This window comes from Scyliorhinus torazame, chromosome 2, assembly GCF_047496885.1.
Source record: "Scyliorhinus torazame isolate Kashiwa2021f chromosome 2, sScyTor2.1, whole genome shotgun sequence".
NCBI classification, from domain to species: domain Eukaryota; kingdom Metazoa; phylum Chordata; class Chondrichthyes; order Carcharhiniformes; family Scyliorhinidae; genus Scyliorhinus; species Scyliorhinus torazame.
The window spans coordinates 215,275,009-215,347,097 of record NC_092708.1 but is presented as its reverse complement, the minus strand read 5'-3'; the positions used below and the strand labels follow the sequence as shown (position 1 = coordinate 215,347,097).

Sequence of the window (72,089 nt, the reverse complement as noted above, 5' to 3'; positions counted from 1 at the left end):
TAGGGCGTCCGCCCACAGACATACCTCTAACTCCCCACCTAGCTCCCCCTCCCACTTGCCCTTCAGTTCCTCCACTGGGGTCTCTTCCGCCTCCAACAACTCCTGATAGATATCCGACACTTTCCCCTCCCCTACCCAGGTACCGGACACTACTCTGTCCTGTATCCCCCGTGGCGGCAACAGCGGGAAAGCCAACACCTGTTTCCTCAGAAAGTCTCACACTTGCAGATATCTGAAACCATTCCCCGGCGGCAACTTGAACTTGTCCTCCAGCGCTTTCAGACTGGGAAAACTCCCATCTATGAATAGATCTCCCATCCGTCTAATTCCTGCTCTCCGCCAGCTCTGGAACCCTCCATCTGTCCTCCCCAGTGCAAACCTGTGGTTATTGCAAATCGGGGTCCAGACCGACGCACCCTCCACCCTCTTATACCTCCTCCATTGCCCCCAGATCCTCAATGCTGCCACTACCACCGGGCTAGTGGAGTAACGGGCCGGCGAGAACGGCAGAGGTGCCGTTACCAGTGCTCCCAAACTGGTGCCTTTGCATGACGCCGCCTCCACCGCTCCCATGTCGACCCCTCCCTCACCACCCACTTCTTAATCATCGCTATATTCGCCGCCCAGTAGTAGTTGCAGAAGTTCGGCAGCGCCAACCCGCCCTCCCCCCGACTGTGCTCCAGCAACACTTTCTTCACTCGCGGGGTTTTACCCGCTTACAAAAGGCCTTATGGATGAAGATGGGGAGGAACTGGAAGACAAACAAAAATCTGGGGAGGACCGTCATTTTCACGGTTTGTACCCTCCCCGCCAACGATAGTGGGAGCATATCCCATCTTTTAAAGTCCCCCTCCATTTTAGGTTGTTCGTTTTAACGAACTCATCCGCCTCCGCCGGGGTGTTGAAGTAAAGTTCTTTGCCCTTATATGTCACCCAGAGTCTGGCCAGGAATAGCATGCCGAATCGTACCCCATTTTTATAGAGCGCCTAGTTCTCTCTAATTCAGCCCTCTTCTTTGCTAGGTCCACCCCAATGTCCTGGTACACCCTGACTCTATGCCCTTCCCACAAGCATGATTTCATCTGGTGGGCCCACCTTAAGATCTTTTCTCGGTCTTGGAACCGTTGCAGCCTCGCGATTATCACCCTTGGCTGTTGCCTGGATTTGGGCCTGGGCCGAAGCGACCTGTGTGCCCTGTCCATTTCTGGGGGGTTGGTAATTCCTCCCTCCCCACTAGCTGGCCCAGCATTTGGGCGATGAAGCCCATTGTATTTCTTCCTTCTATCCCCTCTGGCAGACCCACTATTCATACGTTTTGCCGTCTGGACCTGTTTGCCTGGTCCTCCACCTTCCCTTTAAGGCTCCCCTGGGCCGCCACCAACCTTTTCACCTCCAGATTGTCGTGTCCTGCTCCTGCTCCGCCGTTCGGTTCGCTGATCTTTCCCCCTCCTGGTTCGCCTGGGTCTCCACCTCGCCTCCTGGGGCCACCTGTCCGTTTGCCCGCTGTTCCTGCCCCTTTCCTTCGCTGCTACTCCTAATTTCTCACCGTCCCCTCAATCTATTGTTGCCAGGCATCTTCTTCTCCTGTGTCCTTTGTATTCGGGTGGGTTTTGGTAGGCTTTTTAGGCTGAAATCTCCGATTAACTATGTTGGGTCCGATTGGGAGGAGAGCCATGTGTGACTGTCCAGCACATTGCCGCCACCAGAAGGTTTTAAATCAGTTTGGTGCGTTTCCCTTGAGCCCCAAAGACGAAAAAACAAATCCTCTCCGTGCTCTTTAAGCCCTCCGACTTTAAAGCTATTTCTTTCTTCTCTTAGTGTCTGGCCCAACACCTACTGAGCATCCCTGTGCCGTGGGGGACTTAAACCAACACATTTATGGGTCATGAGCGCAAGTTCCAAGTTTAAAAAAAAGGAACAAAATTGCGATCCCCGGTGGGCCCTCCTCCATGTGCAGCGGCTCCACTGAACACACTGGGACCAATCTTGAGCGATTTTAATTTCTTTTTTTTCATAAATTTAGAGTACCCACTTATTATTTTTCTTTTCCAATTAAGGGGCAATTTAGCGTGGCCAATCCACCTACCCTGCACATCTTTGGGTTGTGGGGTTGAAACCAACGCAGACACGGGGAGAATGTGCAAACTCCACACGGACAGTGACCCAGGGCCGGGATTCGAACCTGGGTCCTCAGCGCCGCAGTCCCAGTGCTATCCACTGCGCCACATGCCACCCGCGATTTTTATTTCTAATCGTTTTTTTTCCTTTCCCACTTCAATCCTCTCCCTCCCTAAAAAAAGACGGAGATAGGAAAAAGCGGGAGCAGAGAACAACAAAGGGATCAAATTCCAGTGGTTTTTTTTCCCTAGCCCCTCGTAAAGATTGCGAGTTAAAGATGACGGAACCAACTCCAGCAGATTTTCTCTTTTCAAAGTATTTATTTAGAACCCCACCTACATCCTCTGGCTCCACACACAAATTACCACTGTGGTCCGTAATGGGCCCTACTCTTTCTCTAGTTATCCTTTTACCCTTAATGCACTTGTAAAACAACTTAGCATTTTCCTTTATTTTACCTGCCAGTATCATTTCTTGTCCCCTCTTTGCTCTCTTAATTTCCTTTTTAAGTTCCCGCTTGCATATTCTATATGTCCTTAGGGCTTCTCCTGTATTAAACCCTTGATATCTGTCAGAAGCCTCCCTTTTTCTCCTGATCCAATGCTGTATGTCTCTCGATAGCCAGAATTCACTGGATTTGTTGGTCCCACCCTTTTTCTTGATTGGAACATGTTGGCACTGTACTCTCCCTATTTCCTTCTTGAATGCTTCCCACTATTCTGTCACAGATTTAACTAAAGGTACGTTCCGTATCCACATTCTCCTGCCTTCGCCCCATAACCCCTCATCCCCTTATTATTCAAGAACAGCAGATTTGTGCTTGAGGTGCTGTTACTGACAGGGCTACAGACCAAGAGCTGGAAGGTGGATTTGGACAGAATAGTTCTTTCTTAGAACATAAGAACATAAGAACTGGGAGCAGGAGCAGGAAATTTAGCCCCTCGAGCCTGCTCCACCGATCATGGCTAATCTCATCATGGACTCAATCACCATCCTGCCCATTCTTTATACTATTACTAATTAAAAACCTGTCTAATTACTCCTTAAATTTACTCACTGTCCAACTATCCACTGCTCTCTGGGATAGCGAATGCCACAGACCCACGACCCTGCGGGAGGAGCAATCTCTTCCCATTCCTGTTTTATATTTGCAACCCCCTCCCATCCTGAGACTATGACCTCTTGTTCGAGAATGCCCCACAAGAGGAAGCATCCACTCCACATTACTTTATCCATACATTTTATCATCTTATATACCTCAATTTGATCTCCCTTCATTTCTCTAAACTCCAGAGAGTACATGCCCAAATTGCTCAATCTCTCTTCATAAGACAAACCATCTCTGGAATCAATCTAGTGAACAGCCTCTGAACTGCCTCCAATGCCACTACATCCCTTCTCAAATAAGGGGGCCAAAAGCGCCCACAACATTCCAGGTGCAGTCACACCAATGCCATGCACAGCCGCAACAACACTTCCCTACCTCTACACTCTATTCCTCTAGCCATAAATGCCAACACTCCATTCGCCCTCTTCACTACCTGCTGCACCTCCATGCCAGATCCCCACGACTCATGCACGCAGACACCCAGATCCCTCTGAACCGGAACACCCCGAAGTCTCTCCCCACCTAGACAACAAGTTGCCCCTCCATTTCTTCGAGAGAGAGGAAGTCAGGGAGGCAGCAGTTATTGCAAGCAGCAGGGAAAAGCTACTCTCTGCTAGACACCATGCAGAAAGCCAGTGTAAGCTTGTGAAAGGAGAAGGAACCTGCAAAACGTTTGGGCCACTGAATGACTCGCCCTGGTGAGTCTGGGGAAAGGAATCATTAAATTGAGCCTTGCTGCTGGAAGACAGTTTGGGAATTCTTGGAAGAACTGAGGGAAAGGACTGTTGCTGGACACTGGATATAATGAATCAACAAAGTGGGGAGGAGTGAACCCATTAGATGTTGAGAGTGGGGGCAGCACGGTGGCGCAGTGGTTAGCATTGCTGCCATACGGCGCTGAGGTCGTGTGGAGTTTGCACATTCTCCCCGTGTTTGTATGGGTTTCGCCTCCACAACTCAAAGATGTGCAGGCTAGGTGGATTGGCCACGCTAAGTTATCCTTTAATTGGAAAAAATGAATTGGGTACTCTAAATTTATTTTTAAAAAAGAAGTTGAGAGTGACTGTGGACTGTAATCCTCTAGAGAGCATGCTGTAAAGTACATGTATGCGGCAAAGGGTTACTGTTAAAGCATTAATAAGGTTAATCTTTTCTATTAGTAGAGTATTAATTATCCACCAAATAACATTTAGTCCATATTGATTTTAGTTTACTTGTTACAGTAAAAGTCTCGAAATGTGAAACCTTGTCATGTGATTATTTTAAGTTGGTCACTGGGAAATCAAATAGTTTTTTAAACGGTATTGGTCTTGGCGGTGTCATGATATCCACATCAGCATATCATGGTGCAATCACACACACACTGATGGACAGGCAGTTCGACCAACCAGCACACACATAACATCGCAGCCAATCACCAGTGAGAGCACACGCACTATAAAACAGGGAACACCACAGTTCCCGCTCATTCTACCAGGAGATAGCTCAGAGCACAGAGCTCACAGCGTGCCACTCAGACATAGTCCATGTACTGAGTGCCTCACTAAGATAGTGATAGGGCTGGGTCCACAGGTTAGCTGGTGAAGCACGTACCCAAGCCAGCAGTTAGTTGTTACCGTTGTTAAGACAATAAAACAGAGTTGTACCATCTACAGCCGTGTTGGATCATTTGTGCATCGGAACACCCAACACGACATGATACCAGTAGTGGAAGCTACCCAGCGACTGTGAGACCTACCTGCACCCTTTCAGAAATCCGCCATCCTGCTCCATGGAAAACATCAGCCCGCCGCAACCACTCCGAATCGCTGGAAATCTTGGCGTAAACTGGAAGCTGTTTAAACAGCGCTTCCAGCTCTTCCTAGTAGTCACAGACAGGGAGAATGCATCGGACACCAGGAAGATCGCCCTCCTCCTCTCCACGGCGGGGCAACACGCCATCCACATCTACAACTCCCTGGCATTCGCAGAAGGCGAGGACAAAACAAAATATAAGACGGTGCTTCTGAAGTTCGAGGAAAACTTCAGCGTGGAAGTCAATGAGAGCTTCGAGAGGTACCTATTCGAGCAGCACCTGCAGGGTAAGGATGAGCCTTTCCAATCTTACTTGACACACCTCCGTATCCTCACGCAGTCCTGCGGCTATGAGGCCACCTCCGACTCCATGATACGGGATCAGATAGTTTTTGGGGTAATCTCGGACACCCTACGCCACCAGCTCCTTAAAATAAAGCGCCTCACCCTAGCGACTGCCATCGAGACCTGCGTCCAAAAAAGAAGGCAGCAGCAGCAGCCCAGGACTTGGGGGGGGGGGTGGCCTGAGACAAGGCAGTTGCCAATTAGGGCTAGTTTTTATTTTTGTTATTTAATATTTATTTATTTGTTGTTGTTTTCTTTTGTTCTTGTTTAAATAAAAAAGGTCATTATTATCTGTATTGTTATAATGTTGTGTAAAGGATGCACAATGTACTGTGTTGGTTGACCAAAAATTTTCAATAAAATATTATTTAAAAAAAAAAAAAAAAATCGAGACCTGCGTCCTCCATGAGAACACGACCAGCCGGTACTTCCAAATCCAGGCGGCCGAAACGGCACGGCACGGGTCCTACGAGGCGGAGCGGGTCCAGTCGATCGAGTTCCTCCCGGCCCGCGGCCCGGACGAGGGCGGCCATTTTGCGCGCTTTCCGAGGCCTCCCGCGCTTGTACGCGCCGAAAGTGGTGACGTTGACGCAGAGGGACGTGATGCGCAGGCACGCTCTACGCAGGACCGCACCGCGCATGCGCGGTGGCGCAACGAACGGCATGACGTCACGACGTGCGGCAACAGTGGCTCCGCCCACTTAAAGCGGCAATGTCCGCCCAAAGCGCGACAATGCTTCCGCTGTAGCAGGATGGGCCACTACACTGCCTGCTGTCGAGCAGCTCAACCTGCCAACTCCCAACAATTCCGCCAGCTTCGCAGGAATGTGCGGGCGATTCAGCCCCCCTACACTGAGTCAAACCTGATAGTGTGTAGACCAGCGATACCGAAGACAGGTAGCCCTTCCGCGTTGCGGTAATCCACAAGAACCGGATGTCCCCAAGTCGGAACCACCAGCCGCTGCCAGTGCACAGTATTTATCCGGGCGATGAGTGGTGTGCCACCCTAACGGTCAACCCGAATTCGTCGCCCACCTGAGAGACTTGACTTATGAGCCTGTTAGCACATTTGACTCACTGAATTGTTTTACAATACTGTTAACAAGTTTCTTTACTTGTCGTTCATTGTTCCAGAAGTTTTCTCTCGTCATTTGCTGATTGCATTTGTTCTGTTATTGGTACAACCTCATTGCTCTGTTGCACCTGACACCTTCCTCTCTATATAGTTTAGCCTCATGTACATGTTGTAAATATCGCACACACATACTCAGATGCACTCAGTACACATTTCTATTTATTAGCATGTAGGCACATATCCTTGTGAAAGGGGGGGGATGTCATGATATCCACATCAGCATATCATGGTCCAACCACACACACACTGATGGACAGGCAGTTGGACCAACCAGCACACACATAACATCGCAGCCAATCACCAGTGAGAGCACACGCACTATAAAACAGGGAACACCACAGTTCCCGCTCATTCTACCAGGAGATAGCTCAGAGCACAGAGCTCACAGCGTGCCACTCAGACATACACCATGTGCTGAGTGCCTCACTAAGATAGTGATAGGGTTGGGTCCACAGGTTAGCTGGTGAAGCACGTACCCAAGCCAGCAGTTAGCTGTTACTATTGTTTAGACAATAAAACAGAGTTGTACCATCTACAGCCGTGTTGGATCATTTGTGCATCAGAACACCCAACACGACAGACGGGGAACTTAACATTGCATTGACAGCTCGCTTCAGTTCAATAGATCAGGGCGGAGCAGAGGGACACAATTTTAAATTGCGTAAAGTCAGATGTAGATTAGATGTTGGGGTTGATTCTCCTTCCATCAGATAGTGAACCTCTGAAACTGGTGGCCATCTCATTTTTAGAATCAGAGAATGGCTATAGGACAGAAGGAGGCCATTCAGCTGAGTAGCTCCATGGCGGCTCCACCCCCCCCCCCCCCCCCCCCCCCCCCCCCGTCGCATATTCTCCATCGCCGTGTAATTTGTTTCTCTTCAGATAATTATCCAATTCTCTTTTGAAAGAGATATGTTGGAGACTTGGGCAGAAAAATGGCCGATGGAGTTTAATCCGGACAAATGTGAGGTAATGCATTTTGGTAGGTCTAACACAGAGGGGAAATATACCGTAAATGGTAAAACTCTTCGGAATATAGAAAGTCAGAGAGATCTGGGCATGCAGGTCCACAGATCTTTGAAGGTGGCAACACAAGTGGACAAGGTAGTCAAGGAAGCATACGGAATGCTTGGCTTCATTAGACGGGGCATCGAGTATAAAAACTAGCAAGTCATGCTACAGTTATATCGAACCTTGGTAAGGCCGCACTTGTAATATTGTGCACAATTCTGGTCGCCACACTACCAGAAGGATGTAGAGGCTTTGGAGAGGCTGCAGAGGAGGTTTACCAGGGCGTTGCCTGGTCTGGAGGTGTTAGCTATGTGGAGAGGCTGAATAGACTCGGATTGTTTTCATTAGAAAGACGGAGGTTGAGGGGTGACCTGATAGAGGTCTACAAGATTATGAGGGGCATGGATAGAGTGGATGGGCAGGCACTCTTTCCCAGGGTGGAGGGGTCAGTCACCAGGGGGCATAGGTTTAAGTTTAGAGGAGATGTGCAGAGGGTGGTGGGTGCCTGGAACGCGTTGCCAGGGGAGGTTGTGGAAACAGATACATTAACAGCGTTCAAAAGGCATCTTGACAAACACATGGATAGGATGGGTGTAGAGGGATACGGCACAAGGAAGTGCTGAGTGTTTTGGCAAAGGTTGGTATCATGACTGGTGCGGGCTTGGAGGGCCGAAGGGCCTGTTCCTGTGCTGTATTGTTCTTTGTTCTTTGAAAGCCACAATTGGGACTGCCTCCACTACGTTCTCAGACAATGCATTCCAGATCCTAACCACTCGCTGCTTGGAAAGGTATTTTCTCATGCCGCCATTGCTCCTTTTACCTCGGGTTCTCCATCCTTCCACCTAGAGGAACAGTTTCTCCCAATCTACCTGTCCCGGCCCCTCATGATTTTGAATACTCCCATTAAATCTCCTTCTAAACTTCTCTTCTCCAAGGAGAACAGTCCCAGTTTCTCCAACATACCCTCAAGCCCTGGAACCATGAATCTTTTCTGCACCCTCTCTAATGCCCTTGCATCCTTCTAAAGTGGGGTGCCCAGAACTGGACACAATTGTCCAGCTGAGGCCCAGCCAATGTTTTATAAAGGTTCATCATAATTCCCTTGCTCTTATACACTGTGCCCCAGGATCCTGTATACTCCATTACCCCTTTCTCAATCTACCCTGCCACTTTCAAAGCTTTATGAACATATACCCCCAGGTGTCTCTCTCTCTCTCCTGCAGCTCCCTTAGAATTATACCCTTTAGTTTGTATTGCTTTCCCTCATTCTTCTGACCAAAATGAACCACTTCATACTTCTCTGCAAGAAATAGCATCTGCCACTTGCCCACTTGCCCCACCAACTGATCTATGTCCTCTTGAGGCTTATCTCAATTCAGAATGACTTCAGGTTTTGTGTCATTCACAAATTTGGAAATTGTTCTTTGTACACTCAAGTCTAGGTCATTAATATATGTCAGGAAAAGCAAGGGTTTTAACACTGATCCATAAGGCGCCCTATTGTATATGTCCCTCCAGCCCTCAGAAACACCAGTTTACCAAGGCCGGATTTTACGGCCGTTGGGATTCCCTCTTCCCACTGGCAGCGCACCCCTCGCCCATGGATTTTACAAGGGCGTGGGGCGGCTTCAATGGGAGATCCCATTGACAAGTGGCGGGAGCAGAGAATCTCGCTGCAGTGGAACATGTGGCTGGGGAACCTGAGAATTCCGCCCCAGTATTCTCTTCTTCCTGTCACTCAGCTAATTTTGTATCCGTGTTGCTACTTTCCCCTTCATTCCATAGGCTCTAAATTTGCCAACAAGTCTATTCTGTGGCACTTCAAAAACGGTTCTACCCGAATCAACCCTCTCTGTTACCTCATGAAAAAACTCAAGCAAGTTAATTAAAGATCTACCCAGATCTCATGAGGCATTGAGAGCAGGATCTCGTCCATAATGGCATGTCCAAGCTGCGCTTGCTTAAGTAGGTCTTAAACCTACTAAGGCCTCCTCACCCAGCATCTAACGGCCTCCCGGCATCTAACAGCCTCCCCAGGGATTCACCAGCTGGGTGCCGTTCAGGACTGGTCCACACAAACATGAACTAAGCGGGACAGTGCCTGGCGGGGGGAGCTTCCAGGTTATTGGTGGCCCCTGAGTGATCAGGGACAGGGCAAGGTGGCCCCCGGCACTCATCCTGGAACGTGGGCACCTTGGCAAAGCCACCCTGGCACTGCCACCCTGGCATTGCCATGGTGCCTGGGTGACACTGCCAAGCTGGCAGGAGCACTGCAAGGTGGCAGTGCAAGGGTGCCCAGGTGCCAGTGTGGCACTAGCAAGGCCAGGGCCCAACGGAGGGTCATGCCCATGAAAGGAGGATGGAGGGTGGAGTATGCGGGGTGGGGAAGGAAGGGAAGAAGGGGCCTCTGAGAGGTTGGGGGTGATGGGTGCTCAGAGGGGGGAGCCCCCAGGGGGTGATCTTGGTTGGGGTGTCCTGCCATCGGTGGTGGGGGGGCGTTGGAGAGGTGTGGAGCGGGGTGGGGAGGGGGTGCCTGACCATGGCCTGGGAGGAGTTGATGTGTGCCTCAGCACCCGTGAGTCCATCATGCCACCCCCTGGATTGTGTGTTCCTGTTCCAGGGACAACCCAGCCCTGCCTGCCTGCCCCACCGACCACCCATAACTCCCACTGGCGGCGGAGGCCTCTGGCCATGCGGCTGTATGCTAATGCTTTTTTGAAATAAATTTAGAGTACTCAATTAGTTTTTCCAATTAAGGGGCAATTTAGCGTGGCCAATCCACCTACTCTGCTCATCTTTGGGTTGTGGGGGTGAGACCCATGCAGACATGGGGAGAATGTGCAAACTCCACACGGACAGTGACCTGGGACGGGATCGAACCTGGGTCCTCGGCGCTGTGAGGTAGCAGTGCTACCCACTAAGGCGATTGTGAATTCAGATTGGCAATCGTAGTTAAAATGTCATAGATCATAGGTTAGAGAATTTACAGTGCAGAAGGAGGCCATTTGGCCCATCGAGTCTGCACCAGCTCTTGGAAAGAGTACCCCACTTAAGCCCACACCTCCACCCTATCCCTGTAACCCAGCAACCCCATTTAACCTAAGGGCAATTTATCATGGCCAATCCACCTAACCTGTACATCTTTGGACTGTCGGAGGAAACTGGAGCACCCGGAGGAAACCCACGCAGATACGGGGAGAACGTGCAGACTCCACACAGACAGTGACCCAAGCAGGAATCCAACCTAGGACCCTGGCGCTGTGAAGCCACAGTGGTAACTACTATGCTACCGTGCTGCCCTTAAGTGAGCGCTTTACAGCTCCTGTGGATACCCTTGGGTGGACGCGCCATGTAGCATGTGGGAGTTGTGGAGAGGGAGGGGAGAGCAATGGGGGAATGGAGGGTTCCGGGGTGGAAGACATCACTGGTTGTCAGTCTCACATCCTCTCCAATTCCTTACAGATGTTCCATATAATGGATGATATCTTGGACCCCGTGGAAGCTGCCCTCGTGGGGCTGCTGGCAGGACAGGTGGCCAGACGCCGGAGAAGACGGCGGCAGCAGCGTCAACAGAGACTTGAGGCAGCGGCCCATGTGCAGGGCCCCGCCTCCCACCCTGAGGACCCAGCCGGCCATCAGACCAGGGAGGGATCCAGAGGGAGCGGGCGGCAACGACCCAAAGTGTATAGGCGTCGCTGGTCTTTCAAACAGATAACGGACATCATGTGACGCAGGAGGCTCCACCTCAACAAGGGGACAGTACGGCGCCTGTGCCATGTCCTCGCGGTTCTGATATCTCGGCCGCTCTGATGATGCACCTGCAGTACAACCCCAGAGGGTTGCCCACTTTGCGTTGGTCTACTCCACAACCTGGCACACCAACGGGGAGACATGCTGGAGGGGGGGAACATGTGACCACTTCCGAGGATGAGGAGGAAGAGGCCGAGAATGCGCCGGACTAGGAGGAACTGGAGGATGAGCCCGGGAAGGACCCGCTGGTGGACAGGGGGCAGCGGCAAGGGTACGGCAAGCCTGGAGAACCAGGGAGGCCCTCATCCACGCCCACTTCACATATGTCATCGCCTCGTTGATCTTCCACCCCCTTCAACCTTACCCTCCCTCCCCCTTCCCACTTCCTCCCCCATCCCTCAGCCTTCCCCTTCCGCCTCCATCTCCCCCCTTCGCCACACCTCTCACTATCCCCTCCCTTTCCTGCCATTCCTCTCCACCCCTTCCCCCCTTCCCTACACATGGTGTGCCTTGGGGGACGGGGGATGAGGCATCCAGGACCTCCATGTCCGGGGAGCTGGGGGTCATTGACCTTCTTATGGCATTGGGTACCCGTCCCCCTGGTGAGACTCCCCGAGCTGACGTCCGCTGCCACTTCCACCTAGGCGGCACTGGCTGCCCTGTGGCTGATCCTCTGAGACCCTCAGGGGAACAGGGCATCCTGCCTGATTTCGACCACATCCAACAGTCTGGCCAGGTCAGCATCCCCGAATTATGGGGTTATCTCCTCAGTGGCATGGCTGTGAGCTGAGTGGATTGGCTGTGCAGGATGGGTTTAAGTGCTGCTCTCCTTTGTTGCAGAAAGCTGCCGAGCGTGGTCCTGGCGAATCAGCCGGCGGGCCAGTCATTTACAGCGTGTAGCCCATGGGGCCTCATTAAATGTCCAATTTATAACGGTGACAGCCTCGTCAGGCCGAGCGTCGGGAAGCTCGCGGCAGTTGCCGTTCACTACCACACTTAGGAACTTTTTGGTTAAATTCTGCCTTTGGAAACCTTCCCGTTATATCGTGCCCAGAGTAAAACACTATCTATAATGACTCATCATGTGAGATATTTTTATATTTCGAATCTATGTTCTCTTTGAATCTGATTACCAATTTCTTGTTGAATTTGGGGCGGTTTTGGCAGCACGGTGGTGCAGTGGTTAGCACTGCTGCCTCAAAGCACTGAGGAACCAGGTTCAAATCCCGGCCCTGGGTCATGGTCCGTGTGGAGTTTGCACATTCTCCCCATGTCTGCGTGGGTCTCACCACCACAACCCAGAGATGTGCAGGGTTTTTTCTCAATTAAGGGGCCACGCTAAATTGCCCCTTAATTGGGAAAAAAAAGTATTGGGTACTCTAAATTTATTTTTAAAAATTTTGTTGACGTTTGTTCACTCAGCACAAATTTCCTGCAGAATTCCTACAGGCCCGGAACTTGACCCATAAGACATTCATTCCTTGAGTCAGGGTTAGGTTTCAATCCTAGTGGCAAAGGTGTCCATGTCTGGCTGGTTGTAGTGCCAGTTCTCTCACCTCCTGGTCCAGATCACATTGAGAATCTATGGGAGGAATCTTGTGCCCTCTTCCGTGTGAGTTTGCTGCTGGTGGGGAACATTTAATCAGGCAGGAGGACCAGCGATGATCTTAGGCCTCTGGTGGATGTTGTACCAGCAGCTGCCACCACCTCCCAGTGGTGCTGCTCTGTGATAGATCTCTGATAGGTTGGCAGCTCTCAGCAGGCAGGACTTTTACTCCCGGGCCCTTAATCCTGGGAGACAGACCACTGTGTTTGAGTAAAACAAGTTGTGATGGGCTTTCCTGAAAAGAAGTGACATGCGGTTCTTGCCAGCTCCTCAGGCAGTGGAAAGACCTCTGTTGCCTCTGTAAGATACCACCCATGGTGTATTGAGCAACATGAAGAAATAGAGATATTTTGTTGAAGTCAAGAATCCATTTATTATTTAGTGCACAAAGTTGGATAATCAGTGTGAATTTACAGTGCAGATAGAATGAATTCAATGTTACAATCTACTGAATGGGTGAGAAACAGACGTTTAAAATGAGCAATTATCATGCAAACGTTAATTTTTCAACATCAGGTTGAATGTTCCGGCTGGAAAAAAGAGACAGTAATTTGAGCTGCTGGTAATATCACTGAGACTATTGCTTTGTTGGAGTGAGTTCACATGTTTCTGAACATTTATTGATGGTCCAAGTAGTTGGGCCGGTATCACTGGAGCTGGTGTTCAGAACTGTACCTTCACAGCTCCAGTCTCTGGCCATAGTGAGCCTGTTCTGGAGTGACATTCTTTTCGAAACTGCTAGCCAATGACTACCCATCCACCCATGGGCAAGCTCCTCAACTCAGTCTGTTTGTGTGAGCAAGTTCCCTCAGCACAATCTGTTTTGTGACAGGCTTGATGGACCAACTGGTCTTTTCCATCAATTTTGTATGTTTGTTCAAATGTTTGTATTTTTGTATGTATGTTCATATGTTTGCCTGTTCACATGTTTGTATTTTTGTATGCCAATATGTTAATTTGTTTGTATTTTGTATGTCTGTATGTCCATATGTTTGCATGTTCGTAAGCTTGTATCTTCGTATGTTCATGTTTGATATTTTGTATGTCTGTGTGTTTGTATGTTCATATATTTGAATTTTTTCCAATTATGGGGCAATTTAACATGGCCAATCCACCTACCCTACACATATTTTTAGGTTGTGGGGGTGAGACCCACGCAAACACGGGGAGAATGTGCAAACTCCACACGGTCAGTGACCTAGGGCCGGTATTGAACCTGGGTCCTTGGCACCATGAGGCAGCATATGTTTGTATTTTTGTATGTCTGTATATTTGTATGTTCATATGTCTGTATGTGGTACATTGAGAAGCCTGGACTTGGTTGATGGAACAATCTGCGGAGCAACATTTGAGCAACGCAATGTTTGAGATTGTGGAAACTCCGATATAAAACCCTGCAATTACCTGTTATAAATAGTGGATCATTTGTAAGCAAGCAAATACACTGCTCCATCATTCATGTATTTACAAACTAATATTGACTTTCATACTTTTTACTGTTTAGAAGGAATTTTGAGACATTTTCAAAATTGGTGAGGCTTCTCACAGACACATGTAGAGGTGCATACATATAGTGCTCTGTTAACATTTTTTTTAGTTCTCAGGAATAATAAAATATGAAAGTAATGGGGCACATGTACAGATATAGACACACGGAGAGACACAGCATGGATTCAGACCCCACAAAACAGACACAAGCAGAGAAACACACACGCAAACAGACACACATGCCCACATGATGTACAAGAACACATACTGTACCAATGGTATGATCAGCTAATTGAATGTTGCTTGAACTTGAACTCAAGCAGACCTCACTCTGTTCCTGATTGTGTCTCCTTGTGCTGATGACTCTGACTGTGTCAGACTGTGTCTAACTGTATCAGATTGTATCTGACTGTGGCTGACTGTAGATTGGCAGGGTAGTAACTAGTGTAGATAAGAGCAGCAATTTACAAAGGGACATGGACAGATTAAACAAGAAGGAAAAACTATGGCAAATTGATTTGGTGTGGGCAAGTGTGAGGTCATCCACTTTTGACTTAAGAGAAAAATCAAAGTATTTTGTAAATAGTGAGTAACTAGGGGCTGTAGGCGAGCAAAGAGTTTTGGGAGGCTAGGTACACAAATCATATAAAGCCAATCGGCAAGTCCAAAACCAATAATCGTAAAGGCTAATGGAATGTTAGCCTTTATCTGATGAGAGCTGGGAATATAAAGGAATGGAAATTATGGTACAATTGCATAAAGCTCTGGTTAGATCCCATCCGGAGGACCATGTTCAATTACTGGGTATCACATCTCACGCAGTGCAGCGTAGAATGATATCAGGGCTAAAAGGGTTAAATTGTGAGGACAGGCCAGATAAACTTCGCTGGTATTCCCTTAAGTACAGAAGACTGAGGGATGAGGGAGAAAAGGGATGAAAGAAAGAGGAATGGAATGAAAGACTGAAAGAGGGGAGACAGAGGACATGGAAGGAGAGAGCTATGTTCATGAAGTAACTGATTGGAGATTTCTGGTCTTAGCTCACCCACAGAAAACTGGCGAGGGAGGGGTGTTGAGAAGGAAATAGTGAAAAGTATCTTGAAAGAGGGAGATTCAGCCTCAATTAACAGGGTTCCCACTCCCACCTCATGTGTGTAATGCTTGTACTGGTATTGGATGCGGCAGGCCTGACTAAACTGCAATGGAGCCTCAGCCTCTGGCAGGATTTGTCCGTTCCACCTTTGCTCATGTGTGATGGAGGTTAAGTTGTACCTTGTTTTTGCATAATTTCTGAAATGCTACAGTACTGCACAAACTTGCATCCTACTACAAACATGGAGAGAATTCAAATGACACCCAAAGTCTGTTAATGGCTTTTACATCAACTCGATGAGGCAAGGAGAAATAAGGAACAGCGCTACGTCCCATTGGGGGCCTTCCTGGGTTGGCTCAGCCTCTTCAGGAATAGCCTCAGTTACATTCCTGGTGAGTTTTAAATAGGTTTATGAGACATTGTGTTATGTGCGGTAGCCTATGTGGTTCCCTCGCCTTCTTCCAGAGTTGAGTTTAGGAGGTTCCATGTTCACATATTCATTGCTTTGTTCTTCTTGGTTCTTTTTCAACATCTGAAGATGGTAATAGAGAAAGGAAGACTTTGTAAATCCAAGTGGCTTCAATCAACACAACAGTGGCTTGAACATAAGGTGGTCCTCCAGCCCCAAGAGACGACAGTTGAGCAGATTTGCACCATCTCTTGCCATTTTGGATTTAGGTTTGTGATCTTTACCTGAACATTTACATCAAATTCAAACTGAAGAGATCCCCATTCAGTATGGAGCTGAGCTCTCGCTGGGTGGCCATCGTTTATAATGAATTGGCCGGTCCTAGCTCAGGGTGGGGAGTACAGATGCTACAATCATTCCAAATGTGCAGGAACGTAGGAACAGGAGGAGGCCATTCAGCCCCTAAGACCTGCTACATCATTCTGCTAGATCAAGGCTGATCTGCACCTCGACTCCATTTTCCTGCTTTAGGTCCATCTTCCTTACCTTACTTCACAATAGTCTATCAATGGAAGCTCCAATTGAACCAACATCCGCATTCTCTTTGGGGAGAGAGTTCCAGATTTCCCCTAGCTGCCCTGTGAAAGAGTGTTTCCTGATTCCGCTCCCAGACGACCTAATTCCAATTTTAAGGTTTTGCCCCTTGTTCCACATTTCCATATCAGAGGAAATTGTCTCTCTGCTTCTGTCCTATCAAATCCTTAAATTTTTTAACCACCTTGATTAGAACACCCTCACCTTCTAAACTCAAAGAAATAGTTTATACATAAACTATCCTCATACTTCAACCCTTTAAGTTTCAGTGTAATTCTGGTACATTTGTGCTACAATCCACCCAAGCCTAATATACCTTCCCTGAACTACGGGTTCCCAGAATTGAATGCTATATTTCAGATGGGATTTGGCTGACGCCATTTGTAGCATAATTTCTGGCACTTTAGATAAAGACCAACATTCATTAATTAGCCTGCTGATTGATTTTATTAATGCTGTCTACTGGCTCTTAATGAATTGTGCACCTGAACTCCCAAATCTCAATTCTTTTCCATGTTCCCTCATTTCTCATCGTGGGCGGGATTCTCTGATCCTGAGGCTAAGTGTTGCATCGTACGGCGTCAACATGCCCTCAGGAGCAGCGATTCTGACCCCTACAGGGGCCATCACGACACTGGAGCGACCCACACAGCTCCAGCTGCCGATACCGGTGTCAGATGAGCGTCGCGGGTCTGCGCATGCACAGTGCGACTGGCGCCAATGCTCGCAGGCGCAGTGCGACTGGCGCGATTGCGCGCATGTGCGGTGGCTCCCTTCTCCGCGCCAGCCCTGACGCAACATGGAGTAGGGCTATAGGGGCCGGCGCGGAACAAAAGAGGCCCCCAGCCTGAGAGGCCAGCCCGCCAATCAGTAGGCCCCGACCGCGGTCCAGGCCACATCGGAGGGGCCCCCCAGGTGTCGGAACCCCCCGCCCCCACCCCCCCACCAGGCCACCCCCAGAGGTCCCGCCGGATAAGTCCACACGTGGACGGCGCCAGTGGGACTCGGATTTTTTTTACGGCCTCTCGGTCCATCCCGGGCGGAGATTCTCCGCTCTCCGGAGAATCGGCAGACCGGCGTAGGGGCGGCGTCGCGCGATTCGCGCCCGGCCCGGCGATTCTCCGGCCCAGCCTGGGCTGAGAGAATCCCCCCCCCCCCCAATTCTTCATTTTAAAAATTATTCTGTGGAACACGGCATCGCTGGTTAGACCAGCATTTAATACCCATCCCAAATTGTTTTTCAGAAGGTGGCGGTGTAGGTACACCCACAGTGCTGTAAAGGATGGAGATCCAGGATTTTGACCCAGCGACAGTGAAGGAACGGCGATACACAGTGGTTAGCACTGCTGCTCACAGCGTCAGGGACCCAGGTTCAATTCAGGCTTCAGGTGACAATGTGGAGTTTGCACTTTCTCCTTGTTTCTGCGATTTGTGGATTTCCTCTGGGTCCTCCTGTTTCCTCTCAAAGTTTAAAGATGTGCAGGTTAGGTGGATTGGCCATGCTAAATTGCCCCTTAGTGTCCAAGGATGTATAGATTAGGTTACAAAGATATAGGTATAGGTTGGAGTGGATCGGTGCAGACCTGATGGGCCAAATGGCCCCCTTCTGCCTCCTTCTGGGATTCTATGATTCCATATTTCCAAGCCAGGATGGTGAGTGGGAGGGAACCTCCAGGTGGTGGTGTTCCTATGTGACTGCTGCTCTTGCACTTCTAGATGGTAGCAGCCATGGGTTTGGAAGGTGTTGCCCAAAGACATTTTAGGTTTTAAAAATGTAGGATCTCTGTTTTTTAAACAACCCCTGCCGAAATATGGGCAAAGCAATAGTTAAGACAAAGAATATATATTGTATAATAGTGAAGAATTAACGCAGATACTTTTGCATTCAGCTTGCACAAATTGATACATCTCTAACACGATTCTTATAAAATTCATAAGGTAATTTAAAATTGTTGCTATTGAGAAATTTTCTTACAGAACTAACACAAATGTTACATTGCGTCCATATGATAAATGTAGCAATCCATCACCCGCCAGAGTAGAATGAACTTGCCTGCAAACTGGAAAAGGGAAACCTATGTAGCGGAATGGGGTTTGGGAACCAGCTGTTAATGTGCTGGAGAAAGATAAAATGCAGAAAGAAATGTAAAAGAGAAAGCCAATTGGAGAAACAGGGAATCAGCAGGACCCTGTGTGGTACTGAGTCATCGTAACACCTCTTGGTGACACAGGCAGGGAGGAGGGACAAAATCCAACAACTTTTCAGTTCCTGATTGGTGTCCTTCCTGGGAAATGGGTGTGGCTGAGGTGAGGTGAGGCAGGAGAAGCCTGACAAAAGAAACCCTGGACACAAGATTTGAGTTTCAGCATAAAAAAGAGATGGAAAGCAGCAAGCAAGAGAAAGCAAACATAGAAACATAGAAAATAGGAGCAGGAGCAGGAGGAGGCCATTCAGCCCTTCAAGCTTGCTCCGTCATTCATTATGATCATGGCTGACCATCCAACTCAGTCGCCTGATCCCACCTTTGCCCCAAATCCTTTGACCCCCTTCGCCCCAAGTGCTATAAATCTAACTGCTGCTTGAAAATATGTTTTGGACTCAACTGCTTTCTGTCGCAGAGAATTCCACAGGCTCACCACTCTCTGGGTGAAGAAATTTCTCCTCACCTCTGTCCTAAATGATCTACCCCGTAACCTCAGAATGTGACCCCTGGTACTAGACTCCCCCACTATCAAGTACATCCTTCCTGCATCGACCTTGTCTTAGTTCTGTTAGAATTTTATATGTTTCTATGAAATTCCCCCTCATAGGACATGTATGCAGGGCACATCAGTGTAATAGTCATATTATCGTTCGTGAGATCAAGTGAAACACTGGTTCAATTTCCCCGTGACAACTTGAGAATTTGAACTCAGTGAATTAAAGTTCTACAAATTAAAACCAGCATAGGTGACCATAAAGCTGCTGGATTCTTATAAGAACCCAACTGGTTTTTTAATGTCACTGAGGGAAGGAATCATGCCATCAATAGCTGGTTTCCAGCCCCACACCAATGTAGTTACTCTTAATTGCCCTCTTAAGTGCCCAACAGGCCACACACAGGAATATAGGAACAGGAGTCGGCCATTCAGCCCCTCGAGCCTGTCCCACCATTCAATGAGATCATGGCTGATCTGTGACCTAACTCCATGGGCTGGATTCTCCGCCCCGCCGTGCCACATTTCTGCCCCGACCCGCCGGCGGGATTCTCTGTTACGCCGGCCGGTCAGTGGGGTTTCCCATTGAGGGGCAGCCCCACGCCGTCGGGAAAACCCCAGGTGCCGGCAAAATGGAGAATACCCCCGGCGGAGAACGTCGCCCCACATACCTCTCTTTGGCCCATATCCCTTATATCTTTGCTCAACAAAAATCTATCTATCTCAGATTTAACATTAACAACTGTTCTAACTTCAGCCGCTGTTTGTGGGAGAGAGTTCCAAACCTCCACCACCCCTTGAGTGAAGACGTTCTTCCTAACATCTCTCCTGAACGGTCTAGTCCTAATTTGTAGACTCTGTCTCCTAATTGTAGGATCTCCAACCAGTGAAAACAGTTTATCTTCATCTATCCTGTCCTTCACTGTTAATATCTTGAAGACTTTGATCAGATCACCCGTTAACCTTCTAAATTCCAATCAAAAACAAGCCTAATTTGTGTCATCTCTCCTCATAACTCACGCCTGTAATCCAGGTATCATTTATTTAAACTGATGTTGCACTCCCTCCAAGGCCAATATATCCTTCATGAGGTGTGATGCCCAGACTTCTCACAGTACTCCAAGTGGGGTCTAACCAGGGTTTTGCATAGCTGCAGCATAACTTCTGTGTCTTTATAATCCAATCCTCTGGATATAAAAGCCAGCATTCCACTCAGTTATCAGTGGTTTGAGGAGGATGGGTTCACATGGGTGACTAGAGAAGGGTAATTGATGCTAGCCTTACCAGTGATGTGTACACCCTGAAGATTAATTTTTGGAATGCCACCTTGGGGGAGGGGGTGGTGTTTGGGGGGATGGCACAGAGGGTTGAGAGATTGGGATAGTCCAGCTCAGACGTACTTGCCTTGCCTTGGGCCTGTCTCCCAGCGCTGGCCAGTCCATGTAGCAGTAGCGGGTTCGTCAGAATTGTGAATCAGTTCACATTTCATGTCAACTGCCTCCTTCATCCTGAGAATGCAAGCGGTGGTACCAAGAGGCTGTGGAGGGGGAAATTAAACACAGAGCGGAGAAACACATTAACACGACAAAACGGAACAGAGGGACAGACAGAAAGAACAGAGCACGAGGAATGGTAAGGGGCAAGATGAGAGAAAGAGGGCTGGAGAGAAGCGAGAGTAGAGTTTGTTGAGTTGTGTGAGTGTGAAAAGCGTGATCGAGGAGGGAGAGATGCCCCTCAGTATTTCACTGACAACTTGAGCAATGGATAGAGGTTTCAACTCCATTCCTGTCTATTTTGTTTGAAGTCAATGCACACATTGCTTGTGAAGGATTCCTTGGGGTTTTGCTCCATTATTGTGTTTATGCTGGGAGATCTATGGGTTTGAGGGCTCTTGGTTGGGTTGGTGGAGGGGTTGTAGCACCTTCCACCACTGCTCCTCTTAGCTGGGTGCATGTCTTCCTTTGTCTCTGCCACTTGCTGACTTTCTCCTCCATGGAGATGGTCTGAGTTCTGTGGGAAACAGGTCCCTGGTCCCTGCTACTTTGAACTTTTTCAGACTCTCTCCGAGTCTCTTTCTCTCACTTCTTTCTGTCTCTCTACCTCTTTCTATCTCTGTCTGTCTCTCTAGCTACCTGTTTCTCTGCCTTTCTTTTTCTCTTACCACCTGTACCTCTGTCCATGACTCTCGGTTTCTGTCTGTCTCTCACTGCCTTTTTTAATGTCATACATGTTGGGGATAAAGTGAGGGATAGGATGTGGAGGTGGTTAGGTACTGTTGGGGATAGGGTGTGGAACTGGGATTGGGAAAGAGGGAGGTGCTGGCATGGGGGAGAGGCTGAGGGATTGCAGGAGAAGGAGAGAGGGTTGAGGAGGGGTCAATGGGAGTTTGGGGGTGGGGTTGGGAAGAGAGTGAGGGAGGTTGGAGAGAGGGCGAGGGGGTGGGGTTGGGGAGAGAGTGAGGGAGGTTGGAGAGAGGGTGAGGGGGTGGGGTTGGGGAGAGAGTGAGGGGCCTGGTGGAGGGGGTGAGCGGGTTGAAGTGGGGGAGGGGACAGGTACATGGAGTTGTGGGTTAGAGTATGCTTGATAACCTGTCCTTGATATTTGATAGCTTGTACACTGCACTTGGTAACTCATATTAGATAAGTTGTCTTCAGTGTTTGTTAACTTATATTCAGTACACAATAATGTGTATGTGCTACTTGATATGCTGTACCCAATACTTGGTAATTTGTACTCTATACTCATCAATCTGTACTCAGCTCTCAGTAACCAGTGTCTGGTAACCTGTATTTGATACCCTGTAATCTGTACTTGGTAACCTGTCTGATGAAATTATACTTGGCATGTACTCAATATCCTGTACTCAGTAGCCTGTACTCAGTAGCCTGTACTCAGTAGCCTGTATGCAACTCTTGGTTACTTGGTAGTTGGTACTCAGAGAAGCCAGGCTTCTTTGTGCCAGTTCCAGAGAGCATTCCCAAGCCTTGTGATACTTACCCAGTGCAGGCAGGTAATGAAGACACTGTATAAGATGAAGATTGCAGTGAACGCCAGGACAATCAGGGTGGTTTGAGTGAATTGACCGCATCGCTTAATCTCTGAAACAGACAGGGTAACATTAGCACAGCTTTCTACCCAGACAGCACTCCTGCAGTGACACAGAAAGCATGCCTTGGAGCATTGAAATATCAGAACCCTAATTCTAACAGATACTAGCTCAGTGACACAGACTACACAGGAAACCCCTTGATTCAATCCCAAAGAAGTTTTGTCTTTTCTCTCACCCTGGGCTGGATTTTCCGATTTTGAGGCTATATCTCCACACCGGCGTGGGAACGGTGGCGTTTTATGACAGAAAAAATGGCGTAAAACTGCCACTGATTCTCCGTTTGGCTGGGGGCCAGCAGGAAGGTAGCGTAGAGCACGCGGCTCTAGCTGCCGATACGGTCGGAGAATTGCCGGGTCCGTGCCGCGCGTGCGCGGCGGCCTGCAGCGGCCACACTGTGCAACATGGCGCCGGCCGCTCGCGGACCCGGCCTGCCAAATAGTGCCCTCCCTTTGGCCGGCTCGCGCGCCCCGCACCATCCCTCCAAAGTGCCCCCAGCCCCTGGCGACGATGCCCCTGTCTGCGGATCGGCCCTCCCCCGACTGTCGCGGCGCTGGACTGAGTCCGTAGCCACCACGCCGAGTTCCCGATGGCTGAGACCATGAGAGACCCACGCCGTCGGGAACTCGGCCGGTCGGGGAGCAACGTCCTGAGGCCGTCGATACGTCGCGTGGCGTACTCTCCGAGTATGCCGCTTTGGAGCGGGCGGAGCATCGCAACAGCGGCGCCCCCCCCCCCCCCCCCCCTCCCCGATTTGGTCGGGAACTTTGATTCTCCAGCCGATTGCCGAACATGATTTCGGCATCGCCGACCAGGGAATCCAGCCCACTATGTTTTTCCTCTTTCTCCCAACTTGTCTCATTCTCTCTTACTTTCGCTCTTATTCTTTCTCTCTTTGTTCTGTCTTCTTTCTCTCACTTCTCATCTTTTCCTCCCCTCTTGTTCAGCCTTTCTTTGCCTCCATCTTTCCCTCTCAAAACCACAAATTATCCTGTCGTGGGGCTATGATCACTGGTCTTTCATTTTCGCTGAGTCAAAATCCTGGAACTCCCTCCGTGACAACACAGTGGATGTACCTACACCATATAGACTCAAGGAGGCAGCTCACCACCACCGTCTCGAGGTCAATTATTATGGGCATTAAATCCTGGCCTAGCCAGCAATTCCCAAGATCAATGGATCTGTCTTCCTGCTCTCCTCTGCCCTTCCTTGTCTCCTCTCTCTCTCTCTGTTCTCTGTTTCTGACTCCCCTTTCTAGCTCTCTCATCCTCTCTGGTTTGGCTATGTTGACAATTCTTCCCTTTTAAAAGGTCTTCAGAAGCAGTTTGTACCCAATCTCCCCTCTCCATGTTTGTATAATGTGGATCAGCTATCATGAACTGGAGTAATGTTATCACTGCCGCCATTCCTTTGCATTTCGATGAAGTGGGAGACAATAAATAAATGCAATCTCCACACTTTGATCATTGAATTACTTCTGCCCTCTACCCTATTACACAGAAACAGGAGGACACCATTTAGACCCTTGAACCTGCTCTGCTATTGAATAAGCTCATGTGGTAGCACGGTAGCACAGTGGTTAGCACCGTTGCTTACAACTCCAGGGTCCCAGGTTCGATTCCCGGCTTGGGTCACTTTCTGTGTGGAGACTGCACATTCTCCCCTTGTCTGCTTGGGATTCCTCCCACAGTCCAAGATGTGCAGGTTAGGTGGACTGGCCATGATAAATTGCCCTTAGTGTCCAAAAAGGTTAGGTGGGGTTACTGGGTTACTGGGTTACGGTGGACGTGTGGGCTTAAGTAGGGTGCTCTTTCCAAGGGCCGGTGCAGACTCGATGGGCTGAATGGCCTCCTTCTGCACTGTAAATTCTATGATTCTATGATTGATCTCCAGTCTATCTCCATATACAGCACAGTGACACAGTGGTTAGCACTGCTGCCTCACAGCGGCAGGGACCATGGTTTAATTCCGACCTCAGCAAACTGTCTGTGTGGAGTTGAGATGTTCTCTCTATGTCTGTGTGGGTTACTTCCGGGTTCTCCGGTTTCCTCCCAAGTCCAAAGATGTGCGGGCTAGGTGGAATGGCCATACCACATTGTCCAGGGATGTGCAGGTTAGATTATGGGATCATTGGCATCGAACATTTCAGCGCAGTACAGGCCCTTCGGCCCTCGATGCTGCGCCGACCTGTGAAACCACTCTAAAGCCCATCTACACTATTCCCTTATCGTCCATATGTCTATCCAATGACCATTTGAATGCCCTTAGTGTTGGCGAGTCCACTACTGTTGCAGGCAGGGCATTCCACGCCCTTACTACTCTCTGAGTAAAGAACCTACCTCTGACATCTGTCCTATATCTATCTCCCCTCAATTGAAAGCTATGTCCCCTCGTGCTAGACATCACCATCCAAGGGAAAAGGCTCTCACTGCCCACCCTATCCAATCCTCTGATCATCTTGTATGCCTCAATTAAGTCACCTCTTAACCTTCTTCTCTCCAACGAAAACAGCCTCAAGACCCTCAGCCTTCCCTCATAAGATCTTCCCTCCATACCAGGCAACATTCTGGTAAATCTCCTCTGCACCCTTTCCAATGCTTCCACATCCTTCCGATAATGCGGCGACCAGAATTGCACGCAATACTCCAAATGCGGCCGCACCAGAGTTTTGTACAGCTGCAACATGACCTCATGGTTCGAAACTCAATCCCTCTACTAATAAAAGCTAACACACCGTACGCCTTCTTAACAACCCTCTCAACCTGGGTGGCAACTTTCAGGAATCTATGTACATGGACACCGAGATCTCTCTGCTCATCCACACTACCAAGAATCTTACCATTAGCACAGTACTCTGTCTTCCTATTATTCCTTCCAAAATGAATCACCTCACACTTTTCTGCATTAAACTCCATTTGCCACCTCTCAGCCCAGCGCTGCAGCTTATCTATGTCCCTCTGTAACTTGTGACATCCTTCCGCACTGTCCACAACTCCACCGACTTTAGTGTCATCTGCAAATTTACTCACCCATCCTTCCACGCCCTCCTCCAGGTCATTTATAAAAATGACAAACAGCAGTGGCCCCAAAACAGATCCTTGTGGTACACCACTAGTAACTGGACTCCAGTCTGAACATTTCCCATCAACCACCACCCTTTGTATTCTTCCAGCTAGCCAATTTCTGATCCAAACTGCTAAATCACCCTGAATCCCATGTCTCCGTATTTTCTGCAGTAGCCTACCGTGGGGAACCTTATCAAACGGTTTACTGAAATCCATATACACCACATCAACTGTTTTACCCTCATCCACCTGTTTGGTCACCTTCTCAAAGAACTCAATAAGGTTTGTGAGGCACGACCTACCCTTCACAAAACCGTGTTGACTATCTCTAATCAAATTGTTCCTTTCCAGATGATTATACATCCTATCTCTTATAAACCTTTCCAAGACTTTGCCCACAACAGAAGTAAGGCTCACTGGTCTATAGTTACTGGGGTTGTCTCTACTCCCCTGCTTGAACAAGGGGACAACATTTGCTATCCTCCAGTCTTCTGGCACTATTCCTGTAGACAAAGATGACTTAAAGATCAAAGCCAAAGGCTCAGCAATCTCCTCACTAGCTTCCCAGAGAATCCTAGGATAAATCCCATCCGGCCCAGGGGACTTATCTATTTTCACACTTTCCAGAATTGCTAACACCTCCTCCTTATGAACCTCAAACCCTTCTAGTCTAGTAGCCTGAATCTCAGTATTCTCCTCGACAACATTGTCTTTTTCCTGTGTGAATACTGACGAAAAATATTCATTTAGCACCTCTCCTATCTCCTCGGACTCCACGCACAACATCCCACTACTGTCCTTGTCTGGCCCTACTCTTACCCTAGTTATTCTTTTATTCCTGACATATCTATAGAAAGCTTTTGGGTTATCCTTGATCCTACCTGCCAAAGACTTCTCATGTTCCCTCCTGGCTCTTCTTAGGTCCCTCTTTAGGTCCTTCCTAGCTAACTTGTAACTCTCGAGCGCCCTAACTGAACCTTCATGTCTCATCTTTACATAAGCCTCCTTCTTCCTCTTGACAAGTGTTTACACTGCTTTAGTAAACCACGGTTCCCTTGCTCGACCACTTCCTCCCTGCCTGACAGGTACATACTTATCGAGGACACGCAGTAGCTGTTCCTTGAACAAGCCCCACATTTCCATTGTGCCCATCCCCTGCAGTTTTCCTCTCCATCCGGTGCATCCTAAGTCTTGCCTCATCGCATCATAATTGCCTTTCCCCCAGATATAACTCTTGCTCTGCGGTACATACCTATCCCTTTCCATCACTAAAGTAAACGGAATCGAATTGTGGTCACTATCACCAAAGTGCTCACCTACCTCCAAATCTAACACCTGTCCTGGTTCATTACCCAGTACCAAATGCAATATGGCCTCGCCTCTCGTTGGCCTATCTACATACTGTGTCAGGAAACCCTCCTGCACACATTGGACAAAAACGGACCCATCTAAAGTACTCGAATTATAGCGTTTCCAGTCAATATTTGGAAAGTTAAAGTCCCCCATAACAACTACCCTGTTGCTTTCGCTCCTATCCAAAATCATCTTTGCAATCCTTTCCTCTACATTTCTGGAACTTTTTGGAGGCCTATAGAAAACCCCTAACAGGGTGACCTCTCCTTTCCTGTTTCTAACCTCAGCCCATACTACCTCAGTAGACGAGTCCTCATCAAACGTCCTTTCTGCCACCGTAATACTGTCCTTGACAAACAATGCCACCCCTCCCCCTCTTTTATCACCTTCCCAGAGTTTACTGAAATATCTAAACCCCGGCACCTGAAACAACCATCCCTATTCCTGCTCTATCCATGTCTCCGAAATGGCCACAACATCAAAGTCCCAGGTACCAACCAATGCCGCAAGTTCACCCACCTTATTCCGGATGCTCCTGGCATTGAAGAACACACACTTTAAACCACCTTCCTGCCTGCCGGTACACTCCTACAACTTTGAAACCTTACTCATGACCTCACTACTCTCAACCTCCTGTATACTGGAGCTACAATTCAGTTTCCCAAGCCCCTGCTGAACTAGTTTAAACCCTCCCGAAGAGCATTAGCAAATTTCCCCCCCAGGATATTGGTACCCCTCTGGTCCAGGTGTAGACCATCCCGTTTGTAGAGGTCCCACCGACCCCAGAATGAGCCCCAATTATCCAGAAATCTGAAACCCTCCCTCCTGCACCATCCCTGTAGCCACGTGTTCAACTCCTCTCTCTCCCTATTCCTCGTCTCGCTAGCACGTGGCACGGGTAACAACCCAGAGATAATAACTCTGTTTCTCCTAGATCTAAGTTTCCACCCTAGCTCCCTGAATTCCTGCCTTACATGCCTGTCCCTTTTCCTACCTATGTCGTTGGTACCTATGTGGACCACGACTTGGGGCTGCTCCCTCTCCCCCTTAAGGATCCCGAAAACACGATCCGAGACGGATAGGGCGGGGTAGACACTCTTAAATGGGCAGAGTGCTTAATCGAAGGGTCGGAGCAGACTCGATGGGTCCTTCTGCACCGTCGGCATTCTATGATTCTATGATGATAGAAGATATGTGGGAGGTGTTCAAACAAATTTGCCATGATACTGAAACCAGTTTAAAGTCCCAAAGAGCAAGAGTTCTACTTGCTGAAATGCCATGAAGCAACAAAAGAGATAAAGTGATGGTGTAACACTAAGAGATTAAAAATACAACAAAAATGCAAAACATAGCATAGATTCTGGCAAATGGGAACAGATAATAAGAACAGCGAAGGATGAGAACATTTTTAAGAGCCAAAAGAAGGAACATGAAAAGAGTCTTAGGTGGGATGTCAAAATCAATACGACCTACGCTATTACATTTCGAAAAAGGTCAAAAGCAATATGTCGGCCCTTTGAAAACACAATGGGCTGGATTATCCATTATTGGGACTATGTCCCCACGCCTGCGTCAAAACGGTAGAGTTTTATGCCAGGAAAAACTGGCATCAAAGGGACACAAATTCTCAGCCCTGCAGGGGGCTAGCAGGGACCCGGAGTAGAGCTCGCAACTTTTGCTGCAGATACAGGCCCCCGCACTTCCGGGTCCCACACTTCCGGGTCGGAGGCTGCGCATGCGCACGGCGGAGGCCTCCAGCGGCCGCGCCGTGATTCATGGCAGACCCGTACCGTGGAGTTGGGGCCAAAAAAGAAACTCCCGATTGGCTGCGTACCCGACCCTCAACCCCCACACAAGCACTCCCCGATAAGGCCCCCCCGGCCTCCGATCGGCCCACCCCCGACCAGGGCAGCCGCGGACTGAGTCCACAGCTGCCACGCGAGTATCCTGACCGGCTGGAGCACATTAGTTCCACGCCGTTGGGACTTCGGCAGGTCGGGAGCGGAGAATGGCTGAGCAGCCCCCAGCATTGGCCCCAGGTAGTTCCGAGGTGGCTCCCTGAGTACGCTGCTTTTCAGGGCCCGCAGAATCGTGAAACTGGCGCCTGTCCCGATTCCTTGCGGGAAAATGGATTTCCCGCCCCCTGCCGGCTGCGATTTCAGCACGAGGGTGCGGAGAATCCAGCCCAATATGTGCAACCTTTGGGCTACTGTCAATAAAAATAAGAAATGAATGGAATTAAATAGTTACAAATCCCTGGGACCCAATGGTTTCTTTCTTAGGTTTGAACAGGAAGTACGTGACTATCAGGGACTGTTCCTATAGACTGGAAAATTCCACATGTTATTTCGCTCTTTTAGAAAGGTGAGAGAGGTAAACCAGGGAATTATAGATCAGATAGCCGAGCGTCTGTTATTGAGAAATTACGGGAGTGTATCATTTTGTAAAATTATTTTTATTTGACAGATTTTCACCAGACAAAAATAACCCCAGAAATACAAAAGCAACCCCAAGCAAACAAAAAAACCCCGACCCCGAACACCCCCCTCAACAGTCAACGGTAACCAGCTCCTGAAAGTGCATGATAAACAAACCCCAATTGTTGAACCCCTCATTCACCCCCCTCAGCTCGAACTTTACCTTCTCTAGGATCAGAAACTCAAGCAGGTTCCCCCACCACGCCGAGGCACAGGGTGGAAAAGCTGACCTCCCCCTCCAACAAGACCCACCTCCGAGCGACCAGCGAGGCAAAGGCTAAAAAAATCCACCCCCACACCTGCCTGCAGCTCCAGCCGATCCAACACCCGAATATGGCTTCCAGGAGACCGGGCTCCACATCCACACGTAAGATCCCGGGATTGTACTGAACACAGTCCTCTAAAACCTTTCCAGCTTCGGGCAGGACCAAAACATGTGAACATGCTTCACAGGGCCCCTCCCACTTAGCTCACAGACATCCTCCAGCCCCTCGAACAGCCAGCTCATCCTCGATTTAGTGAGGTGCGCCCTGTACATTACCTTCAGCTGTATCAGCCCCAATCTCGCACATGTTAGTCGAGGCATTCACCCTCCGCAGCACCTCACACCACACTCCCTCTTCCAGGGTCCCCCCCTCCCCCAGCTCTTCCTACCACTTTACCTTAATCCCCTCCATGGACACCATATCCTCCTCCAGGACCCTCCCATAGATTGCCGAAATGATCCCCCTCTTCAACCCCCCCCCACTGAGAGCACCGCCTCCAACAATGAGGAGATAGGCGATATTGGGAAGGGCGGGAAAACTTTCCTTGCAAAGTCCCGCAGCTGCATTTACCTCAACCCTTCCCCCTGCACCAACCCATACTCCTCTCCCAGCTCCTCTAAGCTCATGAAAAGCCCTTGAAGGAACAAATCCTTCATTTCCTTAATCCCCCACCTCGACAGATCAGCCTTCACCCTCCCCACCAAGCTAATGAAATTAAACTTCCGAAGCCCTGCCCAATCGTGGGCCACCTTCATCCCCAAATACCTAAAGTGGGTTGTCGCCAAGTGGAATGACAGCTCCCCCCACCCCTACTCCACTAAGGTTCCCGGCGGGGTAACCATAAAATACTCGCTCTTTCCTAAATTCAATTTATAACCTGAGAATGCCCCGAATCTCTCCCTGGAACAGCGTCAATACACTCCCCACCTACGTGCTCGGTTCTGAAAACACAACAGCAGATCATTGCCGTATAGGGACACCCTATGCCCGCCTCCCCCCCCCCCCCATTGTCCCCTTCCACAACCCCAAGCTCCTTAGTGCAATGGCCAAGGGCTCTTAGGCCAATGCAAACAATAGGGGACATGGGGCATCCCTGTCTCGTATCCCGATGCAATGCAAAATACTCTGAATTCATGCTGTTTGTGCGAACAATTGCCATCGGTTCCTTAAACTACAACCGCACACGCCACAAACCTCGGGCCAATCCCAAATCTCTCCAGTACTGCCATCAAATGACCTCACTTAAACCGATCACAAACGCCTTCTCTGTGTCCAGTGCCACCACCGCCTCTGTCTCCCTTCCCTCCGCCGGAGAGAGGACCACATTCGGAAACCTCCTACCTCCTCACTTTCGAGAACAACTGCCTTCCCTTCACGAACCCCGTCTGGTTCTCCCCAAACACCTTCTGGAGACAACCTTCCAACCTTGACTCCAACCCACCTTTGCCAATATCTTGGCATCTACGTTCAGCAGAGATATGGGTCTATACGACCCACACTCCAGCGGTTCCTTGTCCTTATTTAGCAGCAACGAGGTGGAAGCCTGCCCCACCATTTACGACAAGACACCCCTACCTATCGTATCCTTAAACATTACCATCATCAGTGGCACCAGCTTGTCCTTAAATTTCTTATAAAATTTAACTGGGGACCCCGCTACCTTCCTTGCCTGCATCCTCTCAATCGCCTCCTTCACCTTCTGCTCCCCTACCAGCTCCTCCAATCCTGTCTATCCTCCTCTCCCAACCTCGGATTCTCCAACCCATCCAAGAACTCCCTTATCCCCCGCTCCTCCTCCGGTGGCTCTGATCTATACAGGTCCCCATAAAATTCCTCAAATACTTTATTAATCTGCTCCGGAGCCAGCACCAACTTCCCTGTCCTATCCCCTACCCGCACTATCTCCCTCGCCATTGCCTCCCTCCGGAGCTACCGGACAGCATACGCCATGCCTTCTCCCATACTCGCAGCCAGCCCCCCTCGCCCTTCTCAATGGCACACCGCTTTCCCGTGGGCAATTGGTCAAACCTCGCCTGCAACTCCTTCCTCTTAGCCAGGAGACCCGAGTCCCGGTCCCCTGCACACCTCCCATCCATTTTCAAAGTCTCCTCTATTGATTTTTGGCATTCCTCCCTTTCCTCCCTATCCACCTTAGCCTGAAATGAGATCACCTCCCCCCTCACTGCTACCTTCAGAGCCTCCCAAACCACCGACTGTGAGACCTCCCCCACCACTGACTGTGAGACCTCCCCCGTGCGATTAAACCCCACATACTCCTCGATCACCTTCCCAATCTTCTCACAGAAGCTCCGGTCCGCTAGCAACCCCACATTCATTCTCCACCCCGGTCTCTGGGCTACTCTCCTCTCCAAAACCACATCCATCCAATGCGGAGCGTGATCCGAAATCACCATTGCTGAGTACTCTGACCTCTGAACCCCAGCCAACAGCACCTTCCCCACCATGAAAATGTCAATCCTCGAATACACCGGAGAGAAAAACGAATACTCCCATTCCCTTGAATGCAAGGACCTTCACGGGTCCACTCTTCACAACTCTCTCATGAACCCAACCAACACCTTTGTCATCCCCTCGGAGAGCCCATACATTTATACTCCACCTACTGGGCGGAGCCAGCAGGCAGGGATCTACGCCCATACCTGTAGTACAGGGGCCTTACTGTAATACCCTCGTATGCGGTATATACAACAGTGGTGACTACCACATTCACCCCCTGTTAAAAAAGAGTCCAGCGGGGGTGGTGGAAAACTATTTACATTCAGGTTGTTTAACATTTTAAGGAAAAGTTTACAAATTTAGACGATCGGGCGCCTTGATCTGTTGTTGCGAGCGCCGCAGTTCTGGTGGTGATTTCGGCATCGGTTCGGTCGCCGGTGACTCCAGGAGCGAGTCGACCTCATCTTCATCCCCGGGTGGGACCAAGGGGAGGACTGATCGTCCTGGAGAGGGGGCTGTGATGGGGTGCGCTGGGGGGAGGGAGGGTGGCGCCGGGGCAGAGGAGGGGGTGTGTGGGGACCCAGCTGGTGCCAGGTCCCTGAGGGAGACTGTGTCTTGGCGGCTGTCGGGGTAAGCTACGTAGGTGTACTGCGGGTTCGCGTGAAGTAGCTGTACCCTCTCAACCAACGGGTCCGCCTTGTGGAGCCACACGTGCTTGCGGAGGAGAACGGATCCTGGAGCTGCCAGCCACGTTGGGAGCGAAACCCCGGACTTCCTGGGGAAGACAAAGAGACGTTCATGGGGAGTTTCGTTAGTCGCGGTGCACAGGAGCGACTGAATGGAGTGAAGGGCGTCGGGGAGGACCTCCTGCCAGTGGGTGGCCGGGAGATTCCTGGACCGTAAGGCCAGCTTGACGGCCTTCCAGACCATCCCATTCTCCCGCTCTACCTGCCCGTTTCCCCTGGGTTTGTCGCTGGTCATCCTGCTCGAGGCAATGCCCCTGTTGAGCAGGTACTGGCGCAGCTCATCGCTCATAAATGAGGATCCCCGGTCGCTGTGGACGTTGGCGGGGAAACTGAACAGAGCGAAGATGGTGTTGAGGGCTTCGATGACGGTGGCAGACGTCATATCGGGGCATGGGACGGCGAAGGGAAATCTTGAATATTCGTCGACCACATTAAGAAAGTACGTGTTACGGTCGGTGAAGGGGAGGGGCCCTTTGAAGTCCACGCTGAGGTGTTCAAAGGGGCGGGAGGCCTTCACCAGGCGCGCACGGTCTGGCCGGTAGAAGTGCGGTTTACACTCCGCGCAGACCTGGCAGTCTCTGGTGATAGCCTTGACTTCCTCGATGGAGTAGGACAGATTGCGGGCCTTTATGAAGTGATAAAAGCGGGTGACCCCTGGGTGACAGAGATTGTCGTGCAGGGTCCGGAGTCGGTCCACTTGTGCCCTGGCACCTGTACCTCGGATAGGGCATCGGGGGGCTCGTTGAGCTTACTGGGGCGATACAAAATCTCGTAATTGTAGGTGGAGAACTCGATCCTCCGCCTCAAGATCTTATCATTTTTTATCTTACCCCGCTGTGTGTTGTTAAACATGAAGGCAACCGACCATTGGTCAGAGGGGAGAGTGAATCTTCTGCCAGCCAGGTAATGCCTCCAATGCCGCACAGCTTCAACGATGGCTTGGGCCTCTTTTTCGATGGAGGAGTGCGGAATTTCGGAGGCATGGAGGGTGCAGGAAAAGAATGCCACGGGCCTGCCTGCCTGGTTGAGGGTGGTGGCCAGAGCGACATCTGATGCATCGCTCTTGACTTGGAAGGGGAGCGTCTCGTCGGCAGCGTGCATCGCGGCCTTGGCGATGTCGGCCTTGATACGGTTGAAGGCCTGGTGAGCCTCGGCTGTCAGGGGAAAAACTGTGGAGTGGATGAGTGGGCGGGCCTTGTCCGCATAGTTAGGGACCCGCTGGGCGTAGTACGAGAAGAACCCCAGGCATCGTTTGAGGGCCTTGGGGTAGTGGGGAAGGGGGAATTCCATGAGGGGGCGCATGCGATCGAGGTCGGGCCCTAGAACTCCGTTCTGAACCATATAGCCGAGGATGGCTAATCGGTTCGTGCTGAACACGCACTTCTCCTTGTTGTAGGTTAGGTTGAGGAGTTTGGCGGTGTGGAGGAATTTGGAAAGGTTAGCGTCGTGGTCCTGCTGGTCGTGGCCGCAGATGGTGATGTTATCCAGATACTGGAAAGTGGTCCGCAGTCCGTACCGGTCAACCATTCGGTCCATCTCCCGTTGGAAGACCGAGACCCCGTTGTGACGCCGAAGGGAACCCTAAGAAAGTGGTAAAGGCGCCCGTCCGCTTCAAACGCAGTGCACTGGCGGTCCGTCTTGCTAATGGGGAGCTGGTGGTAGGCAGATTTCAGGTCCACTGTCGAGAAGACCCGGTACTGTGCAATCTGATTGACCATATCAGATATGCGTGGGAGGGGGTACGCGTCGAGCTGCGTGTACCGATTGATAGTCTGACTGTAGTCAACGACCATCCTGTTTTTCTCCCCAGTTTTCACCACTACCACCTGGGCTCTCCAGGGGCTGTTGCTGGCCTCGCAGCATACCTTCAAGCAGCAGCCGCTGGACCTCAGACGTGATGAAGGTCCTGTCCTGGGCGCTGTACTATCTGCTCCTGGTGGCGACGGGTTCGCAATCCGGCGTGAGGTTCGCAAACAGGGAAAGTGGGTCGACCTTAAGGGTCGTGAGGCCGCATACAGTAAGGGGTGGTAGGGGCCCGCCAAATTTCAGGAAAGGCTCTGGAGGTTGCATTGGAAGTCCAGGCCAGGTAGCAAGGCAGCGCAGAGGTTGGGGAGCACGTAGAGCTGGAAGCCGCTGAACTCTACGCCCTGGTTGGTGAGAGTGGCGGTGCAATACCCCTGGATTGCCACGGAGTGGGATCCGGAGGCCAGGGAGATTCTTTGGTTAATGGGGTGTACCGTGAGGGAGCAGCGCCTTACCGTATCGGGGTGGATGAAGCTTTCAGTGCTCCCGGAGTCCAGAAGGCAGGGTATCTTGTGCCCGACGACCTTCACTGTCGTCGACGCGGTTGCGAGGTTGTGCAGTTGGGACTGGTCGATCGTGATGTAGGCCAAGCGTGGCTGGTCAGTGGTGGTTGCAGGCGATGAGCGGCCCGATGAGGTGCCCGACGAGCAGGGGTCCTGAGGCGGAGAAGATGGCGGTGCCCACGGGCCGCATGTGTTGTGAGGCGAGCAAGATGGCGGCGCCCACGGGCCACATGTGGTCTGAGGCGAGGAAGATGGCGGCGCTCGCATGTCGCACATGGGGGGTGCCGGGACAATAGCGGCGACCGAGCAGGCCTGGCACACAACAGCAAAATTTCCTTTCTTCCCGCAGGCCTTGCAGAGCGCGCTCCGTGCCGGGCAGCTCTGTCGGGGGTGTTTTGAGTGTCCGCAGAAGTAGCACTTGGGTCCCCCGGGGTTGGTTGGCTGCCGCGCGGCGCAGGCCTGCGGTTGGCTGGGGGAGGTCACTGATGGGGTCCACGGTGGGGTGTTCGCTGGCGGGGTCCACGATGCCCAGGAGGGATGGGCCATGCAGTTGGGGGCATAAGCCTGTACATTGCGTGAGGCGACTGTGAGCGAGAGCGCTTGTTTCTTGGTCGCCGCGAGGTCGAGGGTAGCCTCTTCTATGAGGCGCTGGCGGATGTAGGCCGACCTTGTGCCCGTAACGAACGTGTCTCTAAGTAGCAGGTCAGAATGTTCAGCAGCCGAAATGGCCTGGCAATCACAGTCTCTCACCAGGACGTGCAGGGAACTCCAGAAATCTTCCACAGACTCACCGGGGAGTTGATGCCGCGAGGACAGGAGGTGCCTGCCGTAGATTTTGTTGGTCTGCTGAGTGTAGTTCTCCTTCAGTAGCGCCATGGCCTCAGCTTAGGTAGGTGCATCCCGGATGAGGGGAAAGATATTGGAGCTCAGCCACGTGCAAAGGATCTGGAGCTTCTGTGCCTCTGAGGGTGGTTCTGTCACAGATTCGATGCAGGCTTCAAAGCAAGCTCGCCAATGTGCGAAGGCCGACTTGGCGGTGTCTGCTTGAGGGTGCAGCTGCAGGTGATCCGGCTTGATGCGGAGATCCATCGTTGTAAAATCTCTGCTTAATAAATTGATGCACTATCAATTACGATGAGACGAGAGTAGAGAATAATCGAGGTTTTATTAAGCAGAGATGTGTAGCCTCCCGCAGCTGCTGCCGAAATGGCTGCAGCTCGGCGAGCACACACATTTATACTCCGCCTACTGGGCAGAGCCAGCAGGCAGGGATCTACCCCGTACCTGTAGTACAGGGGCCTTACTGTAATACCCTTGTATGCAGTATAAACAATACAACAGTGGTGACTTCTGATGCGACTATCAATTCACTCCAAGGACTCATGTTGGACTAAAACAGTGGTTTTAATTAACTATCAATTTTGCCTGCCTGCGACTGGTACATACTGAGGACAGTCCCACAGGCCAGCTACTCTTATACTCCTTCAAAGGGGCGGAGCCATAGGCAGAGCCCATACATGCTCCAACATCCTCCAACATCTCCCCCTGTGGGTGAAGCCATACAATGGCCCACAGATAAAACCCATAGGGTTAATAACATAGAACATAACTGGTGAATTTACTGTATTTACAAACATAGAACATAACTGGTGAATTTACTGTATTTACATTCACCACAACTACCACATCCTTCTTCCGGGTCTTCGACATCTCCCACTTTCCTTATACCTTCCTGCACCAGCTCGTCCAAAACCGCCCCTGAAACCGGACATTAAAGTCCAAACGTCAGAGCCTCGAGGAGGACCTCCACCTACAGGCCATCACGGTAAGTCCAGAGTGTATCATTAATGGTAAAGTGAGAGAACCTTGAAAATATTAAGCTGATCAGAGAGATCCGGCATGGATTTGTGAAGCGTAGGTTATGCCTAAAGAATTGATTGAATATTTCGAAGAGGCAACTCGAGTTGCCTCAGGGGAATGTCTGAAGGTGATATTTTCATGGCTATCCAGGAAATATTCAATAAAATCACTCACAAGAGACTGTCAGCTAAAGCCAAACACATTGTATGGAAGGCAAGTTATTGAGCTGGTTAGGAAACTGTCTGAGTGACAGGAGACAGAGTCGGAATAATGGGCAGGCACACAAATTGGCAGGATGTGTCCTGCAAGGATCTTTGTTACTATTACTATATTGATATACTATTCACTATATTTATTAAAGATAGGATAGAATGGCACAAATACAAATTTTCTGGTGACGTACAGACAGCAGCTTAGCACTGTGGGCAGAGTAGATGAAAATGTAAAATTACAAAGAGATATCGATAGATTAATTGAATGGGCAGAGCCACAGCAAATGGATTACAATGTAGGTAAATGTAAAATCATCCACTTTGAACTTGAAAAAGATAGAAACAGGGCACACTCCAAATTGTGAATAGCTAGGTACAGTGGATATCCAAAGAGACTAGGTAGTTTAGGTACTCAGATCGTTAAAATGCCATGAATAGGATAATAACTTTTAGCTTGAAAGACTATTTGAGAGGTCTACAATACAAGGCAGTAGAAGTCATACAAACCCTGGTTCGATGATATCTGGAATACAATAAGCAGTTGGGCACCATATCTTACGAAGCATATGCTAGACTTGAATTCAAGAGTATATTAGACTTGGAGGGAGTTCAGTGTAAATTTACCAGAATAATATCTGGACTTTGAAGAGCTGAATTAAAAGGAGGGATTAAACAAACTGGGATTATATTTCCTGGAATTTAGATGAATAAGGAGTGATTTGATCAAAGATTTCAAGGTATTAAGAGGAACAGACTGTGGGCGAACCTATTTCAGTTAGTTGGAGAATCCAGGACTACATAAAACACACAGTGCAGGAGGCCATTCGGCCCATCGAGTCTGCACCAACCCACTTAAGCTCTCACTTCCACGCTATCCCCGTAACCCAATAACCCCTCCTAACCTTTTTGGAAACTAAGGGCAATTTAGCACGGCCAATCCACCTAACCTACATGTCTTTAGACTGTGGGAGGAAACCGGAGCACCCGGAAGAAACCCACGCAGACACGGGAAGAACTTTCAGACTCCGCACAGACAGTGACCCAGCAGGGAATCGAACCTGGGACCCTGGCGCTGTGAAGCCACAGTGCTAGCCACGTGTGCTGCCATGCTGTCCCTAGACTAGATGATAGTCTAAAAGTTAGAAAGCTTCAGGCATGAAAGTAGGAAACACTTGTGTAGACAAAGGGTGGTACAAAGTTGGAACTCAACATCAAATGGGAATTGATGTTAAATAGACTGTTCATTTTAAAACTGAGATTGATAGATTTTTTTTGTTAGCCAAGGTTATGAAGGGATATGAGGCAGGTATATCCATAGAATCCAGAGAGTGGAGAAGGAGGCCACTCAGCCCATCGACTCTGCACCGACCCTCAGAAAGAGCACTCTCCTAGGGCCGACTCCACCATCCTATCCCCGTAACCCCACGCATTGATCATGGCCAATCCACCGAACCTGCACACCTGTCATTAACAAATTTCTCGGCGGAGAAAAAATTGAATTCCAATGGCCAGGGAATTCCGTTGATTACAGACTGTTTCTATTTCATCGCCACAAAGTCAGCCTCATCTAAATGTAGAACCTTTTAAAGGACCTGGTTTACCGCCCGGCACCGGGATCTTCTGGTCCCACCAAAGGTCAAGGACTATTGGCTGGCCTGCTGCATCACCCGGGAATTCCCACCATGGCGGGCTGGAAGATCCTGGCCTTTGTGGTTAATTTGTGTTTCTCCCTTTCAAATATTAAACTGAATGCAATCACATTATGGCTGGTATTAGATAAATGTTCATTCACCATTAGGCCGTTAACTAAATCTGGCCCTGTACCCATTCCTCAGTCTAAAATGACATGCCCACTTGTTGATTGTAGGGCATAGTGATGCAGCAAATGATCGCAAACACACTTAGGAAATTCACTACCTCATTACAGGCCTCCCCCTTTGTTCATTCCCTGCTCCCCCCTCTTCTCTTTGCTTAAAAGCTGATCACCTCAAACTTGTCTAGTTCCAAACAAACGATTATCAGCCATTAGCTCTGTCTCTCTCCCCAAAGATGCCACCTGATCTGCCGTTTTCTGTTTTTATTTCAGATCTCCGTACTCACCAGTTGTGTTCGGGCTGATGAAAATCCAAGTCCCATCCCCGTTGCTTATAATGTAGGGCGGTGGATGCATTTTTTCTATTTGGCAAATATACAAGTCACTTTGAGATGTGTTTATCCCGCTGATTGTTATTGACACGCTGCCATTCCTGGCCCATCCCTGGCAATGCAGAACCATTGTCGTCTCCAAGTAATTGATGGTGGTATTAAAGAAAAAAGCACAGACCTCAGTGTCGAGTCCGATCTCTCCTTTATGTACGCTGATCCTGAACTCCTCCAATGGTCCTTCTCCTGTGTTGTTATATGCACATCCGAAAGTGGCGTTATGGCTCTCAGCCAGGATTGATCTAGGTTGAATAATTTGCAATGCTCGAGCTAGGGGGAGAAAAATGAGCACAAATTCACTCTTAAATGGAAATAAATAGCTACTGAGCAGTGGGTCAAACATTGTCCCTTAACCTGAGGAACCTGGGCTCAAACCCAGACGGACAAGATTCTTTTGTCTGCTGCCTATACATGAAATACCATCCCGGTACTCTGGGGCTCAGGGAGTCATATTCAGCCCAATACTCACTTTGGAAGGCAACAGAATGTCTAATTTGGAAAATAGAGAATCATAGAATTTACAGTGCAGAAAGAGACCATTCGGCCCATCGAGTCTGCACCGGCCCTTGGAAAGAGCACCCCACTTAAACCCATGCCTCCACCCCCTCCCAGTAACCCCACCTAACCTTTTTGGACATGAAGAGCAATTTAGCATGGCCAACCCACCTCACCTGCACATCTTTGGACTGTGGGAGGAAACTGGATCACCCGGAGGAAACCCACACAGACACAGGGAGAACGTGCAGACTCCACACAGACGGTGACCCAAGCCAGGAATCGAACCTGGGACCCTAGAGCTGTGTAGCAACAATGCTAACCACTGTGGTTGGTGAGACAAATGATCAAACACATTTTACGGAGACTGTAGAGGATGCTTTACTTTATATCTAACCCATACCAGCCTTGGGAGTATTAGATGAGATAATATGGAAAGAGCTTTACTCTGTATTTCGCCTGGGCTGCACCTGCGACAATGTAGCGGGAGCTTTTTTTTTAACAATACAGCGCAGTACAGGCCCTTCGGCCCACGATGTTGCACCGAAACAAAAGCCATCTAACCTACACTATGCCATTATCATCCATATGTTTATCCAATAAACTTTTAAATGCCCTCAATGTTGGCGAGTTCACTACTGTAGCAGGTAGGGCATTCCACGGCCTCACTACTCTTTGCGTAAAGAACCTACCTCTGACCTCTATCCTATATCTATTACCCCTCAGTTTAAAGTTATGTCCCCTCGTGCCAGCCATTTCCATCCGCGGGAGAAGGCTCTCACTGTCCACCCTATCCAACCCCCTGATCATTTTGTATGCCTCTATTAAGTCTCCTCTTAACCTTCTTCTCTCCAACGAAAACAACCTCAAGTCCATCAGCCTTTCCTCATAAGATTTTCCCTCCATACCAGGCAACATCCTGGTAAATCTCCTCTGCACCCGCTCCAAAGCCTCCACGTCCTTCCTATAATGCGGTGACCAGAACTGTACGCAATACTCCAAATGCGGCCGTACCAGAGTTCTGTACAGCTGCAACATGACCTCCCGACTCCGGAACTCAATCCCTCTACCAATAAAGGCCAACACTCCATAGGCCTTCTTCACAACCCTATCAACCTGGGTGGCAACTTTCAGGGATCTATGTACATGGACACCTAGATCCCTCTGCTCATCCACACTTTCAAGAACTTTACCATTAGCCAAATATTCCGCATTCCTGTTATTCCTTCCAAAGTGAATCACCTCACACTTCTCTACATTAAACTCCATTTGCCACCTCTCAGCCCAGCTCTGCAGCTTATCTATATCCCTCTGTAACCTGCTACATCCTTCCACACTATCGACAACACCACCGACTTTAGTATCGTCTGCAAATTTACTCACCCACCCCTCTGCGCCTTCCTCTAGGTCATTGATAAAAATGACAAACAGCAACGGCCCCAGAACAGATCCTTGTGGTACTCCACTTGTGACTACTCCATTCTGAACATTTCCCATCAACCACCACCCTCTGTCTTCTTTCAGCTAGCCAATTTCTGATCCACATCTCTAAATCACCCTCAATCCCCAGCCTCCGTATTTTCTGCAATAGCCTACCGTGGGGAACCTTATCAAACGCTTTGCTGAAATCCATATACACCACATCAACTGCTCTACCCTCATCTACCTGTTCAGTCACCTTCTCGAAGAACTCAATAAGGTTTGTGAGGCATGACCTACCCTTCACAAAGCCATGCTGACTATCCCTGATCATATTATTCCTATCTAGATGATTATAAATCTTGTCTCTTATAATCCCCTCCAAGACTTTACCCACTACAGACGTGAGGCTCACCGGTCTAGAGTTGCCGGGGTTATCTCTGCTCCCCTTTTTGAACAAAGGGACCACATTTGCTGTCCTCCAGTCCTCTGGCACTATTCCTGTAGCCAATGATGACATAAAAATCAAAGCCAAAGGTCCAGCAATCTCTTCCCTGGCCTCCCAGAGAATCCTAGGATAAATCCCATCAGGTCCCGGGGACTTATCTATTTTCAGCCTGTCCAGAATTGCCAACACCTCTTCCCTACGTACCTCAATGCCATCTATTCTGTTAGCCTGGGGCTCAGCATTCTCCTCCACAACATTATCTTTTTCCTGAGTGAATACTGACGAAAAATATTCATTTAGTATCTCGCCTATCTCTTCAGACTCCACACACAATTTCCCATCCCTGTACTTGACTGGTCCTACTCTTTCCCTAGTCATTCGCTTATTCCTGACATACTTATAGAAAGCTTTTGGGTTTTCCTTGATCCTTCCTGCCAAATACTTCTCATGTCCCCTCCTTGCTCGTCTTAGCTCTCTCTTTAGATCCTTCCTCGCTACCTTGTAACTCTCCATCGCCCCAACCGAAACTTCACACCTCATCTTCACATAGGCCTCCTTCTTCCTCTTAACAAGACATTCCACTTCCTTGGTAAACCACGGTTCCCTCGCTCGACGCCTTCCTCCCTGCCTGACCGGTACATACTTATCAAGAACACGCAGTAGCTGATCCTTGAACAAGCCCCACTTATCCAGTGTGCCCAACACTTGCAGCCTACTTCTCCACCTTATCCCCCCCTTACTTTTCTCTGTAGCTAATCTGTGCAGTACCTGTTAATGGCAAGTGTAGAGGGAGCTTTACTCTATGGGTGGGACTTTCTGTTTTTTCCTGCTGGCGGGATTTTTCAGTCACGCTGACGGTGACCCCCAGTGGCGGAGGGTGTAAATAATGGAAAACCCTATGACAGCGACGGGACCGGAAGATCCCGTTACCGGCCAATGGTGAGCTGCCTGCGCCACTGCAAAACATGCCATGGAAGTGGGGGCAGAATTCTGGCCTATATCTAATCCATGCTGTAGCTGCTGTGGGTGTGTTTTACCACACAGTGTACTCTGTATTTAAGTCCAGGCGGGGATAGTCGTGCTGGCAATGAAGCTGAAGGGGTTCCATTGCCAACACACGTATCTCTGGATGAGTGCCACATTAATGAAAAGAAGCGGCACGGTGGCACAGTGGTTAGCACGGCTGCCTCAGCGTCATGGACCCGGGTTCAATTCCAGCCTCGGGTCACTGTCTGTGCGGAGTCTGCACGTTCTCCCCGTGTCTGCGTGGGTTTCCTCTGGGTACTCCGGTTTCCTCCCACAGTCCAAAGATGTGCGGGTTTGGTGGATTGGCCATGATAAATTTCCCCTTAGCATCCAAGTTGTGCAGGTTAGGTGGGGTTATGGGGTTACGGGGATAGGGTGGAGGAATGGGCCTAGGTAGGGTGCTCTTTCCGAGGGTCGGTGCAGACTCGATGAGCCTCCTTCTACACTGTAGGAATTCTATTGTGCTGTTGTTACTCAGTAGAACTAATTCCATATTTCCATATTTCTGGACGATACTTACATTGTAACTGCACCGAGTTTGTATTGTATTTTCACATTGTAGTGTTTGTCCTTGCTTGCATAGGAAAGGGAATTCCTCGGACTAATGACCCTCTCAGAGAAAAAACCTCTCCTCACCTCAGTTTTAATGGGCAGCCCTAAGTTTTAAACATTGCGGCATTGGGGTGGCACAGTGGTTAGCACTGTGTCCCTCAGTTGTAGATTCCCCCACAAGGTAAACACCCTTTCAGTGTCCATCTATCTGGTCCCCTCAGGATCTTATATGTTTCAATAAGGTCACCTCTCATTCTTCTAAACTCCGATGAGTTTATGGCCAACCTGTTCAACCTTTCTTCATAAGAGAATGCCCTCATCCGAGGAATCAGTGGAGTGAACCTTCTCTGAACTGTTTCTGATGTAATTATATAATTTCTTAAATGAGGAGACCAAAGCTGTGCACAGTACTCTGGCTGCAGTCTCACTGAGGCCGGTACAGTTATATCACAGGCCGTTTCTTTCTGGTGTTTGCTGCTAATAGTGACACTTTGGAGGTGCAGTTGTGTCTACTTGTGGCAAGAGTGGGAGAGAGGGAACATGTGATTGGAAGAGCAGCAAGCAGTGCGAAGGTTAGTGGCAGCTCATGGTGGTGTGAGAGCAGGAGCGACTGGCCCAGAAGCATTGTGCGAGTGGGAGCGACAGCTGCTTAACCTACAGGTCAGTGGACAAGGCCTACCCAGCCCAGGTCATCACCCTGAGGGAGCCATCTCACCAAGCTAGCGGGGGGGGGGGGTTAGCAAGTTGTGCTGCTGAGTGAGTGAGTTGGGGCGGGGTTTAGAGAGAGGGGTTGCTTAGTGTGGGGAGGGATTGCTGAATGAGTGGGGGTGGGGCTTAGGGATAGGGCCTGCTCAGTGAGGGAGGAGAGGTTGGGGAGAGAGGCTGTTGAGTGAGGGGAGGGGGAGGTTTAAGGATGATGCACTACCAATTACCACAAAGACGAGAATAGTGGAACAATCGAGGCTTTATTGAGCAAAGATGTTGTGCCTCCTGTAGCTGGAACAAGAATGGCTGCAGCACAGAAGAGCACACACTTTTATACGCCGCCTACTGGGCAGAGCCAGCAGGCAGGGATTTACCCTTGTACCTCTAACATACGGGCAGTGCCGTAATACATATAATATACTACTCGTGGTGACTACCACATTCACCCCCTGTTAAAAAAAGAGTCCGGCGGGGGTGGTGGAAAACATTACAAGTTAAGTCTGTCGGGGGCCTTGACCCTCCTCTGCGATCACCTCAGTCCTGGTGGTGATGTGGGCGCCGACTTGGTCACCTGCGACTCCGGGAGCATGTTGTCCTCGTCTTCGTCACCCCTGAGTGAACCCAGTGGGAGGACGGATCCTGCTGGAGTGGGAGCGGCAGTGAGGTTCGCTGGAGGGAGGGTGAGTGGCGCAGGGGTGAATGAGGCAACCGGTGGGGGGGAGGGGGGGGAGCGATGTCAGGTCAGGGGTTGTGGGTGGGGACCCAGCGGGTGCCAGGCCCCGGAGGGAGACTGTGTCTTGGCGCCCGTCGGGGTGTGCCACGTAGGCGTACTGCGGGTTAGCATGTAAGAGGTGGACTTTTTCGACCAAGGGGTCCGACTTATGGGTCCACACATGCTTCCGGAGGAGGACGGGTCCAGGAACTGTCAGCCATGTTGGGAACGAGACCCCGGAGGTGGACTTCCTGGGGAAGGCAAACACACGTTCGTGACAGGTCTCATTTGCCGCGGTGCAGAGGAGCGAACGGATGGAGTGGAGCGCGTCGGAGAGGACCTCCTGCCAGCGGGAGACCGGGAGATGTTTAGACCGCAGGACCTGTCATAATATGCATCAGTATATCATGGTGCAGACACACACACTGATGGACACACAGTGGGACCAATCAACACACACAACACCGCAGCCAATCACCACTTAGAGCACACGCACTATAAAGACAGGGGTCATCAGAGTTCCCGCTCATTCGAGCTGCAGCTTCCTAGTAGGACAGAGCTCACAGCCTGCAGCACAGACATTCACCGTGTGCTGAGTGCATCGACTGGTTAGGACAAGGCAAGGGTCTTTAGTTAAAGCTAGTATCGTGTTAACCCACAGTGAGAGTATGTTAAACTGTTAATGACTCAATAAAATAGTGTTGCACTATTTCAAGTGTTGGTGACCTGTATGTGTTCCATGGATCCAGAGCGCTCAACACAACATGGTACCAGGAGTGGGGTGTATACCAGCTGGATGTCATGTCGCCGGAGCTTGGGAAGAATACGCTGGAGGCGAGGCATCATGTCGTTCAAGTCTTTCTGTATTATATTGACCAGCGGGCAATGGTCGGTCTCGACGGTGAATTGAGGAAGTCTGTAGACATAATCGTGAAACTTAACCACACCGGTCAGAAGGCCCAGGCACTCCTTTTCTATCTGCGCGTAGCGCTGCTCCGTGGGGGTCATGGTGCGTGACGCATATGCAACGGGGGCCCATGATGAGGCCTCATCACGTTGCAGGAGCACTGCCCCAATGCCGGATTGACTGGCATCGGTCAAAATTTTGGTCTCTTTTGCTGGAACAAAGAAAGCTAAGACCGGGGCCGTGGTGAGTTTGGTTTTGAGTTCTCTCCATTCGCGCTCGTGGGCAGGGAGCCATTGAAAGTCTGTCATCTTCCTGACCAGGTTCCTGAGAGCCGTGGTATGAGAGGCGAGGTTAGGCGAGGATGAACTTCCCTAAAAAGTTGACCATGCCCAGAAACGGAGGACTGCCCCACTGTCCACTGGCCTGTCGCCAGCCCAATTGCTCATGGGTTGTACCCTGAGGACGACGGTGCTGTCCATTCATGTCCCAGACCTCGACCACGTTCCGGTCCTTCGACGGATGCAGCTGTCTCGTGCACAGCACAAGGCGGCTCATAACTCCCGTGCAGCTGATCTCCCTGCTCTGGCTCCAGATGACAACGTCCGCAACCATCTTCCGGATGGTGGCTGGTCTGCGACCGCTGTTGGCCTTCGGCAGGTGGCCCCCCGCTCGTTCCTGGTTCGTCTACCAGATGGCTCCATTCTGCGCCGCAATCGACGCACCCTTCGTCTTGTTCCACGCTCACTACGTGATCCTCCACTGTTGCCTCGCCCTCCTGCTGTCCCTGACCTGGACTATGCAGAGATTCCGGTCACACTGCATCCTCCTCACTCTGACGCAGTCCAGCCCGACCCTCAGCTGGCGGCTCCTGACCCACCCTTGAGGTGGTCAACCAGAATTCGTCACCCACCTCAGAGACTTAATGTGTGAACTTTGTGGACTTATAGACTTTCTGAATTGTTCCGTTCTTCCGTTTGATCGTTTACATGGTTTGTATCTAGTGTTCATCTCGTTATTCTTGTTGCATACTGTTTTTCTGCACCAGGCACCTTCCCATGTAAATAGCTTAGTTCTCATGCACATAGTCCTGTAAATATGTCTTTCGCACACACGTAGTTAGGGACATTCTCACCATACACTATTTATTGCCACACATGAACATTCTTTTATAAAAGGGGGATGTCATAATATACACCAGTATATCATGGTGCAGACACACACACTGATGGACACACCGTGGGACCAATCAACACACACAACACCGCAGCCAATCACCAGTTAGAGCACACGCACTATAAAGACAGGGGGCATCAGAGTTCCTGCTCATTCGAGCTGCAGCTTCCTAGTAGGACAGAGCTCACAGCCTGCAGCACAGACATTCTCTGTGTGCTGAGTGCATCGACTGGTTAGGACAAGGCAAGGGTCTTTAGTTAAAGCTAGTATCGTGTTAACCCACAGTGAGAGTATATTAAACTGTTAATGACTCAATAAAATAGTGTTGCATTATTTCAAGTGTTGGTGACCTGTATGTGTTCCACGGATCCAGTGCGCCCAACACAACAGGGCCAGCAGGACGGCCTTCCAGACCGTCCCGTTCTCCCTCTCCACCTGCCCCTTTCCACGGGGGTTGTAGCTGGTTGCCTGCTCGAAGCGATGCCCTTGCTGAGCAGGAACTGACGCAGCTCATCGCTCATGAAAGAGGATCCCCGATCGCTGTGGATATAGGTGGGCAAACTGAACAGAGTGAAGATGCTGTACAGGGCTTTGATTACCGTGGCAGAAGTCATATCGGGGCATGGGATGGCGAAAGGGAACCGGGAGTACTCATCAATAACATTCAGGAAATACGTGTTGCGGTCGGTGGAGGGGAGATGCCCATTGAAGTCCACGCTGAGGCGTTCAAAGGGGCGGGAGGCCTTCACCAGGTGCGCTCGATCTGGCCGGAAAAAGTACAGTTTGCACTCTGCACAGACTTGGCAGTCGCTCCACCTCAAATGGGCAGCACGGTAGCATTGTGGATAGCACAATTGCTTCACAGCTCCAGGGTCCCAGGTTCGATTCCGGCTTGGGTCACTGTCTGTGTGGAGTCTGCACATCCTCCCCGTGTGTGCGTGGGTTTCCTCTGGGTGCTCCGGTTTCCTCCCACAGTCCAAAGATGTGCAGGTTAGGTGGATTGGCCATGATAAATTGCCCTTAGTGTCCAAAATTGCCCTTAATGTTGGGTGGGGTTACTGGGTTATGGGGATAGGGTGGAGGTGTTGACCTTGGGTAGGGTGCTCTTTCCAAGAGCCGGTGCAGAGTCGATGGGCCGAATGGCCTCCTTCTGCACTGTAAATTCTATGATGATCTATGATGGTGACGGTCCTGACCTTCTCAATGGAGTTGGGCAGGTTGCGGGCCATGATGTAATGGAAGAACCGGGTGACCCCCGGGTGGCAGAGGTCATAGTGGAGAGCCCGGAGTCAGTCCACTTGTGCGCTGGCACATGTACCGCGGGATAGGGCACCAGGGGGATCATTGAGCTTCCCCGGGCGATACAAAATCTTGTAATTATAGGTGGAGATCCTCCACCTCAAGATCTTGTCATTTTTGATCTTGCCCTGCTGTGTATTATTAAACATGAAGACAACCGACCGTTGGTCAGTGAGGAAAGTGAATCTCCTGCCGGCCAGGTAATGCCTCCAATGTCGCTCAGCTTCCACAATGGCTTGGACCTCCTTTTCGACAGAGGAGTGCCGAATTTCAGAGGCATGGAGGGTGAGGGAAATGAAGGCCACGGGTCTGCCCGCCTGGTTGAGGGTGGTGGTCAGAGCCACGTCCGATGCATCGCTCTCCACCTGAAAGGGGAGGGACTCGTCGACCGCGTGCATCGTGGCCTTGGCGATGTCTGCCTTGATGCGGTTGAAGGCCTGGCGGGCCTCAGCTGCCAGGGGGAAAACTGTGGACTGAATGAGTGGGCGGGCCTTGTCTGCATAATTAGGGACCCACTGGGCATAGTAGGAGAAAAAACCCAGACATCGTTTCAGGGTCTTGGGGCAGTGGGGAAGAGGGAGTTCCAGGAGGGGGCGCATGCGGTCGGGGTCGGGCCCTAGGACTCCATTTTCCACTACATAGCCAAGGATGGCTAAGCGGTTGGTGCGGAACATGCATTTCTCCTTATTGTATGTGAGATTAAGGAGTTTGGCGGTCTGGAGGAAGTTTTGGAGGTTAACGTCGTGGTCCTACTGATCATGGCCGCAGATGGTGACATTATCTAGGTACGGGAAGGTGGCCTGCAGTCCGTACTGGTCAACCATTCGGTCCATCTCTCGCTGGAAGACTGAGACCCCATTAGTCACGCCGAAGCGAACCCTAAGGAAGTGATAGAGCCGGCCACTGCTTTGAATGCAGTGTATTGGTGGTCCTCCGGGTGGATGGGGAGCTGGAGGTAGGCGGACTTCAAGTCCTCTGTGGAAAAGACTCGATACTGCGCAATCTGATTGACTATGTCAGATATGCGTGGGAGGGGGTACGCGTCGAGCTGCGTGTACCGATTGATGGTCTGACTGTAGTCAATGACCATCCTGTGCTTCTCCCCAGTCTTCACTACCACCACTTGAGCTCTCCAGGGGCTGTTGCTGGCCTCAATGACCCCTTCCCGCAGAAGCCTTTGGACCTCTGACCTGATGAAGGGCCTGTCCTGGGCACTGTACCGTCTGCTCCTGGTGGCGACGGGTTTGCAATCCGGGGTGAGGTTTGCAAACAGGGAAGGTGGATCGACCTTAAGGGTCGTGAGGCCGCAGATGGTGAGGGGGGGTAGGGGTCCACCGAATTTTAAAGTTAGGCTTTGGAGATGTCACTGAAAATCCAGGCCGAGTAACAGGGCAGCGCAGAGGTGGGGGAGGAGGTAGAGCCGGAAGTTGCTAAACTCTACGCCTTGGACGGTGAGGGTCGTGATGCAGTATCCCCGGATTTCTACGGAATGGGATCCGGAGGCCAGGGAGATTTTCTGGGTGACGGGGTGTACCGGGAGGGAGCAGCGCATTACCGTAGTGGGGTGGATGAAGTTCCCTGTGCTCCCAGAGTCAAAGAGGCAGGCCGTCTCGTGCCCATTGATCTTCACCGTCGTCGTCGCGGTCGCGGGGTTGCGGGGCCGGGACTGGTCTAGGGTGCTAGAGGCAAGCTGCGGCAGATGCTGGGAGGTCCCGGGCTGGTCAGCGGTGGTGGAGGTAGCGGCAGGCGATGAACGGCCAGATGAGTAGGGGTCCTGAGACGCCATCCAAAATGGCGGCGAAGATGGTGGCGCCCATGGGGCGCACAAGGAGGGCGGCAACAAAGATGGCGGTGCCCACTGCCGCACATGGCTTGCGAAGGGGAAAATGGCAGCGCCCCCGGGTCGCACGTGGGGGGTGTAGGAACGCCGGGCCTGGAAACAGCGGCGACTGACTGCGCCTGGCAAACAGAAACATAGTGTCCTTTCTTCCCACACCCGTTGCAGGTCGCGCTCTGCTCCGGGCAGCGCTGCCGGGGGTGTTTGTTTTGCCCGCAAAAATAACACTTGGGCCCCCCAGAGTTGGCTGGCCGCTGCGTGGCGCAGGCTTGCGGTGAGCTGGTGTCAGCAGCTGGTGGGGCCGACGATGCCGCACGGTCGGGGGCGTAGGACTGAACGTTACAGGAGGCCACTTCTAACGAGTTAGTGAGCTGCCTAGTTCCCGCAAGTTCGAGCGTACCCCCTTCCAGTAGCCGCTGGCGGACTTACGCAGACTTCATGCCCGTGACGTAAGCGTCTCTAATTAAAAGTTCTGTGTGCTGGACTGCCGAAACTGCCTCGCAGTCACAGTTCCTACCTAGGATGTGCAGGGCCCGCCAGAAATCGTCCAGAGATTCTCCGGGGAGTTGCTGTCTTGTGGCCAGGAGGTGCCTGACGTATACTTAATTTACTGGTCGAACATAATGTCCCTTCTGGAGCTCCATCGCTTTGGAGTAGGTGGGCGCATCCCGGATGAGGGCAAAAATGTCCGGGCTCACCCGTGAATAGAAGACTTGGAGCTTCTGTGAGTCTGAGGGTCCCTCAGCGCCTGTCCTGAGGTAGCTTTTGAAGCAGACTAGCCAGTGGTCAAAGGCGGACGTAGCGTTGGCTGCTTGAGGGCTCAGCTGCAGGCGATCAGGCTTGATGCGGAGATCCATCGCTTCAAAAAAATCTTGTTCAATAAATTGATGCACCGTCAATTACCACAAAGACGAGAATAGTGGAACAATCGAGGCTTTATTGAACAAGATGTTGTGCCTCCTGTAGCTGGAACCATAATGGCTGCAGCACAGAAGAGGACGGAGCCAGCAGGCAGGGAATTACCCATGTCCCTCTACTATACGGGCAGTGCCGTAATACATGCAATACTACTTGTGGTGACTACCACAAATGAGAGGAGCTGCTCAGTGGGAGAGGGGAAGTTGCGGAGAGGGGCTGCTTAAAGAGTGGGGGTGGGGTTTAGGGGAGGGGCTGCTGAATAAGTGGGGGTGGGGTTTAGGGAGAGGGGTTGCTGAGTGAGTTGGGTTTGAGAAGAGAGGTTTGAATTCCTTATGCTTCAACAAATAAGATCATCCACATCATCAATGGTAAGTAAAGAAAATTGTACACATGATTACCTGCAATGTGTAATTATAATGATTTACAAAACATGGGTTCATTGGAGGGCTTGTTAAAAAGTAAACAGCCTGTTTATGCATAATGTTGGTCAATCTGAATTGGAGTACATGATCAGAAAAGTTTGGGGACCATGGTACCAATCCCTTTGAGATGGGAGGGATCTTCAAATCATGTCAAAAGAACAAAGAAACAGCACCGGTTTAGTACAGGATAAGTGTGGGCCTGAGGAGATAAGACTGTGTAAATCATTGGCAAGTGTGACTTTGATGTCAAGTTTTGTTTCGAGTTTGTATATTTTACTGGTTGGCTCAGTTGGCCAGATGGTTAGCGTGCCGTCAGAATAACACCAACAATATGGGCTCAGTTCCAGTTCTGCCGGCGGTAGACTTGGGACCTGGGGCCTTGCCCTGGCCTTGAGAGTGGAAGGCAAAAAACTGTCAAGATAATACCTCCGCATGAAGCATCAGCAGCCTGTGGGCCAAGGACCTGTGTCTTCGGGAAGTGCACATATGAATGAATGAGATTGTAAGAAGGTGAGAAATGAAACAGCTTGAATTCCTTGGAAAGAATGTGTTTGGGATGGAGAGGGTGTGGTGGCTCTTGTTTACAATCCAGGGTGGAAGTGTGTACAGGACGAGGATATTTGGAGAGAAAATCCGAACAGCACTATGTTCAATCAGATAGTGGGGAGACATGAAAATACTGTTGCTGAAGAGTGACAAACCTTTTTCCTCTTGTCCTGAAGGGAGACAATGAGCAGGTAGATAAATGAGATGATTGATTCCGAAATGGATGTCTAGGTAACAATATGCTGGTCGAGGGCGGCACAGTGGCCGAGGTTCCAGGCTCGATCCCGGCCCAGGGCCACTGTCGTATGGAGTTTGCACACTCTCCCCGTGTTTGCGTGGGTTTCACCCCCACAATCCAAGGATGTGCAGGGCAGATGGATTGACCATGCTAAATTGCTCCTTCGTTGGAAAAAGAAGAATTGGGTACTCTAAATTTATTTTAAAAACAATATGCTGGTCAGTCGAGACTTCTGAGTGGTTTTCTACAGGTTTTGATTGCTTGTTAGCCACAAAAGGACCACAAATCTCCAACCACAAAACAAAGCACGGTGTTGACAAACCAGCTGGGGAGGTTGTTTATGTGTGGGCAGCTTAGAAATGTCGTGATTGTAGGCAATTTCTTTTGCCCATTTGCAGAACTAATATTGGGTTTCACAACTTGTGGTGCGCCAAGCTGGGTTGCCATCTCATACTAAGAAACGGACGTGCCCCTTTGGTGAATCTGAACCTCACAGGAGAGCTGTCAACAAGGGCCTAGGCCTGGGGTGAAAGCTGTGTGCTCACGGGGCTGCTTTCATGTGTGGTAAGAAGGTCAACGGGAGAAGGCAGTGTCGTTCCCAGGGGCTCCAGGGGCAGTGTCAGGAAGTATACTGGAGGGACGATTGATCGAATGTGTGGTCCCAATGCTGAACCTCAGCCACTGGGGGTGCCTAGCAGAATAGGTTTGTTCAGACCCAGGAAGATTGGAGTAGTGTGTGAGGTATCTCAACATGGCCTTTGGTGGATTCAATGGTTGTGGGGGGGGAGGGGTGTGTGGAGCTTGGGGAGGAAGGGAGGTATGGGGGAGGGCGGGGGGAAGAGGGATGCACTTTGATGGCGAAGAGAGTAGAGGAATACAGAGACAGAGGGATAACTGTGAATTGGGGTAGGAGGAGGTGGGTGGCATTGTGGTATTGTCACTGGACTAGTAATCTAGCAAACCCAGGGTAATGCTCTGGGGACCTGGATTCGAATCCCTCCAGGGCAGATGGTGAAATTTGAATTCAATTTTTAAATGGATCTGGAATTAAAAGTCCATTGATGACCATGAAGCCATTGTCGACTGTTGTAAAAACCCATCTGGTTCACTGATATTCTATAGGGAAGGATGTCTGCCGTTCCTATCTGCTCTGGCCTCCAGATCCACAGTTGACTCTGAAAATGCCCTCTAAGGTGGTCTAGCAAGTCACTCAGTTCAAGGACAATTAGGGATGGGCAATCGAATTACTGGCGCAGCCAGAGACGGCCAGAACCCATGAATGAATTTTTAAAAAGGAGGTTCCCATGGAGTATGAACACTGGCTCAGACCAATTAGCCTGAACCGAAATTGAAAACGTTGGACAATCGCAGCAGGTCTGACAGCATCTGTGGAGCTTTGAAAAAGCTTTGCCATCGAGTCATCCAGACGTGAAACGTTCGCTCCTTCTCTCTCCACAGATGCTGGCAGACCTGATGAGATTGTCCAGCATTTTCAGTTTTTGTTTCAGATTCCAGCATCTGCAGTAATTTGCTTTTATCAGTTAGTCTGAATGTTCGCCTTCTGTGCTGTATTTTATATGTATCGTGTGAGGACTTTGATAATGTGCCCGAGCCGCTCATTAAGAAACAACTTGTAACTCGCTGACCTTTGCCCCCCCCCCCCCACAGGCAATCATTCAGATGACTTGCCCTCAATATTCTTCTGTTTCCTGTCACCCCTTTGTGTCATCACATCATGGCTGTGGATGAAGATTGGGAGAAAACAAGTGACTGCTATGGTATTGGGACTATCCCATCATTCATGGCAGCTGTGAAAGGCCTCCATTGAAACTAAAAGGCTTTGTGTGTGGAGGAGGAATGACAAGGGTGAGAGTTCCAATGTTCCGTGACACTGGACATGTTCGGAGTGTCTCGCTGAGATAGTTCATGCTTCTTGGGTGAACTGGGTGTAGACCAACCAACTGGCTGATGAACTATGTTTGGGCCACCAAGGGGGCCATGTGCCACAGTTGAGCGAGAGTGACATTTAAGTAAAGCCACATGCAAATCAATCTCGGAAACAAATTATATTCTCGATAATCTATTCATGAGTCACAAGCGCATCAACTCCAAAATGTAATGACATTCTTAATTAGGTGAGAGAAGTTGAGAGAGGGAAGAAAGGTGATGTTGTTACGGTTAAAAAGCCACATCTGGAGCACTGCCTCGGAAGGGGTTTATTGACCTTCAGGAGAGCAACATAAAGGATTCATCTCTGAGGGAGTTATGTTTGCTTTTACTCAGAGGGAGGGGTTCAGGATGATCCAATCAAAGAGAACATGGTTCTGAACACTGACTGAAAAGTTGAATCCAGACCAATATTTCACAAAGGCAAATGTTTTAAATCCCACGTTACACGGCTTCAAAGTGAGGAGGTCAAGGAGGGAAGCCAGGGAGTAGAGTTTTCAACCAATGGGCAGTCAGATCATAGACCAAGGCACCAGGGAAGGACTTAAAAGTGGGTAGTGTCATTTTGGAAGGGGGAAAGGAGGGGGGGTGAAGGAAAATAGTGGGTAGATGGGGTTTACAGAGATGGTGGGTAGTTTGAAGGACATGGAGGGTAAATGTGGATGAAGAATGTGATGTGTAAGTGGAGTTGAAGGATAATATAGATTTAGAGATGTGGTTGATAGGCTATTCACCCACTATTTACCCAGCTCAAACTTGTCCTCACCACGGTTCACACAACTACACTTTCCAGTGGAGTGATGGGGTGGATAGTTCACAGGAACTGAGAAGCCCTGGATGAGATCAGCTAACTGAATACTGACCCGCTATTGAACCTGGGCTTTTCCCTTCTGTGTCTTCACATCACACTGGGGATGGGTTGATGTGGCTGCTGTTCCCCAAACACCTTCAGCCAAGAGGTGGGGCTAGGAGGGAGGAAACCAGTTGGACTGTCAATGGTCGTGAAGCACAGGATGCTACCTTGGAGTCACAGCCGCAATATAATTGGCACCAAGCATTTCTACAGAGTCATCTTCTCCACCAAGCCTCACCAGTAATCATTGATAATATGGTGAAAAGCATTTGTGCATGTAAGCACACAAAAATGAATGAGAGCATTGCAATCTGGATGGCTCATGCCCCTTTTCATCGGATATTTTTATTCTTAGACTATCACACAGAAGGGACACAGGGGAAGGGAAAGGTCCAGCTAACTGATGCTTTTCTGAGCAGAACCTTCATGTTTTGATGGACAAGGTTGAGAAGAGGAGAAGGGTCCTCTTCCCTGCTGGCCCCCATAATGTCCCTGCAGCAACAAGAAAGCTTGGATTCAAAAAGCAGTTTGATATTTTATTTTTATGTTCTTTTCTTTTCATGTACTTAATGACCTATTGAGCGTGGTGCAGTGGTTAGCACTGCAGCCTCACACCGCCAAAGTCCCAGGTTCGATCCCGGCTCTCGGTCACTGCCCTTGTGGAGTTTGCACATTCTCCCTGTGTCTGCGTGGGTTTCACCCCCACAACCCAAAGATGTGCAGGGTAGGTGAATTGAACACACTAAATTGCCTCTTAATTGGAAAAAATTAATTGGGCACTCTAAATTTATTTTTAAAAATGATCTGCTGAGCAGCTTGCAGAAAAATACTTTTCACTATACCTCGGTACACATGACGATAAACCAATCCAATCCAATCCTGCTGCAGTGAGCACAGCAGGAGACCATCAGTGTCATGGATTCAGTGCAGGAAAAGGTTCAATGACCTGCTGAGTTCCAGCAAGTTGAGAAACCTGGCTCATTCACACAGAGCTCCAAGGAATATCTAAATGGCAGTAGCTAAAGGGGGTCATGTCACATACTCTTGCTTCAGCATTGAGGCTTGTATGTGTACGCAGCTCATGTAGCTGAGCACAGAACACAGTGAATGAGCAGTGTGATGCACAGACACAGTGAATGTCCCTCCATGCTGACATATTAGGTTAACATAAATTCATGCTGTTGATGCAGTGATGGCCTAGGTTTGAGGTTGGCCAGCCTGGCTGAGATGTATCTGTTCTGTGGAACAGATGGCCATAGAGATTGTCAGAATATTCATTGGAGTTTAGAAGACTGAGAGAGAATCTCATATAAAATTCGAACATGATTAGACAGGGTAGATTCAGAAAGAATGTTCCCGATGGTGGGGGAGTCCAGAACTAGGGGTCACAGTTTGATGATAAGGAGTTAACCTTTTAGGACTGAGGTGAGGAGAAATTTCTTCACCCAGAGAGTGGTGAATCTGTGAAATTCGCTACCAAGAAAGTAGTTGAGGCCAAAACATCGTGTAATTTCAAGAATGAATTAGATATAGCTCTTGGGGCTAAAGGGATTGGATTGGATTTGTTTAATGTCACGTGTACCGAGGTATAGTGAAAAATATTGTTCTGCGTGCAGCTGAACAGATCATTCCGTCCATGAAAAGAAAATACATAATGCAATCATAAAATACACAAAGTAAATACATAGACACAGGCATCGGGTGAAGCTTGCATGAGTGTAGTACTACTCAGTAGAAAAGTGTGTGAAGCAATCAGATCAGACCATAAGTCCATCAATCCATAAGAGGGTCGTTTAGGAGTCTGGTAACAGCAGGGAAGAAGCTGTTTTTGAATCTGTTAATGCGTGTTCTCAGACTTTTGAGTCTTCTGCCAGATGGAAGAAGTTGGAAGAGTGATTTGAGTGAAAAGAGTCTTTGATTCTGCTGTCCGCTTTCCCCAGGCAGCGGGAGGTGTAGACAGAGTCAATGGATGGGAGGCAGGTTCGTGTGATGGACTGGGCTGTGTTCACGGCTCTCTGTAGTTTCTTGCGGTCCTGGGCCGAGCAGTTGCCATACCAGGCTGTGATGCAGCCAGATAGGATGCTTTCTATGGTGCATCTGTAAAAGTTGGTAAGAGTCAGTGTGGACATGCCGAATTTCCTTAGTTTCCTGAGGAAGTGTGGTTCTGTTGTGCTTTCTTGGTCGTAGCGTCGGCATGGGTGGACCAGGACAGATTGTTGCTGACGTGCACACTTAGGAATTTGAAGCTGTCAACCATCTCCACTTCGGCCTTGTTGATGCAGACAGGAGTGTGGACAGTACTTTGCTTCCTAAAGTCAATGACCAGCTCTTTAGTTTTGCTGACATTGAGGGATAGATTGTTGTCGCTGCACCATTCCACTAGGTTCTCTACCTCCCTCCTGTATTCTGACTCATCATTGTTCGAGATCGGACCCACTACGGTCGTGTCATCAGCAAACGTGTAGATGGAGTTGGAGCCAAATTTTGCCACGCAGTCGTGTGTGTACAGGGAGTAGAGTAGGGGGATAAGTATGCAGCCTTGCAAGGCCCCGGTATTGAGGACTATCATGGAGGAAGTGTTGTTTATTCTTACTAATTGTGGTCTATGGGTCAGGAAGTTGAGGACCCAGTTGCAGAGTGACAAACCAAGTCCGAGGTTTTGGAGCTTTGATATGAGCTTGGCAGGGATTATGGTGTTGAAGGCGGAGCTGTAGTCACTAAATAGGAGTCTGATGTAGGGGTCCTTGTTGAGATATTCCAGGGATGAGTGTAGGGCCAGGGAGATAGCATCTGCTGTGGATTGGTTGCGGCGGTATGCGAATTGCAGTGGATCTAGGCATTCTGGGAGTATGGAGTTAATGTGCCTCATGACCAACCTCTCGAAGCACTTCATTACGATCGATGCCAAGGCCATCGGATGATAGTCATTGAGGCATGTTGCCTGGTTCTTCTTTGGCGCCGGTATGATGGTACTTTTCTTGAAGCAATGGGAACCTCAGAACAGAGAAGGGAGAGGCTGAAGATGTCCACAAACACATTGCCAGCTGGTCCGCGCAGAATCTGAGTGCACGACCAGGGGCCCCGTCTGGGCCCGTCGCCTTCCGAGGGTTCAAGGGATATGGAGGGAAGGCGGGTTCAGGGTATTGAACTTGATGATCAGCCATGATCATGATGAATAGCGGATCAGGCTCGAAGGGCCGAATGGCCTCCTCCTGCTTCTATTTTCTATGCATGTTTCTATGTTAGACCTGAACAGCTGTCTGTTGGTGATGGTGAATTGTTGTTACCAGTTCAAGAGAGAATCAGAGAGTGCATTCGCAATGAGAAGAGTTATATTTAAATAACTCTTTTTGAGACTCACACAGGAGCCAGCTCTACCCATGCATCCCCTTGGGCCAGATCACCCCTCAGGCATCAATATGAGAAAGAGATGTCCGAGGAGGCAGTGGCACATCTTACTAGCCCACACTCTGCCAGCTCTGTTACAGGCACTATTCAGGGATGTAGAGTGTGTGTATAGTTAGTGGCACAGGGTGAAAGTCACTGCACCAGAGTGCAGGAGGAGGTGTCAGAGTGAGAGACGTCTGTGTACTGTGCCCCTCGGACGACGGAGGAAAGTCATGATGATGCTCCAGTGGGCTGGAATCTGGAGCCTCACAGGTCACCATTTGGAACATGGCATTTATAAAATCAGCGGATGCGAGTCAGCGAGAGCTCAAGGGCTGGAAATGGAGGAGACCATCACTGTCATCAGCTCCACATTGTTCCTGGGCTCAACCACATGAGCTCTGACCATGAGAGATTGACCAATCCCATGGAGAGACTCATGCAGCAGCACTCAAAGTGGATGCAAGAGCAGTGCCTTGACCAGGAAAGGATGCAAACCTCACTCAGTATCCTGGATCAGCCAGTTCAGAGTATGAGCACTGACACCCCTGGAATACCTGAGAAGCCGCGTATTGTTAACAGGATGATCGCAATGTTATGGGTTCCTCTCGTGCGAGATGCTTCATTTGCAAGAAATGCTGCAAGATACAATCCTATCAGCGGACGTGATTGAATGGAAAAGTTTCTAAGTGTCATTTGTGACCGGTTTTGCTGGGGGTTTCCCTCCGGCTCTGTTGGCGAGTTGCTCACCACTGACTACCTAAACTTAGTCTTGGTGCCTTGGGGGGTTTCTTCCCAGTCAAACGTACACTAAGAATTATTTTCATCACTGGGGAGCTGAACTCTCTGGCCAGGCCGGCTCCTCAGAGTTTGGGCCACCATTTTGGAAGGTAGCCCCGATCTCGTAGTGGACTTGTGGGTCCCCCACCCCCCCCACACAACCCCACCCATGAGCAATGTCACCTACCCCCACACACATTGGCACTACCCCCTCCCTCCAAGTGATGACACTCCGCTATGGGGTCACTGAGGGCCCCCCTTTTCAGGTACCATGACCTCCGTTTTAGGACCCCCACCCTTCATCCCCCAAACTTCCAGAGGCCCCTTCATACCCACCCTGTACCTCCCTCCACCTTTCATAACCCACCCCCTCCCTCCATCCTCCTTTCATGGGCAAGGTTTCCCTTGGTAGTGCAACCCTGACACCCAGGCACCATCAAACTGGCAGTGCTCCTGCTGGCTTTACAGTGCCACCCGGACACTTTCCCAGTGCCATGGGGGCAGTACCAATGTGCCAGCCTGGCAGTTCCAGAGGGAGGGCCAGAGAATCACCATGCCCTGTCCCTGACCATCCAGGGGCATGTGATGGCAACTGACTTAGGCGGGCGAGGCTTGGTCGCGCCCATTGTGGGCGGGATCCTGATTCCGACCTCGCGAGATGTACTGGCTACTGGGAAGCCCGCGGAAAGCTTCTCCCGGCATCTACTTGCCATGTCGCGCTCCCATTTGGGCATGATGTAGCCAGTAGATCATGCCCAGCATGTATAAGGTTTGAAAACTGACATTGTGTTTCACCCAGCTTTGTGAGCATGGTTTAACTATGGACTATTTGGTCACATGAGTCCCTCATTTACAGTCATTGGTGCACATATGAGGGGGTCAGTTTGTGAATAATTTGTTACCATGTGTGTTTACAATATGATGAGGTCCATGTTTATGATAGCGAGAGTTTCAGAATAAGAATGTGACTGAGTCAAACTCATTTATGTTTTTCCTCTCCCTTGTTGGAGATGTGCAATCCATTGAATACTTGTGGAGCCGATCTACAATTTTCTTTCGCTCAGAGTAGCCATAGTCACAGTCCACCATAAACTGCTTTCCCTTTTGAGAACTGACATGTCGTAATTTAACCTGAGGGTCACCACACCTCAGGCGAGGGGCAAGGTTGAGAAGGTGAGGCCTTCATGAATCACCTCAGCCGGTACAGGAATTGAATCCGTGTTGTTGGCGTTGCCCTGCGTCACAAACCAACCGTCCAGCCAAATGAGCTCCATCGGACCCCAATTGTCACCAGGGACTTGCTGAAAGTAGTTGTGATATCGGAAGATGGAATGAGATTCTATTTTGCACAAGAACCCATCTGGCGATGATCCCTCTTCACAGAGTCAGCCCTGGCTACATGGTCCTGCCACCCAGCAGCTCTGCCATTGGCTGTTCCTCATCAGTTCCGGAATCTTCTGAATGGACAGGGGTTTCTTCCTCCTCAAAGGTTGCAGCTCTGTTCCTGGCCTCATTGTCATCAGTTTATATGCCCATCTGCTGCACAACATTGTGCAGATTGCAGTGCACCACTCCTACTCTTGATTCCTTTGCTGGAGCATATTACAGAGCTCCATCTGAGTGAGCAAAGCCTTTGAGGCGCATCTTTAAAATGCCAAGTGCCTGCTTGATTGTACTCCTGGTGACTACATGGCCATTGTTGCAGTTGCTCTGTCTCTATTTGTGTGCTCCTAAAGTGTGTCATCATCCACATTATTAAAGGGTCGCCAATCAGAGATCAGCATTGGTTGCTGAAACAGGAAGTTGGGAACTCCTTAGTATGAAGAAGTCATAGCAGCTGTCAGAGAACCTTGCACACACATGAACGACGACCTTATGTGGTCACAAATCACCTGGACATTGAGTGAGTGGAAGGACGTTTGGTTGTCCCCATGTTGAGTTGGGGCCTTTGTGGCAATGTGGGTGCAATCAATAACATCCTGCACCTGAGGGAAGCCTCCCAATTGGTCAAAAACTGTGACTCTGAATCTGAGATGTTCAATTAGAGAAATTAATGTGAGCCCCCACACAAGCAATCAGGCAATGAAGCTGTATGTGGTGACTGCGATATACCAGACAGATCTTCTGATGGAAAGATCCTGAGGTATAGACATTGAGAGCGATGGTTATCTTTGCAGGAGAGAGAGGCTGATGGATTGTGGCTTGAGTTGCTGCTGGACCATGCGGCATACGTCTGTCACCAACTCACGGCTTAGCCTCGGTCGCCTTTGGCATTGGTTCTCCATCATACTGAGGTAGGATGTCAATAGTGTGTATATCCGCCTCGCAGGGTAGCACCTGATTTTGCTGCCTCTCCTCCCCTCCTTCCTGGTGCGCGCACAGAAGCCTCTTCCTCCTGACCTTCTTCCCTCCCTTTGGCCAATCACGGTGACTGGTTTCAACAGCCTCTCTTGCGAGGGTGCCATGCCCACCCTTTGCACAAAGTACCCTTCTCCAGCAAAAAAATCTTTCTGGCACCTGGATGCACGAGCCAGAGGGGGGCAAAAATAATTGCCTCGTGAGACCAGCAGCCCCACCACCTTGGGTTAGGGGAAGCTGGTTGGAATTGATTTTGTGCCACTTCTGAGTGGCAGTCCAACAGGAATACTCTACCTCGCCAAAGGGGTCCCCGGATAACCACACAAATACACCAAGCTCAGATCTGCTCTTACCAGGTTAACTCTGCACACTTTGGGTTTCACACTCCTGGGTGACCAAGACTAGGTGATTAAAATGACCAGCTGCCTCTGTAAAATTTGCACATTTGAAACATGAAACGCAAACCATCCCCTGTTCCAATATTCAGTTATATCATGTAACTATGTTTGTTGTTTCTATTTCAAACCCTTTCTAGTCCACCACTTTTCAATGCGGGTGGCATAAATATCACATTCAGTATGGCAAACACTGCCTCTATAAGTACAAACATGAATGGAATTAATGCATTGCTTCAATTGCTGCAGTCTCTCTCATATGCAAAGCTCTGTTGATCTCACAAAGATAATCTCCACTGATTCAGTTACGTGTTAAAATACTCCCAGCAGCTCTGCCATCCAGTTCAATCTGAGCGGATCCATATCTTAACTCCATCTATCAGCCTTGGTTCCTTAACCCTTTAATATCCTTGCCTCACAAAAGGTTTGTTTTAAAATTCTACAATCACACCTTTAAGTAACTAAATTTCTGGCTTTTTACTTCCAAGTAAGGGATTAAAACCTGAGGTGAAAAGTTTGTGCAATACGTTTTGATGTGATGTCAAACCAGAGGCCCCATCTGTAGGTTGTGCGTACCCTGCAATCTAAAACCAGAGGGGCCCCACAATTGGGCTTGATCTCACTTAGACAATAGTGGGCCAAAATCATACAGGGTTCCTTGTACCCAGACAGGAAGTGATTCTTGGATTAATGGTCGACTGTGGCTCCTCAACCTTGATGCACTCCACGACTTTACGGCCTGCGAATGGCGCATAGCTGAGCTACGATGGAGGACCATCCGGACAAGGCACTGGAGGGCTCTCGGGCAGCCTCTCCAGCAATGAAATCTGATCTCCCAGCTGAAACAGCAGCCAGGTTTGGCACAAAGGATGATTCTTCAGATGGGAGTATATTAAGCCATTTTGTGAAACATGGTCAGGCGTCTAGTTCCAGAGATACCAGCTAATCACCCTGTCCCCAGTACCACACCCATTCTCCACTCCAGGGCCTCGAAGACAAAATCTAGGCTGACTCTGCAAGCACAGTATTCATCTCTCAACCTATATCACTAAACAGGTTATTGAATCATTGATCTCAGTTATTGTTTGTGGGATATTGTTACACGTGGAGTGACTGCTGTGTTTACTACATTGTGTTTCATTGGCTTCAAAAGACTTTGGGACACTTTGAACTGGAGAAAGATGCTGTAGAAGGTTTACAAGAATGTTGCCAGGGCCAGAAAAGTGCAGCTACGAGGAGAGCTTGGATAGGCTGGGCTTATTTTCTTTGGAACAAAGAAGACTGAGGGGTGACTTTTTTGGAAATAATTTTGGAGTACCCAATTCTTTTTTTTTCCAATTAAGGAAATTTAGCGTGGCCAATCCACCTACCCTGCACATCTTTTTGGGTTGTGGGGGTGAGACCCTCGCAGACACTGGGAGAATGTGCAAACTCCACATGGACAGTGACCCAGGGCCGGGATTGAACCCAGGTCCTGGTGCCGTGAGGCAGCAGTGCTAAGCACTGCACCCCCATGCTAGCTGAGGGCTGACTGAATTCAGGTGTACAAAACTATGAGGGGAAGCAATAGAATGGATAGGATAAAATTGTTTCCTTTGGTGGAGAATTCTAGATCGGGGAACATAGATTCAAGATAAATGGCAGAAGATGTAGAGTGACACGAGGAAGAACCTTTTTACTCAGAGGGTAGTGGAAGTCTAGAATTCACTGCCCAGAATGGTAGTGGAGGCAGAAACCCTAAACATTTTTTAACAAGTACCTGGATCTGCACCTCAAGTGCTGTAAGCTACAGGGTTGCAGATCGGGTTCAGGAAGGTGGACTTAGAAAGAGCACCTGGGTGTCCTCAGGCTGGCATGGACAAGATGGGCTGAATGGCCTCTTTCTGTGCTATAACCTTTCTATGATTCTACCGTTCTAAATTCAAGTGTTTTGTTTCCAATGGGGGTTACTGGTAACCGGTTTGGAGCTTTGGGGAGCATCATAATTCTGAATCTGTCTCCTGCTCACAATCCCAATCAGCTGGAATCACTCGATCACTTTTGGGTGAAGGGACCTAACCCGAGGTCAGGAAGTGAGGCTAATTGATAAATCATCGTTAGTGCAGCATCGGCATATCGAGCTGGTTGCCTGTTGCCCCATCTGGAGCTATCAGCTTTAATCCCAGTTTCCTACCCTTTCCTCATGTCCTTTTAAATTCTTCCTTTCCAAATATTTACTCATTCCATATTTTAATAATCTTGTGTGGAAACATTTCTTCTTGCTCTGTCCTGTGTTTCGTTTCCCAATGTTCACAACATGTCACCATCTGAAAGGCACTCCTCCCTATTTACTTTTCAACATTTTCAACTCCCCGTTCATTCTCCCTTTAACCTTTTCTGTTAATGAGGGAAAAGGATGAAGTCTTTCCTCTTCATCCTAATCTCTCATTCTTCGAGAACTCCACCCCTTTCTATGGTTCTAATATTTCAACTGCATAGCCATGCTCAGAAATAGAGCAGATTACAAATGCACCAGAACGTCCTTGATTTAACATTCAATACCATGCGGGTAATATGGAGGGCTTGTGGCACAGTGGGTATCATTCCTGCCTCTGAATCAGAAGCTTTGGGTTCACACCCCAGACCTAGATGACCCGGAAAGGTTGAGTGTCAACCTGCAAATCCTTCCAACACACACCAATGGTGAGCCATATGAGTGGGAGAGATTCCTGATCAACCAAGAGATGGAGAGAAAGTTGGAGCCTTTACCGACACAGTGCGTAGCTCCCGACTATAACACGCCTGTAAATGTGTATGCTGCCACAGCAACTCGGGCTCCCTGAGTGAACCGAAACACACCATCATCACCTGCACATGGACCCCATTTTCTCCTCTAGATGAAATAAGAAAGACTTCCATTTATATAGCAAGTTTCAAGATCGCAAGAGTATCCCAGAGTGCTTTACATTCAATTAAGTGGTGTTGAAGTCACTGTTGCAATGTAGGAAACACACCAACCATTTTGTACACAGCAAGATCCCACAAACAGCGATGTGATAATGACTGGATAATCTGCATCTGGTATGTTGGTTGAGGAATAAATATTGGCAAGGACACTGGGGAAAAAGCCACTGCTCTTCTTCAAAGCAGTGGCATGGAATTGCTTACGCCCACCCGCTAGGGCAGTTTGACTCCCTACCTGACTGCCGGTACCTCCAACAATGCAGCACGTATTTAGTACTGCACTAAGGAGTATCTGCCTGGATTGTGGCCTTAAATCCCTGGAATGGGTCTTGAGTCCCATTGCTGACTACCACGGAGCTAAGGCTGATGCAGTAATCAGCTTAGTCAATACAGACATGAGACAGTCTGGGAATTTCTGTGCGGCTTGACTGTGTCCACCAGCCAAACCAGGCCCCTCTAAGCAGCTCTCCAATAGCCCGTGGGAAGTAACACTTGAAACAGGGTGCAGGAAAAGCTGACTGTGCAGTAATTCTTAAAGAAAAGAGAACTAATGCCCGTTACAGCAAGGGAGTCTGAACATTGGAAGGTAACAAAACTGAGGAGGAGATGAGTCGAAAAGAGCAAGGATAATTACCTGGCATGTTGAAGGCCTCCAGAAGGCAGATGATGAAGGTGGCAAACTGACCCAGGTGCTTCATGATGCTCCTATTGCTCTGAGGGGAGCTGGCACAATGAGTATTATAGTCACGATAAAACCTGTCAGCTGACAGGATGTGGTCGCTTCCACCAGACGCCCCGACCCAGAAAACAAAACTATGTGGGAGGCTGACAAAGGAAATTTTCAACTTAACTGTTCATAAAACAATCTTGCAGCACTTCCCATTTTGTTGATTCTGACACATTCAAAGCTGCACCACTCTGACCAAGCAGCAGAACACAGATAGACTGAGGTCACACTGCCTGATTTACACAACTTTATCAATCAGTTGTATTTTTTAAATCCCAGTTTAGATTTTGTGAATATTTTGCTCTTTAAGGTTTTTTTTAAGAGGACCCAATTCATTTTTTCCAATTAGGGACAATTTAGCGTGGCCAATCCACCTACCCTGCACATCTTTGGGTTGTGGGGGTGAGACCCACGCAAACACAGGGAGAATGTGCAAACTCCACACGGACAATGGGCCGGGATCGAACCCGAGTCTTCAGTGCCGTGAGGCAGCAGTGCTAACCACTGTGCCGCCATGCCACCCTCTACTCTTTTAGGTTAGAGTCGTTGGGCTAGATTCTCCGTTCCTGAGACTAAGTCCTGAGACACTTGGACAGGATTAGTGAAGTTCTATGACAACAAAATTGGCACCACACCTGGACCAAATTACCGACCGTTAAGGGGCTAGCACCGGCACCACATGGATCACAATCCATTCCAATGTGAAATGATGCGGGGTCGCCGGGTCCGAGATTGACACTCAGGAGGCTGACAATCTACAGCCGCATATCCACACTGCACTCCCCACAAACAACTCATCCCAGTCAACAAGATGGCAGCGAGATGAGTGGCACCAAGGTTTAGAAATGCCAAACTGGAGATCCTGCTGGATGTCGTTGAGGAGAGACAGGTGACCCTGTACCCCACTGCTTTCGCCGGGCCTGGGTACAGGTGGCAGAGGTCGCCAGCACCGTGGGCAGCACTGCGAGGACCTGTTAGCAGTGCCGAAAGAAACTGAACTACCTCTTTAGGATGGCCAGAGTGAGTAGGCAGCACTGTGTCCCTGGCACCAACCCCCATCCCACACACCCATAACTCGACCTCCCCCGCGCTCCCCGGAAGGGGGCGGAACCCCCATTCTGCATCACATGCCGGCACCCATACCGGCCGCCATGGCCGGATGCTACCAGCTACCCACCCTCTGGGTTGCATGCATTGGACTGTCTAACACTGTGCTTTCTGTTTCCCTCCCACCCACAACCGCTGAGACTGGGAGAAGACTGGAGGGGGACCAATGGACCTGCGGCCCCTCACTACAACGGATCGGAGAGCCCAAAGAAAGGGCATTCGCTGGGGTGGAGGTTGCCATTGGGCGAGGCAGTAATACCCCACTGAGGTGCAGTTCCCCATGGCACGTGTGCCACACCCCACACACACACGCCACCTCCCCACAATCCCCCAGCCCCCATGCAATCATGTGTCTTGTCTTGTGTCTTGCAGGAGCTGCTGGTGATGGGGCGGGTCCTTCTGGTGCCCCCCGACCCAACCACAGTCACAACCCCAGGTGTCGACCTGCGAGATGGCACAGTGTAGAAGCCAACTATTTTCTAATATACCTGATAGGTAAAAGATAGTTATTTAGTGTAAATATTAAGCCCCAGTTTTTAAATACCAATTTTAAATTCACTCATAACTTCAGGTCATCTTAAAACATACAGAGGCACAAAACAGCATGAAACAGCATAATTCCATTATAGATTAAAACAGAAAATTTGCAAGACAGTTTGACACTATAGAAGTGGGCAGCACGGTAGCATTGTGGATAGCACAATTGCTTCTCAGCTCCAGGGTCCCAGGTTCGATTCCGGCTTGGGTCACTGTCTGTGCGGAGTCTACACATCCTCCACGTGTGTGCGTGGGTTTCCTCCGGGTGCTCCGGTTTCCTCCCACAGTCCAAAGATGTGCAGGTTAGGTGGATTGGCCATGCTAAATTGCCCTTAGTGTCCAAAATTGCCCTTAGTGTTAGGTGGGGTTACTGAGTTATGGGGATAGGGTGGAGGTGTTGACCTTGGGTAGGGTGCTCTTTCCAAGAACCGGTGTAGACTCGATGGGCCGAATGGACTCCTTCTGCACTGTAAATTCTATGATATGATAATCTATGACACTATACTTGTGCTGTCAGATCAAGGACAGAGCAACACCATAGCAACGTCATAATAATATGAAAGCACCATTGTTCACAATGCGGATGACAGCTAAGTCAGCAGAAGACCAGTTTAAGCTGGTCGCGATAACAGCACAGAATCGCATTCCATAACATGCACAAATATTCAGACATGAAACAATTAAAACTAATTTTGCACATTGAAGATTGGCAGCTAACCGTCAAATCAAACTCATCTGATTCTAACCCAAACCAATTAGGATTACATAGGGGTGTAGATAGATGGCTAAAGACTGATACGATTTAGCATAACCGTGAGGGTCCGTACGGCCATTTTTATCCGGATCATTCTATACTTTGATCTAAACTATTCTCTATCTCGATACTTTCATTTTTCCACTCTAACTCTTGAAGTAAATGCAAGCTGTTTGCCGTAAGCAAGAAACCATTTCTATATTATTTTAAAAGTTAAATTGTGTACAAGTTGCTTCTTTTTAAGCCATTTTTGCTAGCTGGACTTATTAGAGAATAAGATTTAAGTGATTCTCAATTGTAATCAAATAGAGGCAATAAACGATTCTTGTTTGCTCCCGAAAAGTTTTAACTCAAATTTCTACTGAGTTTTAGTGTTCACAAGTGCCACTAGATCCGCATGGTAGATCTCTTTCACACAGTCTCTGGCTGATGTGGCACAGACTCAGAAGGTGGTGGCAGTCACTCGGTGATGTGGTGTAGTCCCAGATGGAGGTGGTCCACTCCCTATTCTCCATGGCCACGAGCATGCGGACCTAAGTCGAGACTAGAGCGGGCCTCCAGAACTGGCAGAGCTAGGTGGTGATGGGGCCTCAGGGGGCATCTCGTCTCGCACCCACATCCCATGGAGAAGCCCAGGGGGGCATCGGACACCCTAAGGAGGAGGAGGTGATGGGGCCTGTGCCGGTGACTCCCGCAGGGGAGGTACAGGAACACCGCAGAGCATCGAAGCCCGCCCCCCCTCTCCTGTCCATGGTGCATCACATGGGCAGCGGGCAGAACAGGGCTGCACCATGTCACCTAGGACACCGGAGCAGCTGGGCCCATCCAGGCCTGGTCGCCTTAGAAGACTTTCAGCAAAGGGGGCCCAGGTCACAGGGCGAGAATCGCAGCAGGCCGCCTCCACCCATTGCTGTACCACTTTGGGATCCACCGAGACGTAGTGGCCCTTAAGGCCAGAAAGGCAGACACCAGTTAGGTTGGCACGGGTGCAGGGCACAGTATAGCGATAGGGGCTAGGGCATGGATCTGTATATATTTATTCACATTAAACACCTGTGCACAGCATGACAACCTGCCTCAGTGCTCTGTCAGAAGGGTGTGAGGGAGGGACTGGCCTGGGCTGGCTGCAGAGAGGATACAGGGGTGGTGGGGGGGCATAGGTGGACGTTGTGGGTGGGCTTAGTCCAGGGACCACAGCTCAGCCAGTGCTCACCCCACTGGTTTCCTATCGATCCCCACCACTGCCACCCCAGGGATCCAATGGCACCGTCTGATGGAATGTCCAGCTCTCATGCAGGGATCACCCAGGTGGACGGTGGGAAGTGCTACTGTGGGCAAGAGTCAGACATTGTGAATGATGCAGAGCACCAGAGATCATCGCAGAGCGGGTTGTCATCATCCCCCATCCCATGGGCCAGACTCGCTGTCACTGCCAACCCAGGGCCCGCACCCTGTCGTGAGACAGATACGAATCACAGGCCAGGGGATGAAGGGGGGGTCATGGACGGTGTTAATTGAAGGGGTTGGCAGGGGGCGGTGGGGTGGGATGGTGAATTCCCCTAGTCGGTGAACCTGGAGACGATCCAAGCATTCTGTGCGCGTTGGCCGATGCGCACAGGTTGTGCGGCCTCCTGTGTCTGCCCGGACCCCATGTCCTGCCCATCCTCGCCTTCCCCCGCATCCTCCTTGTCGGACGAGGCCTGATGTTCACCCTCCTCCTCCAGCACGTCGCCCCTCTGCTGCGTGATGTTGTGGAGGACGAAGCAGGCCGCCACGATGTGGGAAACCCGCCCCGTGCTATACCGGAGGGGCCCTCCAGAGTGGTCCAAGCACCTGAACCGCATCTTCAGGATGCCGAAGCCCCGCTTGATCGCACCCCTGGTCGTGGCATTCCCCTGCAGTGTCAGGTGTGCCATGACCTGGTAGATATGTAGCACTGTCCCCCTGCTCAGTTGGAGTCTCGGCTCAGTTCGGCAGGTCCTCGAATGACAGGCGATACCGGTGCACAAGAGACCTCATGGGGCTCCCCCTTTGCACCTCCTCCTCCTCGGCCTATTGGGCGGCGGATTCCGTCCTCACTGACTGCCCCCTGTACTTCTGGGGTAGGCTTCGCCTCTGTTGTGTCCTCCTCGAGCAGCTCCAGCTCATACAGCCTCAGTACAACCCCCAGGGCTACGGTGATTAGGAGGAAGGCCACCAATGCTGGCTGAATTCCAATATCTATTGGCTGCAGGGGGCGAAAGGCCGACATCTTAGTGTGGAGTATACCCTCATGCCCAACTAAGTCCAACGGGCTACATGGTGGCCACGGTTGGAACTGCGGATCCTACCGCCCCCCCCCCCCCCCCCCCCCCCCCATGACCCCCTCCCTCCTCCCCTGTCTCTGCACCCCTGCCCTGTTAGTGCCTGGCACCATGTGGTCCTTTGCCCCTGGCACCTGTCCCTGCTGCCAGGCTTACCATTGGCTGGTGCTACCCATGCCAGTTGTATGCTCCATGGGCCTCCTCCCTTTGGCACCCCATTGTAGGGGCTACTGTGGGCATTGCCCTTGAGTGTGTCGCATGATGCCCCGCCGGCGGGTGGTGGCCAGTTGGGGGGTGATATGGCGGGGACTGGGTTGCGAGCGTGGTTGGGGTTGGAGGATGGGGGCACCCATATGGCCAGTGTCACTCTGCACGACCAGGGGCCACGGTGGATGGTCAGTGGGGCGCACAGAAAGATGGCTGCCTGGCAGGCCACGGCAATGGTGGTCCTTGCCTGGATACCCTGGTCCCCTGGAGGACCCCCCCCCCCCCCCCCCCCCCCCCACTGCCAGCCCGGCCAGTGTCAGGACCGGCAGCCCTGCATGTCCTACCTCCTCTCTCTCCCTCATCAGTCACGGCACCTGCTTCTCGATTCTTAAAAGCGCAAGTGAATCTAGCTGTCAGGAATTCCCCCGGTGGAGGAGGAGGATCACAGAGGCCCCGGAGAATACCGAGTCAGGCCTACTAATCATCTGTAAATGGCATTTACTGTACTTGTGGAGTAGAACGCTTTGGTGTCAGAAAATTGCGTGAACCCGATGCCTGCCACAATGTCGGCATCGAGACTGATGCTCCGTGTTTAGCGATTCCAGTGTCGACACCGGAGAATCCCGCCCGATCTATTTCAGGAACCCAGGGCCCGATTCTCGGGCCTTGTTACGCTCTTGCTCAAGCAAAATTAGGCGCCGGAAAGCTCATGGCCATTCCCTCTCGCTACCACAGAATCGTGCCCCAGTATCTCATTAAACCCTTCCAGGACAGGTACAAAATGGGTTAATTCATGTGAATTTGCCTCTCCACTGTGTCGTGTGAGAGTTCCTTTAAGAAAAGTGTGTTTTATTAAATAGCTGCAGTGATGTCATTGTGTGGGTGGAGCTGGAATGTGATTCTGCTTTTTACTTTTGTTTTGAGCTGGAAGCTCTTTTTGGCTCTGGTCTCTCTCTCTATGTTAAACAAGGTGTTTAGATCACTTGATAATTTAAAAGTGATAACTGTTCTCTGTAGAGAAGTCAAACCTAAGGTCATTGTTAAAAAGTGTTTGGGCTTAGGGATGTTAGGAAAGTTACTCAGGGTTACCGATAGAGTACTGTACCTTTTTTGGGGGGTTATCAGTGTTGGTAGTTGTTAAGATGTTTACTGTGGGTTTATAAAATGTTAACTGGATTCATAGAATAAACATTGTTTTGTTTTAAAAATACTTTAGCTCTCTGTTGCATCACACCTGTAAAGTGGGCCCTTGTGCTCCCCATAACTAAAATCTATTCAAAGTTGTGGGTCAGGTGAACTCCATGATACACGTTGGTGTTCTCTAAACCCTGGCCCGTAACAACTATCCCATTAAATATTCCCAGGGGGAAGATGTTTAAGTGTATTTATGGTCTGTGAGTGACACTGGCCAGGCCAGCATTTATTGCCCATCCCTGATTGCCCTTGAGAAGGTGGTGATGAGCTGCCTTTTTGAATCGCTGCAGTCCATATGGTGTAGGTACACCCACAGTGATGTTAGGTTGGGAGTTTCAGGATTTTGACCCAGCGACAGTGAAGGAACGGCAGCATATTTCCAAGTCAGAATGGTGAGTGGCTTGGGGGGGGATCTTCCAGGTGGTGGTGTTTCTATGTGTATGCTGCCTTTGTCCTTTTAGATGGTAATGCTTGTGGCTTTGAAAGGTGCTGTCTAAGGAGACTTGGTGAGTTCCTACATTGCATCTTATAGATGGTACATCTTGCTGCCACTGTGCATTGATGATGGATGGAGTGAATGTTTATGAATAGGGTCCAAATCAGGTGGGCTGCTTTGTCCTGGATGGTGTGAAGCTTCTTGAGTGTCAAGTGGAGAGTAATCCATCATGCTCCTGTCTTATGTCTTGGACATTATGGACAGTT

General features: G+C 49.9%; 1 protein-coding gene across 1 annotated transcript; it reads right to left on the bottom strand.

Moving 5' to 3' along the window:
• Nucleotides 1–13,231: 13,231 nt before the first annotated feature.
• LOC140395644 (cytotoxic T-lymphocyte protein 4-like) lies at nt 13,232–65,288 on the bottom strand. The gene is made up of 4 exons (XM_072483665.1): nt 65,193–65,288; nt 39,097–39,468; nt 22,146–22,246; nt 13,232–15,980 (listed from the first exon to the last, which is right to left on the bottom strand). Exons 1-4 carry the CDS (start codon nt 65,254–65,256, stop codon nt 15,873–15,875), a joined length of 645 nt encoding a protein of 214 aa, XP_072339766.1. The 5' UTR covers nt 65,257–65,288; the 3' UTR covers nt 13,232–15,872.
• Between the last annotated feature and the right edge of the window lie 6,801 nt (nt 65,289–72,089).

What these genes read in the sequence shown, in the direction of transcription:
- LOC140395644 (XM_072483665.1), bottom strand. Translation starts at nt 65,256, where the DNA reads ATGAAGCACCTGGGTCAGTTTGCCACCTTCATCATCTGCCTTCTGGAG. An exon ending in CATCAGCCCGAACACAACTG is followed by an intron (nt 22,247 to 39,096) that starts GTGAGTACGGAG and finishes TGTCTGTTTCAG; the next exon opens with AGATTAAGCGATGCGGTCAA. An exon ending in TCATTACCTGCCTGCACTGG is followed by an intron (nt 15,981 to 22,145) that starts GTAAGTATCACA and finishes TACCATCTTCAG; the next exon opens with ATGTTGAAAAAGAACCAAGA.